General features: G+C 36.2%; 8 protein-coding genes across 11 annotated transcripts in view; 4 read left to right on the forward strand and 4 right to left on the reverse strand.

Moving 5' to 3' along the window:
• Positions 1-278: 278 nt before the first annotated feature.
• On the forward strand, positions 279-5,984 carry LOC132177040 (putative alpha,alpha-trehalose-phosphate synthase [UDP-forming] 10). Its single transcript, XM_059589248.2, has 5 exons — positions 279-499; positions 834-893; positions 2,773-4,831; positions 4,909-5,182; positions 5,270-5,984. The coding sequence occupies exons 3-5, from the start codon at positions 2,856-2,858 to the stop codon at positions 5,591-5,593; spliced, it is 2,574 nt and encodes an 857-aa protein (XP_059445231.2). The 5' UTR covers positions 279-499; positions 834-893; positions 2,773-2,855; the 3' UTR covers positions 5,594-5,984.
• A 3,247-nt stretch (positions 5,985-9,231) lies between these two features.
• LOC132177664 (NHL domain-containing protein) lies at positions 9,232-12,997 on the forward strand. 2 transcript variants are annotated; one of them, XM_059590086.2, is made up of 7 exons: positions 9,232-9,617; positions 9,738-9,818; positions 9,941-10,117; positions 10,821-10,991; positions 11,224-11,436; positions 11,517-11,605; positions 12,101-12,997. In XM_059590086.2, the coding sequence occupies exons 1-7, from the start codon at positions 9,533-9,535 to the stop codon at positions 12,761-12,763; spliced, it is 1,479 nt and encodes a 492-aa protein (XP_059446069.2). In that variant the 5' UTR covers positions 9,232-9,532; the 3' UTR covers positions 12,764-12,997. The 2 variants fall into 2 exon arrangements, with proteins under 2 accessions (XP_059446069.2, XP_059446068.2); XM_059590085.2 differs by having other exon boundaries at positions 9,233-9,617; positions 12,095-12,997.
• A 1,440-nt stretch (positions 12,998-14,437) lies between these two features.
• Positions 14,438-17,488, reverse strand: LOC132179823 (NHL domain-containing protein). The gene is made up of 6 exons (XM_059592604.2): positions 17,328-17,488; positions 17,067-17,237; positions 16,815-16,985; positions 15,859-16,056; positions 15,134-15,231; positions 14,438-15,054 (listed from the first exon to the last, which is right to left on the reverse strand). Exons 1-6 carry the CDS (start codon positions 17,377-17,379, stop codon positions 14,527-14,529), a joined length of 1,218 nt encoding a protein of 405 aa, XP_059448587.1. The 5' UTR covers positions 17,380-17,488; the 3' UTR covers positions 14,438-14,526.
• A 4,429-nt stretch (positions 17,489-21,917) lies between these two features.
• Positions 21,918-36,780, forward strand: LOC132177729 (AP-1 complex subunit gamma-2). Of its 2 annotated transcripts, XR_009439793.2 has the most exons (19): positions 21,918-22,315; positions 24,582-24,884; positions 25,131-25,272; positions 26,023-26,196; positions 26,758-26,937; positions 28,608-28,762; positions 29,842-29,932; positions 30,392-30,555; positions 31,403-31,457; positions 32,082-32,204; positions 32,377-32,472; positions 33,032-33,159; positions 33,696-33,800; positions 33,943-34,202; positions 34,780-35,028; positions 35,110-35,285; positions 35,569-35,673; positions 36,207-36,411; positions 36,522-36,780. XR_009439793.2 is itself a non-coding variant. In XM_059590169.2 (18 exons), the coding sequence occupies exons 1-18, from the start codon at positions 22,284-22,286 to the stop codon at positions 36,300-36,302; spliced, it is 2,634 nt and encodes an 877-aa protein (XP_059446152.1). In that variant the 5' UTR covers positions 21,918-22,283; the 3' UTR covers positions 36,303-36,780. The 2 variants fall into 2 exon arrangements, 1 of the variants encoding a protein (XP_059446152.1); XM_059590169.2 differs by having other exon boundaries at positions 36,207-36,780.
• A 2,279-nt stretch (positions 36,781-39,059) lies between these two features.
• Positions 39,060-40,924, reverse strand: LOC132177730 (RING/U-box superfamily protein). 2 transcript variants are annotated; one of them, XM_059590172.2, is made up of 2 exons: positions 39,879-40,924; positions 39,060-39,794 (listed from the first exon to the last, which is right to left on the reverse strand). In XM_059590172.2, the coding sequence occupies exons 1-2, from the start codon at positions 40,355-40,357 to the stop codon at positions 39,227-39,229; spliced, it is 1,047 nt and encodes a 348-aa protein (XP_059446155.2). In that variant the 5' UTR covers positions 40,358-40,924; the 3' UTR covers positions 39,060-39,226. The 2 variants fall into 2 exon arrangements, with proteins under 2 accessions (XP_059446155.2, XP_059446153.2); XM_059590170.2 differs by having other exon boundaries at positions 39,060-40,924.
• Positions 40,925-45,512: 4,588 nt separating this feature from the next.
• On the reverse strand, positions 45,513-45,963 carry LOC148586622 (transcription factor PAR2-like). Its single transcript, XM_088516094.1, has one exon. It carries the CDS (start codon positions 45,833-45,835, stop codon positions 45,608-45,610), a length of 228 nt encoding a protein of 75 aa, XP_088372220.1. The 5' UTR covers positions 45,836-45,963; the 3' UTR covers positions 45,513-45,607.
• Positions 45,964-54,085: 8,122 nt separating this feature from the next.
• On the forward strand, positions 54,086-65,245 carry LOC132177388 (Threonyl-tRNA synthetase). Its single transcript, XM_059589673.2, has 20 exons — positions 54,086-54,355; positions 54,444-54,681; positions 54,801-54,860; positions 55,937-56,026; positions 56,640-56,714; positions 56,836-56,964; positions 57,059-57,148; positions 58,270-58,358; positions 58,435-58,531; positions 58,615-58,701; positions 59,288-59,372; positions 60,082-60,176; positions 60,490-60,522; positions 60,610-60,696; positions 62,001-62,093; positions 62,686-62,778; positions 62,873-63,094; positions 63,680-63,751; positions 64,095-64,166; positions 64,935-65,245. Exons 1-20 carry the CDS (start codon positions 54,096-54,098, stop codon positions 65,028-65,030), a joined length of 2,163 nt encoding a protein of 720 aa, XP_059445656.2. The 5' UTR covers positions 54,086-54,095; the 3' UTR covers positions 65,031-65,245.
• Positions 65,246-68,501: 3,256 nt separating this feature from the next.
• Positions 68,502-69,555, reverse strand: part of LOC132178834 (Serine/threonine-protein kinase WNK (With No Lysine)-like protein) — a 2,166-nt gene continuing 1,112 nt past the window's right edge. Inside the window, exons 5-6 of the mRNA XM_059591399.2 lie at positions 69,403-69,444; positions 68,502-69,312 (exon numbers count right to left, since the gene is read on the reverse strand). Coding sequence (XP_059447382.2) covers positions 68,806-69,312; positions 69,403-69,444 — 549 coding nt within the window. The 3' untranslated portion in view covers positions 68,502-68,805. The remainder of the gene's footprint in view (positions 69,313-69,402; positions 69,445-69,555) is intronic.

The following is a 69,555-nucleotide window of genomic DNA, read 5'->3' on the forward strand; positions in this document are numbered from 1 at the left end:
CTACAACCCAATAATAATTTAAAAGTTTAATTTTATTTTGGGAAAAAAAAAAAATTGTCCAATCCAGAATAATAACCCTTTTGATACTTTCCGAGAAGCACCAGATAAAGAAAGGGGCACCACACCAGCGTCTTTTCAAACAGTTGACAAATCGGATAAAGAAAAAAAAAAGGGATATTCTGGTAATTTTCGGACAGAGTTGAAAATTGGAAACGCAATCCAAAGCCCAAAGAAGGTGTAATAAAAAGCCAAACCGAGGTAAAGCTTATCAGAGACTATAATTATCCCAGTCTATAATTTCTCTCTCCCCGAAATATAATAAAACTCTCATTTTTCACATTTCGATCTTTCTTCGTTCCAAACCCCACCGCCATCATTCACCGAAAAGTTGCCGGTTTTTTCAACCCGCTCCACCCTCTCCGATCGCCGGTTTTCAAAGGCTCGGATTCTTGACCCTTGAAGCTCGTGTTTTCTTCTTCTCCGATCTACGGTTGACTTGGTATGAGTTTCCACGAATTTTCCTTTACGCCTCGTTTGGTTGCTGAGAAAATGTTGGAAAATAAAAAGAAATGGAACGTTCTGATCTCAGATGTTTCATCGGAAATTACATAAATATGTGTATGTATGTATGCATATTTGTATATGCACGAGAGTTAAAATAGTTTTGCTTCGTTTTGTTTTCTTGACAACCAAACGGGGGTTAGAGTGATTTTGTTGATTCTTTTAAAAGCATTCACATACATATGTCAATATAGTTGTGTGCGCGGATGTGTATTTGGATATATGTTTGGTTTCTTGGAGTTCTGTGGGTATAATTTCGATGCTTTTGGCAGGAAATTATTTGATTAGGGCGTCGCAAAGGCTTGGATGACATCGGATTGAATTTGTTTCAGGTAAGGTCCTTGGATTTTCAGTATCATAACGTAGTCTTGGGGTGTTTTTCTGAGACGCTGAGATCTAGGAGGTTTGTCTTAGTGGATAGCTCTCATCGTCAACTGCGTTCTGTCCGCGTCGCTTATTGGTTATTACTCTACTGTTTTGGTTTATGAATTATCAGAGTTCTCTACTGGTCTCCGAGGCTCTGTTTGTTTTGGCGGAAAATACTTTCCGTGAAAACTATACTTGACTAAAGATAACTTCAGAAAAGCCTTATTTTGTGCAAAAAAATAAAAAAATAAAATTCAAGATTAATATGAATAAAATATAAACCTTAGAAGATTCTTTCCCCCTCCCAGGGATTTTTTTTTTTAATTTTTTTTTTTATTATTCAGGTCATTTTTACAAGAAGTGAATTTTAGATTTCTTCACTTATAATCTTTGTCATCGTTCAGAGGTGGTGGAAAGGTGGAAATTCTGGTTCATTATTTTGTGGGGGTAGGAGCCTAAACAATTATCTACGTTAATGTCCAGCAACTCCCTCAGGATTGCTTGTCTAAGCATGCTATTATGTTGGTTTGGCTGGAATGATTGTGGTTGATAACAGGATTTTCTAGTTTTTATTATTTGTGTAGAACATTGTATGTGATAACAATAGTAGATTGTGATGCTTCAGACCATGGTAATTTTTTTTAATAGGATTTTTGGATCATATTCAATAGGCTATGGAATAAAGCTAGCTAGCTTCTTTAAGCATTGCTATAGAATGAAGTCACCACCATAATGAAAAATTCGCTTGGAGTTGACTCCAAAAAAATATAGCCATCGATACCTATGTACAGCTCAATGTCGATTTGGATTGGGTTAAAGCTTGAGGTTGAAAAGGTTGGGCTTACCGGGGTTGGTCTCCAAGCCGATCAGCTTGCCTTGTCGCAGCCCTACCAATGAATTTGGAATTTCACAAATAATTTGGAAATTGTATGGTAATTCAAAAAATGTTTACAAGAGTGACGTGAAATCATGTAATGTGTCTGAACTTGATAAATTTGAGATCAATATTGTTCTTTCATACTCCTTGATAAATTTGAGATCTAATCAAGTGAATTGAAAGTGTGGCCCATTACTGGAGCAAGAGAATTCAGGAGAAATAGAATTACAGCTAGGGAGGAAATCGCTTGAAGGAATTACAGATTAGTTGTATCATCCTATTATGATGTTCATATACAGGTAGCCTATTAAATTCAAGGGAACACTTCTTAAGCTGGGTGGTACCTTGTGGATTGGTTTAAGACATCTGGACAGATGGTGAGGAGGAAAATGGGAAAGACATCTGCTCTCTAATTTTTAGCTTTAGCATGTATATGAAAGTTACGATTAGGCTGACGATTATATGGTCTGGGCCATCTCTCTCTGACGTCATTTTTAACAAGATATTTCAGGCATGATGGCTTCAAATTTTACTCATGAGTTCTCGATATGATATTCAACTTCTATTGTGCTGAATTGTGTATGGTGTTGGTAAATACGGTTAAATGCCATTCTGATTTTCTGAACATTGCCTTGCTGGACCGTGTTGAAATTGTTTCTTTCGGGAACACTCCACTTTTATTGTGCCTTTTTTCTATTCATTTGTTTTTCAACTAATTCTCGAAGTACATTGGTGGATGGTGGTTGCTTGAATTTATTCTAGTAAGTGGAATTATGAAAATTCTGAATGGTTATGCTGATACTACATTTGTGCAATCAAATTACAGATGTTTTAATTTATTTTTTATGCTTATATGATATATTTGGACGAATTTAAAATTTCTATGTGGATTGTGAAGTTGTATTGTCAACAACTTACTGACGTGGGAAATCTGGGTTTTTTTTTTTTTTTTTTCTCTCTCTCTCTAGGTTTTTGGATACCTCTGCTGAAAAGATTCCATTAGGAAGTGTTCTGGATGATTAAGTAGGAAGGATTCTCTGAATATTCATTCATGGCATCAAGATCCTATATAAACTTCTTAGACTTGGCTTCTGGAGACCTATTGGATGTTCCTCATACACCCCGAGTTCTTCCTCGGGTGATGACTGCTCCAGGTGTCATTTCTGACGTGGATGGTTATGGCAGTAATGATGGGGATTCAGATGTTTGTCGTGAGAGGAAAATTATAGTGGCAAATATGCTACCTTTGCATGCCAAAAGAGATACAGAAACTGACAAATGGTGCTTCAGCTTGGACAAGGATTCACTTTATTTACAATTGACGGATGGTTTCTCTCCCGAGACAGAGGTACTTTATGTGGGTTCTCTTAAGGTTGAAATAGATGCTAATGAACAAGATGAGGTTGCACAAACCCTGCTTGAGGATTTCAATTGTGTGCCTACATTTCTACCCCATGACCTCCAGAAAAAGTTTTATCTTGGGTTCTGTAAGCAACAACTTTGGCCTCTTTTTCATTATATGCTACCTATGTGCCCAGATCATGGTGATCGCTTTGACCGCTTGCTTTGGCAGGCCTATGTTTCTGCAAACAAAATATTTGCAGACAAGGTTATGGAAATACTTAATCCCGAGGATGATTCTGTTTGGGTTCATGATTATCACTTAATGGTTCTCCCAACATTTTTGAGGAAGCGGTACAATCGAGTCCGGCTTGGATTCTTTCTCCACAGCCCATTTCCATCATCAGAGATATACCGAACTTTGCCGGTTCGGGATGAAATTTTGAGGGGACTGCTAAACTGTGATCTAATTGGTTTCCACACATTCGATTATGCACGACACTTCCTCTCATGCTGCAGTAGAATGTTGGGCCTGGACTATGAATCAAAGCGTGGACACATTGGACTTGATTACTTTGGCCGCACAGTTTATATCAAAATTCTACCTGTAGGTGTACATATGGGTCGGCTCGAATCTGTGCTGAATCTTCCCTCAACATCTGCTAAAATTAAAGAAATTCAGGAACAGTTTAAGGGGAAAAAGGTTATTCTTGGTGTTGATGACATGGACATATTTAAAGGCATCAGCCTGAAACTTCTAGCTGTCGAACAGCTATTGCAGCAGCGTCCAGAGCTGCAAGGCAAGATTGTTCTGGTTCAAATAGTGAATCCTGCAAGGGGCTCAGGGAAAGATGTCCAGGAAGCAAGGAGAGAAACATATTTAACTGCCGAAAGGATTAATGAGGTTTATGGTTCACCTAATTATGAGCCAGTGATTTTAATTGATCGTCATGTTCCACGATTTGAGAAGTCTGCCTATTATGCTGTAGCAGAATGTTGCATAGTGAATGCTGTGAGGGACGGTATGAACTTGGTACCTTACAAGTATATTGTTTGTAGGCAGGGTACTCCATGTATGGATGAAGCTATGGGTAGAAAGTCCGATTCTCCTAGGACAAGCATGCTTGTTGTGTCTGAATTCATTGGCTGCTCACCTTCTTTGAGTGGAGCAATCAGGGTTAACCCTTGGGACATTGATGCTGTGGCTGATGCCCTGGAATCAGCCATCACCATGCGCAATTCTGAGAAGCAATTGCGGCATGAGAAACACTATAGGTATGTGAGCTCTCATGATGTAGCTTATTGGGCTCGCAGCTTTATGCAGGACTTAGAGAGAGCGTGCCAAGGTCATTACAGTAAACGTTGCTGGGGGATTGGCTTGGGTCTGGGATTTAGAGTTGTTTCCCTTTCACCTGGATTTAGGAAGTTGTCCATTGATCACATTGTCTCCGCATACAGAAGAACTGACAGAAGAGCAATATTTCTGGACTATGACGGTACTGTTGTTCCCCAAACTTCTATTATTAAAACCCCCAGTGCTGAAGTCATCTCTGTTCTGAATGTTCTTTGCAAAGATCCCAAGAACAATGTATTTATTGTAAGCGGGAGGGGGCGGAGTTCTCTGAGTGAGTGGTTTGCTCCATGTGAGATGCTGGGAATAGCAGCCGAACATGGATACTTCTTAAGGTATGTTATTAATGTGCTTTGAAGTCCAGTTGGACTCTTGAATTGCTATTCTAAAGAAACTGAGGTTCTTGTTGCAGGTGGAATCGATCCTCTGAATGGGAAACCAGTCCAGTTTCTGCTGATCTTGATTGGAAAAATATTGTGGATCCTGTGATGAGATTGTATACAGAAGCAACTGATGGCTCTAACATGGAGGTTAAAGAGAGTGCTCTGGTATGGCACCATCAAGATGCAGACCCTGACTTTGGATCTTGTCAAGCCAAGGAGTTGTTGGATCATCTGGAAAGTGTACTTGCTAATGAACCTGCAGTTGTTAACAGGGGCCAGCATATTGTGGAAGTTAAGCCCCAGGTATGTTTGATTCCTGCGCCTTTTTCTTGTTTTTTTACACATGAATCTGGAGTGAAAATTCTCATCAAAGTGTTGTGACATGCACAGGGAGTGAGCAAAGGGTTGGTTGCTGAAAAGGTTCTTCTGAGAATGGTCAATAGTGGGAACCCCCCGGATTTTGTGATGTGCATTGGAGATGATAGATCTGATGAAGATATGTTTGAGAGCATATTAAGCACAGTCTCTAGTCCATCCTTGCCTGCAGCTCCGGAGATATTTGCTTGCACTGTTGGCCGAAAACCAAGCAAGGCTAAGTATTATCTTGAAGATGCTACTGACGTCGTGAAAATGCTTCAAGGACTTGCTACTGCCTCAAGCCCAAAACCTCGGCATCTTGCTCATATCCAGGTTTCTTTTGAGAGTTCTGTTTGAGTTAGTTAGAGCGGAGTGCTTGGCACAGATACATGAGTTCCATATACTTGAAAACCATTGTTTTGCTCGGAGGGATCTCTTATTTGAATCAGGAGAGAAGTTTTGGTAAATCTGATGCAATGATGCAGTTCATATCCTTTGTGAGCTCCTGAACCTTTGCTACAAGTTGTTTTGGTTGGCTTGTCAGGATATCATGGAGAAGTTGACAGCACTTTGTCGTTGTATATGGTGACATCTTGTATCTACGCCAGTTGGCCGCGGGATTAGATTTCCAAATGTCTATAAATTGGCTGTTTTTATTGATAGGGCACCGCTACGTTGTATAGTTACACTTGTCACAATACGTTATTGCAGTTTGATCTGATGAGATATATGAGTCCATTCTTTCTTACCCCACCACCTTTTTTTTTTTTTATTATTTTTTTTTTAATGACTAATCTAATCATATTATCTCCCGACTCCTGTTGTAGTGTGATCTAAATAATCTGATTTAAGTGGTTCTGAATTGACTATCTCTTGTAAATAATTTTACTCAGTTTTTATGTCTGACCAGTTTCGTTTTCTGTAGTGAAGATGCTCGGTTATTTACTTCCCGATTTGTTTTTAAAGGAAAAAAGATCTCATAGCAGCAATTAAACAACTTAACGGACAAAGTTTTAGTAAATTGGCGTTTATTTGTACTTAATTTATTAATATGATATTTGTCCTTAGCATGTAATTTTTACATTTATTTTTAAAGAACTCTCTCCAAATTCTAAAGGAATTCAAGTGGGGACTCCGGGTTTTGAAGTGCCGAAAAGGTCCCGACGAAGCCTGAGTGCCAGGAATTCGGTCAGAGAATTGCAATCTAATTTTGTTACTCATATTGGGGTAAAGATAAACAGAATGAACGCTGCGTGCAAAAAAAATTTTTTAAAAAAAAAAAAAAAAATTTGCACTGTTGTGCGTGGGCGTGCCACGCACGACGCGTGCTTCCAATCAGTGCTCCTCATATTGTATTATGTGACATAAATTTGTATAGGAATTATAATAATAACTATATTAGGAGAGCAGTTTTCATTTGCCAAATTTTCCGAGTGGATGAAGAAATAGTTGTAAAAAAAAAAAAGGATGGGTGATAGTTGGGGAAGGAATCCCATAAAGAGAAAAAAAAAATTGGGAATAAGACGGGCCATCACTTATCAACGTCAAAGGTTCTCTTTCGAACATGTCAAAACAAACAGACATCAAAGGAAGTTGTTCCATCAATGACTTGTATTTGGTATTAGCCATTTAGCCTTCAAAAAATTTCCATGGAATCATAATCACAGACCTTTTACCAAATATATGTCAGGCTACAATGTATAATCTGATTGCCAAAATGGGACAAATGAATATGATATATGGAATGGGTCACCCAATGTGTCGGCGAGTTTCCAATACAGTTTAATCGTCGATCACCTCATGAATTGATTTTTAATTTTTTTTCATTATAATATTTGTATTAAGTAAAGTAAATCATTGTAATCCATATACAATTACTGATTTAATGTTGGTTTCTCATACATTTTCTCTATTTTTTTCAATTTTATACTCTCTATTTTTTTATTTTTTATTTTTTTATTTTTGTGAAAGAAATAAATTCTCAAAATTAGTATTAGAAACATTTTGATAGTCATTGGGAATTATAGCTTCACCTTACTTTCAACACTTTTTTCATTGTTTATTTATTTAGTTAGTTTTATATTTTATCTCATATTATGCTTAAATATTAGTATCTCCCAAGTTGTAGCCTGAAATTAGATAAATTGACCCAGTTTTCTTTTCATGCATATTGCATTAAGAATATGTGGCTGATTACATTCACATTGAGGTTTATAAGTAAAAAGTAATAAAGTGCAAGCTTGCAGTTGTTGGCATGTTGCCATTGTCAAGCCCATCCTGGCGTCAGCGCTATCGTGGTTTATGACTAGGCAGTCTAGGCCTGTCCTGAACTCAGGCCATGACGACTGGCTGCTGGGTCACCCCTCCAGATTTTGACCCCTTAAACTTCATTTTGACACCTTACATTTCCTTCATTAAGTGCAGGAGATTAAGGGGGACTGTAAAGGGTTTTTTTTAATAGGATTTAGATTTTTGGTAGGCAATATAGGAAGCGGTAATGTTAGGGACCAATAATGATTTTGAAAGCCATGCTAATTTTAAGAGGATAAAAGATGGTCCCTACCAGTATTCATATAGGAAGCTTATTATCTGTGCAAGTGTGCACCTTTTCTCTGTTTCTTATGATATACGTTTTCACTCTCAACACTCTCTTTAACGTGATGGTTAAAATCACTATTATATTTTGAATTCAATATTATTAGAAATTAAATTAAATTATAATTTATATATATATATATATATATATTTTGGACTTGTCTTTTACACAAATTTCAGGAGATGAGTTAATGATGCGACGAGAGGTAAAGTAATAGGGGACAAATCTTACAACCGCCACCGAACAGTTTTGGTGGATAGTGCCAAAAATAAGAAGAAGGGTTAGTTTTGCGAGACCACACAGGTACACGTAAACAAGAGCACTGGTGCGTGGTGGGGTGCTGGCTAATGCTATTATGCACTCTCATTTGAATGGAAAACCATTAAGAAAATGGCCACTTTAGTATAATTGAACAAAGATATGATTCATTTTTAAGAACAAAGCAAGCACATAATGCGATCAAAAGTTGAAAACAAAGAAAAAAAAAAACAATAATTTTAGAATTTGAAAAAAAAAAAAAACAGAAATTATATATATATTAAGAAGCAACAAACCATAAAACATTTATAAAAAAATATGATAATTGTTTTTATTTTTAAATAACATCAAAAACAGAACTTTTTTTAAAACAATCATTCTCTTGTTCTTTTTTTATTTTGATACTAAGCAAGCTAAAAAGCATAGCAATAAACATAAACAATTAAACATGGTACATTAGGTCGAAAAGAGTAGAAGCAAAGGCAATAAACACAAAAGAGGGCCTAATAATAATACATTATTATTTCTGCCATGAAACATTATAGCACTCATTTCTAGTTATTTAGCACTCAAGTTGAGAAGGGATTTGTCATCAAACCAATTGATCATCCAATTGGCTGAGCCCTTTCAACTCTTGTTAAATCATATTAATTATTTATAAAGTTCGGTTTTACTTAATAAATAATTAATATAAAATATAAAATTTATAAATCACATGCTCTGTCTGTATAAACTATTAATCTTTAAATTTTAGCTAAAATTGGGATTAGGATTTTTTTCTTTTTCTTTTATTTTTGACATGTTCACACAAAAGTAGGGGAGGAGGATTAGAACTAATAACCTCTGTTTTATTAGGCGTAATTCACAACCGATTAAATTAACCTTAAAAATGAGATCAGGGGTTACAAAAGGGGCAGGAAAAGAAAAAAGTGAGCATAAATGAAGGAAGAGCCAATAAATGAGCCAAGGAGAGAATCTAGTGCCCAACAAAAGCTCATGTTTGAAAACCACAGGAGAACTTAGGTAGGGAGGGAATAAATGTGAGATTGCTGGTTGATATTATAATTTATAACTCTCAAATCTCAATGTGTAAACAAGAAAAATTATTATTCAAGGGATTAAATCATCCACAGTGAACAGAGCATATGATTCTCTCTCACCCTCACTCGCTAAACACACTGTCCCCACTGATCGCCTCCTCCTCGCTTTGCTTTTGCACTTCTTTTTCTCTCTCTTTTTCCCTTGTCTCTTTCATCTTTCTGATCTTTCACTCTCACGCTCAAAACGCAGTGCTTTTTGCTCATTCATATACACTGAAGAGCGTTTCTCTTGCTCCATATCAGACCCACTTCCTGCTTGTGCATTAGGGTTTCTGGGGATGCTGAAAGCTTAAATCTTGTAGTTCTGAGCTGTTCCTGGGGTTCATTTTGAGTATAGAAGTGATGGGCAAGAATGTACTGGTTCTGGGTCTCGCTCTCTTGCTTCTTTTTGGAGGTGTCTCAGCAGCTTCTGCTACTTCTCCTGCAAGTGAGTGAGCCTATTTTGTATGTGTATTTCTATGTGTGTTTGAACTGAAAAATGCTTGCTTTTTGTTTGATCTGACTGTCACTGTGCTACGTATCTTCTTTTTTTTCTTGTTTGGTACAGAGATTGTCAGTGGGTTTTTCTCAAATGCTGTGCCTGTGTTTATGAAATGGTTGTGGTCATTCAAAGCAACCACCAAAACAGGTATAGATCTCTGGTGGCAGCTACATTCTCTTTTGTTCTCTGTTCTGGATTTTTGTTTTCGATGGAAGGGTTTATGGAGATGTAGTCTGAAATGGTGGGGTTCATGGGATTTGTGTATGCAGCGATTTCTGGCCGCCCGATGATGAAGTTTGAGAGTGGGTATACTGTGGAGACGGTGTTTGATGGAAGCAAGCTTGGAATTGAGCCTTACTCGGTTGAGGTGTTGCCCAGTGGAGAGCTTTTGATTCTGGACTCTGCTAATAGTAATCTCTATAGAATATCTGCGTCTCTTTCTCTCTGTAAGTGGGTGCTTACGTAATGGCTTGGAAATATTGCTTGGTTGATCTTGTTTTATTGGAGTCATTTGTATTTTTGTTGGAAATTGTTGTTTTGGGTGTGTTTTTCTGTTAAGTTTCTGCCTCTGGTAGCCATCTTATTCTGAAATTTTATCGGTTTAATTTGTTTGTAGAAACATTAACCACAAAGGCTCTGCTTCTTCTTACTGGATTTGGATTGTTGATTTGTTCGGTTATGGCCTCTTGTCATGTATTGCTTAGAATTGTGTGTATTTGAAGCTCAAAATTAATGTATTGTGTATACAATGCTAGCAAAAGTCAGTGTCTAATCAAATAAGTGAAAAGTACCTCCTTCTATCGTTGTGGATTATATACTGTATCTTATGATAAAATTGGAGTAAATTAGACCCTAAAATGTGCTTCATTTACTATGTAACACGTTCTACTCTCGTAGTAATGCAATTCTTTCAGATTCGACCATTCTGATACCTTCAGACGATGAACAGTTGTCTAAGCAAATGGGCATCTGGGATGTTTCACTTTTTAATGCTTTTAACTGTGTTGGATCTAAGACATTAAGACCATGCTTCTCCTGTAGTTAAAATACTGAACTCCACTCATATAATTTTTCTGATATGACTGACCTTTTTATGTGCACATTTTTTCTTTACTTATAATGACTCTTAATTACATTGGAAAACTGCAGATAGCAGACCAAAACTGGTAGCAGGATCCCCTGAAGGTTATTCTGGACATGTAGATGGGAAACCCAGAGAGATGAGGATGAACCAGCCAAAGGGGCTTACAGTTGATGACAGAGGAAACATTTATATCGCAGACACTATGAATATGGCTATTAGGAAGATAAGCGATGCTGGTAAATGCTATATGTATCACATTCAACCATTCCCTCTGCCAAAAAGAAATTTGAATGGCAATTTTTTTTGGGAAACATTTTAGGATTCCGTCCAATCATAGCAATCATTCTTTATCTTTTTCTTATTATCATTAGAGAAATATTAAAAAATTATTATAAAGTTATTCTTAATATTGGTATTGTACTTGAGAATTTATATTTGTTCTAATGTGGTTGGAATTTCTACTTGCAGGGGTTACAACGATTGCAGGAGGAAAATGGGCCCGTGGAGGGGGTCATGTTGATGGACCAAGTGAAGATGCAAAATTTTCTAATGACTTTGATGTGGTTTACATTGGCAGCAGTTGCTCCCTACTTGTCATAGACAGAGGAAACCAGGCTATCAGGGAGATCCAACTCCACTTTGATGATTGTGCTTATCAATATGGAAATGGTTTTCCTCTTGGTAAGCTAATTTATCCAAAATTTATCCTTCAGTGTTTTTCTACACTACTGATCAGTATGTACTCTTTTTCATCATTACAGGAATTGCAATGCTTGTGGGGGCTGGCTTCTTTGGTTACATGCTCGCATTGCTGCAACGTAGAGTGGGTACAATTGTGTCTTCCCAGAATGTAAGTACTTAGTCTTTTCTTCTTCTATTTACTTGTAATTTCTTGGCTTCTGCACTCTATAAAATGAATACATTCTCATAAATTATTTTAGGCCAGTTTGACATCTCATTCAAGAGAGACTCGTCCAGTAATTCTTTTGTGTTGGCTATGTTTGGAATTGAAAATTTAGTTCCAGAAATAGTTTCCAGTCTACTCTCAAATCTTGTATTGAAGGGAAAATATTACTTGCAAACAAATTGTATTCGGCAAGATGTAGGGAAGTGAGAGTACTTTTTTTCCTTTCAAAGGGAAGTCACTACATGAAATAGCATTGGCTTTGCACCCCCTTTGGTTAATAATATGCATCCCCTGTATAGCACGAGAGTAAAGTGGATATAATTTTAGTAGTTCAGAATGCTACATTGTCTTCGCCGCAACAAAAGAGAAGTTTCCTAATATTTTTGTTGACACATGAAACATGCGTTCACCTTTTATCTCATGCTTTTGAAGGATCAGAATGCAACAAAGTCGATCATCCCGCCAAGTTCATATCAGAAGCCTCTAAAGTCAGTCAGGCCACCGTTAATCCCAACAGAAGATGAACTGGAGAAGCACGAAGAAGGCTTCTTTGGATCCATCGGAAAGCTTCTTGTCAACACAGGGGCATCAGTAGCGGAGATTCTGGGAGGAATATTTCCTGGGTTTAGAAAGAAGCCACTAAGCTATCAATATCAAAGCCATCAGCAGCAGCAACAAAAGCAGTCAAATGGTTGGCCCATGCAGGAGAGCTTTGTGATACCTGATGAAGATGAGCCCCCTTCAATTGACACCAGAACCCCCACCCCACGTAAAACCTACGCTTTTATGTCCAAGGATGCAGAAAAGATGCACCAATTGCGGCAAAGTCGAGTTTTTTCTAACGGGTGGGATAGCGATCTTCAGCAGAAGAAACAGCAGCATCATCATAGGTATCATTCATCCATCCCACACACTTACTATGAGCAGAGCTGTGAGAATACCAGTGAGATTGTTTTTGGGGCAGTTCAGGAGCAGGATGGAAAACGCGAAGCTACGGTGATAAAGCCGGTTGATTATGGAGATCCCATGCTTGATCATCACAGCATTCGTGCTCGAAGTAATTCTATGGGCTATCGCCATGGCTATTCGTCGTATACATAAAAGAGATCTCATAGTTTTGACCTTATTCCGTCTGAAAATTGGCCCTTAAAAATTTAGGTTATAGGTGCTGCTGCTGGGAGCTTTGCAAGTGGGAGATTTACTTACTCTCGGCCATAATATTGAAGGCCGTTGTGTGAACACTGGCTCTCCTGTAAAACTTATTTTCAAATTCAAGGATGAGCTTCTCCCTAATGCTTCATATTATTTTTATAGAAAAGGCCGTTTTTGGGGTGATTTGCTGTCTTTTTTTTTTCTCTTTTTTTCCACGTTGCGCTGATGTGGCATCAAAAGCCAGTGTTCGGACGCTGAGAAAATATGCTGACTGTACTATTGTGTTGTGTTGGATTTTAATTGGGTATTATGTGGCATGGACGTTAGAAAGTTCATGGAAGCCTAACATAAAGATTAATTTTATAGTATTGAAACCTTGAGTAAATTAACGAAATTTAAAGTTTAGGGAGCTGACTTCATAGAAGGTTATACCTCTAGATCATTTTTCCCAAACTTGTTATATATATCAAATGCATGAAAATGAAACTCACTGTGATGACCCAATACCTTCCCACTGGGTTCAATTTCCCAATGACATGAAGGCATTTCATCCCAGAGAAGTGAGCAAAATTACATCCACTGCAGGATTTGTACTTCAACTCGTAAATTTTTTCAAACTAGAGGGGAGTCTATCACATCAAATATTTGTCACCTTTCAACTGGATACCTGTATATCTTCTTTCGAACCATACGAAACATGCTTTTCCTCTGTAAATTCACATACGAGTTGACACTTGATAAATTCACATTCTGCCATTTTCACAAAAAAAAAAAAAAAAAACATGTCCGTTAATGTTGTCACGGTGAGCTGGTTTGAAGAAGGCTATATGATATTTGTCAATTTTTCCCAAAATTAAAAAATAATATATATTTATTTTATTATTCACTTTTGCAAAACATTTACATCTCATTCTCTATTATGACTATCTACTTTTACACTTCTATTTAAAATATTTTGAGTACTCAAGAAACTTATGAAATACAGTCAACTAGTTTCTTTCTCGAGTACTGTAACAGCAAGCCATTTATAAATAAGTCAATAATTTTTTTTTTTTTGCCGCTATTTTTACTGCCAACTTAGTCAAAAGTTGGCCAAATGAGAATGCTTCGTAGCTAAATGCCAAGTCACCCACTTGAGAGTGGGGCAGTGAAAAGACAGGCACATCTGCAGGCTTCAATGAGCTGCCGTTTTGTTGGACTGTAGCCCTGTCACCCCAGGATTTATCATTACATGCATCTCTTTGTGGGGTTTGAGCGAATTTATCAAGATGTATATGGGGTTTGAGCGTATTTCAAGCTTTGGCTCGAGCAACAGCTCATCTGTTGACCTAGTCTGTAAGCTGCACATGCACCCAACATTCCGCAACAAGCAAAAGCAACCACTGCGCGCCCGCCGCCACCCCCCCCCCCCCCCCCCCCCCCCCCCCAAACAGCACATTTTCTGCCTTACGGGTTTCCAAACAACATAATTGATTCTACTAAATTCACCGCAACTTGGCTGAAAAAGATGCATCACACCTAGACTTACATTTCCATCCCACCATTTAGTCGGTAATCAGACATTCTACAGTTGATTACCCAGATCAGATCTCTGCTGAGAAACCCCAACATAAAACCAAAAAATATCACAAGGAATTAAAGGGAGATAGGTATTGTCAGCAATGGTCATTAACAAGTCATAGAACTAAATACACAAGGAGTTTGCCTTTTGATTATTTGCTTCTCCGCTTAACCAAACCCGGAGTGGCAGCTAACAAAGACCCCTCCACTGGGGTTGTTTCTTTAGATGGCTCTACGAAACCCATGATGTTAGCCTGTATCATAGCATCTATTGTTCCATGGCAGTCGGACAAAACATGGGTTCCCTCCTTACTATAATCATCTTGGTTGAGTTTGTCAGCCATGCTTAACAAATCCAGGCTTCCATCAAAGGCTACCAAATCCTTCAACTGCTCAGCATAGATGTCTGACTTTGTTATACTACTACTACTACTACTTATGTCATCAGAGTCGATTAAAGATACAGATTCCTTACGCAAGATTGGATATTTTGCTTTGTTAATCCTAAACAGAAGAGTGAGATGAGAGAGGCTCAACCAAAAGAGTCTCCTTAAGAGTGCGTAATGCGAGGAGCTAGCAACTGCGCTTTTGATGTCGAAGCAGAGTATCAGTACTGGTTTCTCCAGAAGGGTTAGGCAATGCTTCCATGTCTTGCTGAAACTGAGGGGGCTGTAGCCTCGCTGTCTATAAAGTTCAGTTAGAAAAGGTGTAAGCAATTGTTTGTTGCATAAATATTAAAAAGAGGCAAAAGACACTTACACGAGGGATGATATAAGGGCGAATGGCAATCCCAACAATAAATCCAAGTAAACAGGAAAGTCCCAATCCCAGAACCCAAATTGAAATTGCTCCCGTTGCTGGAAAAACGAGTAAATGAAATTTCATTTTCTTATAACTAAATTAGAACCAATTTAAAAATACTACTAATACAGGTAGAGAGAGACCGCGGGGGGGGGGCGGGGGGGGTGGATCGTGAGAAGCAAAGCGATAAGTAATGGAGAGAAAACAGAGAAGCACAACAGAAACTCAACCCAAAAAAAAGGAGAACTGCAAATCTGTGACTATAATTTCCTCAACTAAAGCAAGAACCCCAAATCTGTGACTGGAAAAATGGATATCAAGCAGCCAAACAAAATATCATAAAGAATGACACACACAGTATATTAGAAAGGTAGTCAGTGTGTTGCTGGTCCTGACGGCAAATGGAACAAAAAGGTGTTCTGAAAATTGTCTCTCTCAAAGAGTTCTCGTAATTGTGCTATTTACCCAGCACATATATTACTCGACACATTTATGCACGCAAAAAGAAAAACAAAAGTAATACAAAACATTCTAACTGTGTTTTGAAAGTGGAAATGTAATAAATTGATATAAGGGTAAAGTGAACGGACAATATAATCATATGAACTGACTTTGCTCCTTTGGAACCTCAAAGTCACATAAAATATTAAAAACATAACATGTGATAATTTTCAAAAGCTCACCAACTTTAGAACCACTGGCACAATCCTCGGCCTTGAGACCAATTTGGCGGACCAATTGATTCCCATGATCTGAAATCAGTAAGGCGCATATTTCGGGAACAAAAGATATCTCAAAATCATCCGAGAATGACGCATTCTGTGCAGGTCCATCCTCACGGCCTGGCTTCTCTGAGTATCCTCCAGCAATTGTTGTCACACCTAAACAAGAAGTCATTAACAGAGCAGAGTCCTACAGCTATGACATGCCCCAATAAAGGAGACACACCGCTGCTATAAATAAATTGTGCTACATCCAATCCCAACAGGAAAGCATTAGTTTCACCCTTGGGCAGAACAACACTGAGAAGTGTGTCAATGCCAAATTGTGCTATATCATATCAAAACACTTTTCAAAACCATTGTCATACGTAGCCTAGTTTTCCTCCATCCCTCAATCCCTTGTACAAGAACAAGAGGTTCAGCTAAGCTAGTTAGCACCCAATCACCCACCATATGTAATCTATCCATATAAATACATACACAAGCATATCTATTTATATAGGATAAATGCTACATGTACTTCTAAGTACTTACTCCCTAATCCCTAATGAAGCAATGAAAATCACCGTTAGATTGTGGACTGGTTAATATGTATATTTTACATTTATAAATAGGCGTGAAGCAGTGAAAGTCAGGTCAGCCAGTGATGTCATCCGGTTGACATGGATGTGATAAATAGGTGTGAAGAGTAGCATTACAACTTATATAAATATATAGGCATTTGCATATATCTATAATCTATATAGTTTTGTACGTGCCATTGAATTCCATTTTTTTTTTTTTTCATCATATGGTAACGTGATGCCTCTGTATCACTATTTAAATTATCTTAAAGAAATAATATTAATAATAAAAAAGCAGCACCAACAACAAAAACGATTTAAATACGTGTGAAGAGAGACACATAGGGTTGGAACCTGAGTCACTAATCTTTCGAATGACACGGCTTTTCTTCTTAGTATCAGCGACATAGACATTCCCTTTTAGATCAACTGCAAAGCTCCCGGGCTTATTGAAACGTGCCGAACCCGATTCCCCGTCCGAATACTCATGAACCCCATCTCCGGATAACGGTTTCACCGCACTCTCTGCGATTACTCCATCAAACTAATACTCCGACGAAATAATCATTTAAAAAATAATAATAACTAGACAGGAGATTTCAGTACCTTTGGATATGGGAAAAGAAACAGTGTAGAAGGCACTACCGGCGGAATCAAGGACCACGAAATCAGACGAACCGAATCGAGGAAGGATCGAGTGTGGATTTATGTTTAGCTTGTGGCCGTCGATCACTGTGCTCACTGTGTACCCGTCCTCGAGAACGATCCCGGCTGAAACTGAAAATATGCCAAAGTTTTAGGTGCAAAATGGTACTAGCAATCAAACCCTTTTTCTTTCTGAAATTTAAGATTATGAATATTAGTTACCGTGAAGTGAAGCGAGGTTGAAGAGGAGTAAGAGAGCGAGCAGAGAGGCCATGTTCGCGCGGATGGAGGGTGTTCTACTTGCAGCGTAAGCAAACCTTTACCTTTACCTTTACCCTTTGTTGGAGCGAAATGGTGGGAGACAAGGGAGTGACCGATGATAATCCCCTCCAGTTGTACTCTCAAATTATGACCGGCTATTTTTTACGCTACTTGAAAATTCCATTCGAATTTAAAATGAAATTAAAAAATTATAGTCCGATATCTTTAATTATTATATATATATATATATATATATATATATATATATATTTACGTCCACACAATGGAAGAGGTAGGGAGAATTCGAACTAGTGACCTCAACTTCATTAGTTGGATTATGATTGACCTTATAGTCTTATATTTATACTTTGATATGACTAAACCGGATATGCGACATAATTTTTGACATGACCCGCAAATTTTGACATGATATCAATATAAGATTATAATGTTAGAGTTGAGAGTTTTGACCTATTTAATTACCTATATAGTCTTATACATACGTCTTGACACGACCCGAACCCAATTCGCGAATACGAATTGTCATCCCATCTCAAACAACTAATTGTGTAAGAGCATTTCCAACATCATTAGGTATTTTACCTAGTCAAAAAGCACTATTCTCTCATTTTTCTATACAAACTCCAGCAGCTTTTTTATTTCATTCTCTACTTTTCTTTAAATATTATTATTTAATCTTTTTTATTTTCATTTTTCTCTCTCTCACTCTCTCTCTCTCCCTCTTACTCAACCCAAACCCCTATGGCCAACATCTGTAATTATCTCTTCTCTCTCCTCTCTCTCCCTCCACACCACCACAACCCAAGAAACTTTAAATTTTGGAGCTTAAACAACGCTGCCACAAAATAAGGATTTGATACGGTCAGACTATGGTGGATCTAAACTCCATTTGCGACGGCGGGTTCTGGTGCTCATGCTGGGAATTTTTTTGTTTGGATTTCGGATGATTTTAGGTGTGGTTAACTTGGTCTTGAGGAATTAGGTAAGTCTCATGGGGTGTAGCCAGTAGGGGTGTAAACGAGCCAAGCTTGAGCGAGCTTCTCTTGTTCAGGTTTGGCTCGTTTAAATTTTACTCGAGCTCAATGGCGAGCCAAAAAAATCGAGCTCAAGGGCGAGTCAAAAAAATCGAGCTCGAGCAAATAATAAGTCGAGCCGAGCCAGCTCGCGAGCTGGCTTTTATATTTAGTGTTTTTGTTTTTTTTAAAAAAAATTTAACTTCAAGTACTCTTAAACGGCTTAAGAAGTTAGTTTGTATATGAGTATTTGCTTAACCTGGCTAGTCGAGTATGGAGCCTGAGTCAATACAGTAAGGCATTTGGTTTCAAAGAGAGAGGATATGAATCATTTTATAGATAAGCAAACTTGGAGATTAATGTTTTCTTAACAATGTGGGACAAATTAACAGGTTGCATTCAGACTGCATTGGGACAACGCCCCTTACAAAAAACTATTTGTTCAACGTCTCTCTCTCAATCCCCCTCACCAGTCACAGCGCATCTTCCACCTGAACTCTCATTTCCCACTCTCTCACTCTCGCTCATCAAACAGGTAGTGATAGTGTTTGGGTCTGTATGATTCTTCAATAGTTTATGCCTTTTGCAATCTCCCTCAATAGTTTCTGCTTGATTCTTCTTCCTTTCGTTTGGGTCTACTCTAATTGAATCGAGGTATTTTTAATGATTGCTCTCTCTCTCTCTCTTTGATCACGAAGGGTTTAGAATTTTTCATTCTCTAACGCTTAAATATAAATGCAATTTTAAGATTTTAATAATTATGAGATTTATAATTAATTATGTATTACTTAGTTTATATATATATATACACACACATGAGCTTATACGAGCTTACTCACGAGCCTAGCCGAGCTTGCTTCGTTTAATATTCGAGCTAGGATTTGTGTTCATGAAGTGCTTCATTTAATATTCGAGTCAAGCACGATCCGAGCTTATGCGAGCCGAGCCCGACCTTGCTCGCGAGACGCTTTGCTCACTTAACAGCCCTAGGTATAGGTGAGGAATAATGATTTGATACTATAAGGAAATATGAGAGGAGGGGTTGTTGGGTGGATTTGTCCAGAAAACCAAGAATGCTTCAATGAGGAAGAGGAAGAGTGAGAGAGGATAAAGAGAAAAAAGAATAGAGAGATATAATATTAAATAATATTATATTCAATTTAGTGTGTTACGGTGAATAAAAGAGAGAGGGACAAAAGAACACTTGTTGAAGTGCTTTGAACATTCGGTCTACACGTTCATAGCGAAAGGATAGCTCCAAATAGTGTTGTTGAAATAATGATGATGTGGAAATATGAGCGGAAGTAATATAGAAAATAAATATAAAGAATTATGGGTGGTTCGGTATTAGACACCTACGTCCACCACTCGAAATACCCATAAATGCTACATTGTGCTCATTATCTTTATTTGTCTACAATACAAAGGTCTTTATTTATAGGGCAATGTCTAAATACAAGTATAGTAATCAAATCCCCTTGATTTGATTACAATCCCAATATTTAATTATAATTAGCCCATAAATAAAAAATAGAGGGGGCTCCCGGTGTTATAACACCTACCTCTGTCCATAATCGAAATCTCCCTAGCAAGGTGATAAGCACTTCTAATAGAGAATTGACCATTATTAGTCCCCAACCAAACCAGAAAATCTGATTGACTTCTTGGACAAATTGGCATTCCACAAATACGGCCAGCCTCCTCAGCAGAAAAAACCTCTTTAATAGGAGGTATATTCCACCAGAGGCCACAGTAGCATCAGGTTCAGAATGCAAATAGAGGACTGAATTTTGTAGGAAGAAGGAGAAGGGATCCGTCGATCATTCCAAATACTAATGTAATTACCATCACCCACCCTCCAAAACAAACCATTCTTAAGCAACTTCTTAGCTTGCCAAATGCTTCTTTAAGCATAAGAAGGCTTATACCCCATATTAGAATCCAAAAAATACACATTTGAAAAGTACTTTTCCTTCATGATACATGCTGCCAAACCATCAGGATTTTGAAGAATTGCCACCCTTGCTTGGCTAACAAAGCCTGGATTAATTTATCTACTTATATCATGAAATGTGCAGGCACATACACATTGAAATACAAACATATTAAACAATTATGATTTCGACCATATTGATTGCAATTAGGTCCTCTCTAGCAAGTAAAATAACAACAAGACCCTTCGCAATACAAAATTTATTTGAAAAATCAAATAAAGCAACACCATTTAAAAAATAAATAAAAATGGCGTGGGTTAGTCCCCCCCCTCCCCCCCATTTTGAATAATGGCTTTTTTTTGCTTTTAGAGGACATTATAATCACAATGGTAGATCAATATGGAACATTAACCAAATTGAAAGATTTAAGATACATTGCAAATGTGTTATAAATTGAGGGGGTAAATATAGTCTTCCCTTCATTTTATATGGTTTGGCCTAATAACCATGTTTTCCTCATAACCCTATCCATAAAACTTTTTAGATTAGGCTTAGGTCCAGTTTCAGTTAGAAGTGGACCTGTTGGAGTTAAAATAAGTGTCCCTTACCTCATCTTGTGCAACACCTATCTCAATCCCAAAAGTACCTTTCTAACTAGAATTAGACTCGAGCCAAACCATAATTTATTTATTTATTTATTTATTTATTTATTTATTTTTTTCCTCTATACCACAAAATTGATTTAAATAAACTTATGAACTTTCCCATGTTAATGGAATAGGATATCGGAATAGAATTATCTTCGTTTCACATAAAAATGGATAATACTAATTTTATGCTAAGATTTAAAAATCGGTGCATCTAACCCTATGCATGATTTTACATATACAACATTTTTTTAGTTTTTGAAAAACATGCTAATGAGAAGAATATTTGATTATAGGGTTCAACTCACTTTACCTCATCAAGTTTTATGGGTTTTTTCAATTCAAACTTCAATGTTTAAAAATTGACAATGTACCCTTCTAATGTTTAAAAAATTTTCAATTCAAACATTCCGTTACTAATTTCCGTCAAATTGGACGGAAGTCAATGAAATTACATAATTACCCTTTTTTTTTTTTAATTTTTTGTCAAATTAGACGGAATTTAGTAACAGAAAGTCTAAATTGAAATTTTTTGAAACATTAAGGACACATTGCCAATTTTTAAATATTAAAATTCGAATTGAAAAACTCGAAACTTCAGGAGGATAAAGTGAATTTAACCATTGATTATAATACATAGGTATTACATGAAAATAATAAAATTAAATAACATAAAAATAATAAAATTTATCAACTAAACTATTTAATACCCATTATCTAAAAAAGGGAAAATTTATAATTTGTATATTTGTATGGCATCATAGTCTATTTTATTTTTTTCCCCTCATGGGAGAATTGAAACAAATGCCTGTAACGAATGGAAAATAACTTAATTTACCGCGGGTGAGGTAGATCTCTCTACGGACGAATAGAATTAAGTCCTGGTCCATGACAAGTAAACAGCCATAAACAGATACACGACCTGTCACACGCTGCAATCCATTCAATGCAATCGGCACCAACGGTGACCTAATCAGCTCCAAATACCGGGTAACACAATCAACACTCGCATGGAATTGTAGTGCCAGAAATGTTTTCGTTCATTTCACAAAGACAAGGAACGAGTACTCATCGTTATTAAGTGGAAGGAATAAAAGCCCATCATACTCTCAGATCCAAATCTCTTTTCGCTCTATATCAGATCCCTCTGATTGTATCTTCTCCGATCTCGGTTTTCGAATTCGGACCGTCCATCTAAGCTGACGAATTCGACACCACCGTTGATTGATCGAGTACCGTGTTCGGTTCGGTTTTCGTTCGGATCTGACTGAGCTCTCTCGGAGCTTCGCCACGGACCCAATCATGAATCCCTTCTCGTCGGGAACGCGCCTGAGGTGAGCTTCGAATTATACTGTTTCCATTTCTATCAGATCAATTTCACAAAGTCCGATTTCTGTCTCTGTCTCTCTCTTTCTGCTTTTAATTTGTTAAACGTTTAAAGAGAGCAATTAGTTTTGGTTTATGTCGACTGGTTGTTTCAATTCGCGTAATTTAAGATGATTTTGTTGAAAATCGCAGTGTATTCATGCGTTTTTCTTTTTAATTTGGTTGTTTTCGTGGTTGGAGTTGCTAGCTTTTTGATAGCTCTAACATTGGGATTGATACTGAATATGTGTGATAGTTAAGCTGGTATCAGTGGAACGTGTTGGATTTCATTCGTGGCACAGGCAAATGTGCTTGAATGGGGTTGGCTTTTCTGGGAATTATTGAAGCAAGTGTTGAAATGTGTGAGATTATGGTACATCCACTTAGTGATATGCGTATCATATTGGATATATGATCTTGACCCTGCGTGGTCTCATTTATACTGAACATTAACTTTATGTGTGATACCTAAGAATGCGATGAATCTTGTTAGGGCAACACTTCTCATAGTTTAGAACATGGAAAATGTAGGACAAGTGGTTCTCCAAGAGATACCAAAGAGGTTTAACGGGGGACCAGGTGCCAATAGGAAACTGTTTGCAATGCCAATTGGGGTCACAGATGTAAGCAAGCATTGAAGCTGTAGCCTCTAAACTACATTATGATCCTTAAGAGGGTTCTAAAGCGATTTTGGACAGACACATGAAGTGGAATTTTAACACCAAAAGTCAATCTTAATAATATAAAATTCTATTCTCTTTATAATTTATTTATATAACAGCTTGATTTTGGTGGAATTTATTCCGGTAGTTGCAATCATCCATGATCTCAAAAAGCAAGTAATTTTTTTTTTTTTTTTTTAATGTTGAGACCTAAGTTTGGATTTCCAAATCAGCATAAAACAAGCAAAATGGTTGGGACACGAGAAATTTAGGCTAATCTGCAGTCTAGATGAGTTTGTTATGTGGGTTGGCTTAAATTCCACTCTTATCCACCTTGTGTGCCCATGGTGTAAGTTAGTAAGTTCTGAACTATTGCTGTTCACAATTTTTGATTCATACAATGTGGTTGCTAGATTGCCAGGTCATAATCAGGTTGTCATGTGTGAGTTAATTCTACAACTTATCTGGGCTTGGGCTTATGTCTCAAGTAGTAACGAGTGCGATACGATCAGCTTAGATCTTAGATCTAGAGGTCATTGAGCAAAAGGAGGAGAAAATGGAAAATAAAAGTTTCTACATTTTGAAATGATTTTAGTTTTTGACGAGGCTGAAGTGGTCAGTTTAGTTCATTGTTCATGTTCCCCTTTCATCAATCTCACGTACACGAAAAATATACAAGAGATGCAACTGCCCTATTGGGGTTGAAAATATAAAAAGTTAACAAGATCTACTAGATTAGAGGAAAAGAAATTAGGAACAAAAGATACAACCCAATTTAAGAGGCCACTTAAGAAACACCTTCCAAATGCTCTTCCAAGGAAAAAGGCAAGACTCCCCAGACTAAGAAACCATTTCTTTTTCTTTTTCTTTCATTCTATATTTTATGGTGAATATGTCAATTGAAACTGATGCTATTACCTTCAATGCCCTCTGCCTTCGTGTGTTTAGATTAACAATACTTCAATGGGTTAATATGGAAAAACAATCTAGATGACAGATATTGTTGGAGTCCATATGCTCCGTTGCAGTCAAATGCATCTCATTTAGATAGTACATAGAAGTACCTATGATCAGAAATGGAAGATCCGAGTCCAGTAATCTGCAAGACTATGATAAGTTTTGCAGTCAAATGCATCAGGTTTAGATAGTTTAATTTATTTGATCATTTAGAGCGAATAGTTTCTCATAAAAACAAAGGGCAGTGGAAATGAGTGGTCCTCTCTTTCTTAGGTCCATTAATATGTAATGTTCAGGGAATTGATTAGTACGGTGGTTTATGAATGGCGTATACATTTTACAAGAACTAAGGTTGGTTGGCGATATTTGTTTTTTGAGAGAAAGTAACGGAAATCAAGAAGTTACATCCTTTGTTATGAATAATGTGACTTGTTAAACATTTAGTTGCCAAGTGAAATGGCTTTTTCCATCTTTTCATTTCTTCTCTGTTTGGTTATGTTTTCCTTGACTTGCGGTTGCTTTTGTTGTTATGGATTTTTTGGAGGTTCTTTGCTCAATTTGTTTATGTGCAAATGAATAAGTAACATATTATGTGGTATTTACCTATTCAATGCAGGGACATGATTCGGGCAATACGTGCCTGCAAAACTGCAGCAGAGGAACGTGCTGTTGTAAGAAAAGAGTGTGCTGCTATTCGTGCCTCAATTAATGAAAATGATCACGATTATAGGCATCGTAACCTTGCAAAGCTCATGTTCATTCACATGCTTGGCTACCCCACACATTTTGGTCAAATGGAGTGTCTAAAGTTAATTGCATCTCCTGAATTTCCAGAGAAGAGAATAGGATATCTTGGCCTCATGTTGCTTCTTGATGAAAGACAAGAAGTTCTAATGTTGGTCACAAACTCATTAAAACAGTATCCAATATATTTTTTTTGAATTTTTTTTTTCCACTCTATATATATTTTTAAAATATATTTTTGTCATTATTTTTTCTCGTATATCATTGTCCCACATTAGGCTTTAATTTATCGTGTTTTATTGTTCTCACTATCTTTTAAGTTTATTTTTTAGCGACTTTTCCATTGGAATGGTATTCTTATGGGGAAAGAAATAAGGGAACTATATCTACACTGTGTTGTGCAACCTTAACCTATGTGCAGAGATCTCAATCATGCAAATCAGTATATTGTGGGACTTGCCCTTTGTGCTTTGGGAAATATTTGTTCAGCAGAGATGGCTCGTGATCTTGCACCAGAAGTTGAAAGATTGCTGCAATTTCGAGATCCAAATACTCGGAAAAAAGTGAGTCTTTTGTACAGATTGAGAAGTTAGTTCTGCTGAATTTGTTTGCCACTATTTCCATTTGTTTGCTATTTTTTTTTTTTTTTTTTAATTCTAGATATTACTCCTTTCACATTATCAAAAAAAAGTTATAATTGAGAAGGAAGTTTTCTAGTGTGGGAAAAAAAGAAAATTATGACATATACTACCCTCAAGTTACTTGTTTTAGTGACTCAAGGCAAGTCTGCTGTTCCTTTTCACTGGCAAGACCTTAATCATCACCAATTATTCATACACTTGTTACTTGGAAACATTTCTGTGCCGAATCCATCGTATTTATTTTAGTTCTTAATACTGGCACTGAAAGAATCTGGTCCTCATATTTCTATTATGACTACTTCTCATTAAAAAGGTACATTTTTTTAACTCTTTTTGGTTGGCTCCATGTCCTTCTCACGGTGTTTGGTGTTCTCTTCTTGGAAGATTTACTAGGATGGTGTACTGACAAATATGAACTTATTGTTCAGTGAAAGACTGAGTCCAACAAATTAGTTAATTGGAGACATGTTTAACCTACCTTGGTTTGCCAGGCTGTTTTCTCTGCTAAGAAACTATTTTTAAGTCTTGCAATTTGATGTTTGGAGCTTCCTGACAAACATTTACATTTAAACATTCTTTTATGCATCATATGATTATCTGATGTTATTTGTTGACTGATTTCTCTTTAACTTTTCATTCTTGAAAGTTGACTGCACTTAATGTCAAATATAGGCAGCATTGTGTGCTATAAGGATTATAAAGAAAGTACCAGACCTGGCGGAAAATTTTATAAATCCTGCTGCTGCCTTACTTAAAGAAAAGCATCATGGAGTTTTAATAACAGCAGTTCAACTTTGTACAGATCTATGTAAAGTCAGTGCCGAAGCCCTTGAATATTTCAGAAAGGTAACTTGACTGCGGCCCAGCTAATTGTGTTTCCTATTTCCGTTAATAGGATATGCAATCTGTGGTTGCTTTCTTGAGTCATCTACTTAACTACATTATAGAGCTGCTGTTTTCATTCTTGTTGGATACATGCTGGTATACATCTCTGCTTGAAAATGAAAATGCACAAGGAGTCCATTTCAAAGATCCTAGGTGCTGGTGGGATATTGAGTTAGTTTCATGTATTATATTCCTCGATCAAGATAAAAGGTGCTTTGTTCTAAATTTTGGAATATATCATGCATAAGTTGAGAATCCCTTCTGGCTCTATATGTTTTCATTTTTCATGATGACCTGATGTTATCTCAATACCCTGATTTTATGCTCAACGTGCTACATGTTAAGTTTTTATTTGCATTTGGTTTGTGTATTGTAGAAATACAGCCTGATGTTGTCATATAAAGACGTTTAATATTGGATGGTATTATTCTAGTGAAATATTTATGCAAAATCTGAACTACAAGGCTAAGCTTCAATTCATATCAGCTTTTAATCATAAAATTGCTTATATCGTTATTGTAGAAGTGCACAGAGAGTTTGGTCAAAACTCTAAAGGACATCGTGAACAGTCCATATGCACCTGAGTATGACATTGCTGGCATCGCGGACCCTTTCCTCCATATCAGATTGCTTAAGTTTTTGCGTGTGTTGGGCAAAGGAGATGCAGATGCTAGTGACTTGATGAATGACATACTTGCCCAGGTAAGTTGCACTTAAATTGTTATCTTATGCTATGATATTTTGTTCTATTAGTCATGATTATCAGATTATCAGCAATTTTTGCTAGCAATAGTGTCTACCCCACCGATCAGTATTGTTTTTTCAGTTTGTTTTCTGTGGGTGGAGGATACTATATCCAGGATAAAATACTAAATTGTTACACAGTTTTGAACATTGATTTTAGAAAGAAAAAATAGAGGTTCCTAAGATGCATGTTCTGTAGTAGAAAGCTGACAAAGCCATTCATCATCACAAGCCAAAGTCGAGAATCTGAATGAAATATAGTTGAGAAGTAAGAATGTTCTGTGGCTGTGCTTAAGGCAGAGGCGTGTTGAGTGTTTAATCATGATTTTAAACAAGTAGAATTTTGTGGTGGTGGAGGGGTCAGTTATGATTTCGTTACCTCAGCAGTCTTAGAAGTATGTGGCCTTCATTTGAATGTCTTCTGCTCTTTACCTTTGGGAGGTCTCAATGGGTAGAAAGGATATGGAGGCTTCTACAGGTGTAGCCTTGTGACTGTGATGAAATTAAATTTCATGTTCAGGAAGGGATGCGTTAGGACTTCTACCTTCTACAGAATAGGAATTTTACAGAAGATGTCAATGTGGATGACATATCTTTGTACTTCCATTATTCATGTTTGACAGGGCTTCCTTGTTGGTCTAATAGTGGCATGTATGCTTGGGAGAATTGTAGAACAAGAAGATGCTTTAGAATAAATGGATCTTAAGAAGAGTAGGACTAAGAGTACTCTAGTATAATTACAAGTGGATTAAAAAAATGTTTGAGATTAGTGGCCCGGAGATATCCGATGTAATCATCCTTTTTTTCCTTTTAAATGGTTTGAATGCCCCTAAAGGTGAAAAAACTAACAAATTGTTTTCTAAGCAAAAAGGATATGCTTAATGCATACCAGTTGTTGAGAAATAGGGATTCTAAAAGAAAGTTGGCATAAATTATGCTTTATGTTATATATACATTGGAAAATGTGTAGAGTCTCATAGGACTTTTTTATCACATGGACCTTCAACCAAATGACATCTCTTCTTGCCATAAAACACTGGTGGAGGGTGAAGTTGTGGATTAAGTCTTGTACAAGTGCGTGAGTAGTTAGTAGTATTTATCTGTAAGAAAAAGTCTCATAAGATTTATTTTTTTCCTTTTTGAATTTCTTTATATGGAAATCAAGTGGTGTTTGTGTCCAGTAACTTTAGTTTTTCTAATGTGATCTTTAAGATTGTAAGCTTAGGCTACTTATAAAAAAAAAAAATTGTAAGCTTATGTTACTTTTATGTATACATGTAAATGTATTCATGTACATGGATGTTGACTGATTTGGAGTTGATAAATCGCAAAATTAAGGTGTAAAGTACGTCTTTGAAATCCTTGCAATTGTGTTCTCCTTACAAATATAAATCTTGCTTAGTCTGTTAAGTGCATACTTATCTCTAAATCTGGTACTTTGACTCCAGTCATATAATTTGAAGGACCCCTTTCTTGTCTTTCCTTGTAACCTAGTCATAGTGGATTTATGAAGCTGCTTGTAATTGCTCATAATTCATGACGTCATCTAGATTCATGATTTGACAAAGTTCGACAAAGTTTGCACTCTTTTATTTTTTTAATTGATGTGCCATATTTTGTTTTCCTAGGTGGCAACAAAAACTGAGTCAAACAAGAATGCTGGAAATGCTATTCTATATGAATGTGTTGAAACTATCATGAGTATTGAAGATAATGGTGGCTTACGTGTGCTTGCTATCAATATCTTGGGAAGATTCTTGTCAAATCGTGACAACAATATCAGGTTTTGTTATAGTATTTTAAGCTGGACTTGTTTCTGTGCACTTGTGGTCAATTTATTTTTGTTTTCAGGTTTTACCTGAATTATTTGGCAATAATATTTGCATATTTTTCTTTTGCGTAAGATTTCTTATCTGATCCTGTGGTGGTGTCGTGTTAAACATTCTGAGGAATCTATTACTTGCCTATATATTTCCATCTTTAATAAAATACTTTACGGTCATAAAATCACGAATAGCTGATTGGTGACTTAAACCATGATTAAGGGTTGGAAAAATGCATGCTAGTGTGATGGTCTTGTTTTTTTCAATCAAATGCTAGTTGTAGCCTATACGGTGAAGGTGGTCTCCTGGCTAAATCCCTCCCCTCCAATGGATTTTACCCAAACCTCCTCCTTACATGAAAGATTGCCTTTTTATGTACCTCTCATAAGTATATGAACTAGAAGGATGATGTGAGGTGTTAAGTCGAGAAATACCTGATGAAAAACTGAGCAATGATATCAGTCGCTATCCACTGTCTGATATTGGTGCTGCTAGAACTTGCAGCTACCTTAATTCCCTCTGCAATTATTAGACACAATATCTATAGATAACAATTAATCTACATCAGAGAAGAGCATTACCTCTATTTTGATTTTAGCATCCATCACAAATAACAGAATTGACATTATATGTATTTGTAGAGAGAGTGCAACTGCTAGAAAGTAAATTAAGGTGGTAAATACCTATTTTTCCAGCTTCAATAATTGCTTAGCCAGTCACCAAGTTCTAATTGATTGCATTAGTATGCGGCAATACTCTATTTGGAATTTCTAACCACCTAAAAAGTGCTGACTGCTTATGTTATAAGCCATCCGTTGACTTTTCTGAGGACTTTTGTTCTTTTACTTTTTTCGGGTATGTTTGGAACCCGAGACTAAAGTATTACTCTGTTATGCTCCAGGCCTAATAATTATCAGTCCTTGTACGAAATTATTTTCTTTGATTAATATTCTAATGCTTTAGCCCTTTTCTCTATCCCTCCCTGTCAACTGCTTGCTCATCTATAGTATTAAATTGAAACTCATTTTTTTTCTTCCAGATATGTTGCATTAAACATGCTGATGAACGCTATAAATGTAGATGCTCAAGCGGTGCAAAGGCATCGGGCAACAATCTTGGAATGTGTAAAGGTATTCTATGGGCATGCTTACTTTTTTGCTTAATAACAATGAAAAAGTTGCTGAATTAATTGTTGCTTGATAAGAAATCGAGAAATGTGTGTGTGTTTTTTTTTTCTTCTTCCTCTTTTCCTTCTTATTCATTTTCTCCAAACACAGTTGCTTTATATAGTCTTTTTGCCCAAGATATTTTAGCTGGTCTAGTTTGCAGTAGTTTGCGGAACATGTGATGTGATATTCTCCATTTGCACTTGTTGAGGCAGCAAATATTTATCGTTTTAAGCATTATATTTGACTTGTTTACAGAATAAGTATGAAGACTTTGGATTCTGTCGTTAAATAGTTTCTAATATTTTCTGGAATATGGTTTTATGTGGAATTGATGCATTGCCTTGTTTGACTCTTCTGCACTATCATTCACAAAAGCTGAGTCTTCTAGTGTGTAACATCATTTGACCCTTTTGCTTTCAGGATTCAGATGCTTCAATTCGGAAAAGGGCCCTTGAGCTTGTTTATCTTCTAGTAAACGAGAGCAATGTGAAGCCTTTAACAAAAGAGCTGATTGAATATCTGGAAGTAAGTGATCAAGATTTCAAGGGAGATCTTACCGCCAAAATTTGTTCCATAATTGCAAAGTAAGTTACAGTTAAAAACTTTAAGATTGAATTCTTTCTTTCTTCTCCTTTGAGATACCAGATTGTATTTCCTTGTATCTGCTATATGATTGGTAACAAAGATGAATATTGCTTCTTAGAGAAAATAAAATAAAACAATAAAAAGTTGTGTTAGCTACTAATAGTAGTAGGATGTGGCATTCATATGGTAGTATATCTAGACTCCAGAGGTAATAGTTCACTTGCCAATTCTTGAGTGGCATTACCATTGTATATTTTTCCATGTGCTTTTGAAGCAACTTAAGCATTTGTTCCCCATCCAACCAAGGCAGTTCTGCACATAGTGGAAAATAAATCGGTCTCCTTGATGCTTTAGATTATTAGTGTTTTATGTGTTTGTGAGCGTGTCCACCCCCTAATTACTTTGCGCATTGGGTGTCAATGTTTTCTAAGATTGTATTAGAGCCTTGTTTATCTAAAAGGACCTTGGCTCAAGTGTTAATGACTTCCATTCTGCTAGTTTCTTCTGTTTTGCACATGCAATACCCACGATTGGTTCATTGTTATTGGGTAGACTTGCCCGTGAGGAGTATTTGTAAGCTTGATATTTTTCTTTTGGCTCACTTTCTAATAGAAGCTTTTGGGGCTGATGTTTTTCAACATAGATATTATTTCCTTTTTTGTGGCATCTGGAACGGGTATATATATATATATATATATATATATATATATATATATATATATATATTATGGATCACAATATGGTTCCATACAGTAAGACTAGTTGAGCATGGCCTACTAGATGAATTAATTGGAATTATGACCCAGCAATGTTTAGTTGATTAACATTCACTCTTTGGTGCTTTAGGTTTTCACCACAGAAGATATGGTACATTGATCAGATGCTCAAGGTTCTCTCTGAGGTATAAAACATAATAACCTATTCTTTGTCCATGATATTATATTTAGTACTTTTATGGAACATTTAAATGTTTCAGCATTGATAAGTCAGTGTCACTACCCTAGATTGGTTTCCCCTTTGTGCCAACATCTTAATTGCTTCTGATTTATTATTACTCAACTGTATTAATCTCTATGAAGGTGGAGTTTAGTTAGACAAATGCTATTGTGTGATTCTGTTTCCAGTTAAGTTCATATTTAGTCGGATGTTGAACTGCTTTTAGGTGGATTAAGTATAATCAGAGGCTACCAAAAGATGTTTTGGCAACTCAAATAAAAGGGTTGAGAAAACAAAAGAATGTGTAGAAATATGTGGAAGTATATGGATAGGGTGATAATGTTTCACCTCTGTGGACTCTGATGATAACATTTTTGGAAAGTAATTCAAATACTAGTCACATGTTTGCGCTCACCATATGTGCTAGTGCTTCTCAAAACTTCTAACAGAAATTTGTTTCATGCAAATTTACTTTGGTATGAAAGTGCCACATCTGACATTTGTTAATCATTGCATTTGTGTTTTTCTGAGCATACGCAATTATATATTTGTTTTTAGGAGGTACTTATCTTTATGCTATGCTTAGTAGGCTGGAAATTTTGTAAAAGATGAAGTCTGGCATGCCCTTATTGTTGTGATAAGCAATGCTTCTGACCTCCACGGATATACTGTAAGGGCATTATACAGAGCATTACAAGCATCAACTGAACAGGTACTCAGTTGTTTTTTTCCCGTCAAGATATATGTTCAATATACTTATTGAAAAGAAACAAAGACAAGATAAATGCTCAACATTGAGCTCCTATTATCTTTAGTATTTAAGCATACATGCCATTTATAAACATTTGTTTGTCCTGAGTGGATTGTTTTAATGTTTTCACCAGGAAACTCTTGTTCGAGTGGCAGTTTGGTGCATAGGAGAATATGGTGACATGTTAGTCAATAATGCTGGAATGCTTGATATAGAGGATCCAATAACTGTGAGTTCAACCTCTTGCATATGTTAGTTTGTATAAACTTCCTGTGGTCATCTTAGCTGTATTATTTTCAGAACGTGGAAAGTAGGATGAAGCAGATCTGAAGATAATGTCATGAACAAATGAAATCTCCACATCTTACACATTCTTGTTTGAATATGTCGTCCTTTTTCTTTGTTCTTTTTGTTTCTTATTTTGCCTTGATTTCTTCAGATGGGCAAAGTTAGTTTCAGCTTCTTCTTCAATAAGTTTCAGCTACTGAAATTAGAGAACTGAAATATCTTATGCTTGTCTCCCATTGTTCTCTGTCATTACATAGGTTAAAATTGAGATTATAAGTTAAAGAAATGTCCTTGGCAAGTTAACCTGATTCCAAAAGGTCACTTGACTAACTTGAGGGCTAAAATCTACAATAAGGCTGTATACTTTTGCTTTTAGAATAAATCAGTCGCATAACTGCAGCATCTGTGTTACATTGTTCAGTAACGAATGAATGTTTAGACCCTTTAGTTGGTCATCATTATAGTTTTTCCTCCCAATTCACTTGAGGTCTTCTGAGCAGGTAACAGGATCTGATGCTGTGGATGCCATAGAGCTTGCCATTAAGAGCCAGACTTCAGATCTCACCACCAAAGCAATGTCTTTGATTGCTCTGTTAAAGCTCTCTTCCCGTTTTCCATCTTGTTCAGAGTATGTTACTGGTTTTTTTGTTTTTTTTTTTTTACAATTGTTTTAACCTTTATCGCATTTATATTCTGCCATGCTTAAGATGTATTTTCCTCCAGCATCCTTTCTGTTTTATTAGGGGTCTATAACGTTCTAGCAAAATGCCCACATTCTACGTCTACATAGCTGAAGAGGGTTTTCCCTTTTTGGGCTTAGCAAGCTGTCGCTCAACTTAATATGAATTGTTTCCTTTTCATATTGATGGCTATGGTATGCTGTTGGACTTCAGATATGATTATGGTTGAATTTCTTTCTCTCACTGGATAACATACATGTGTACTACATGCACAAATCATATTCGTATATGTGTACTGATTTGTGTATTTGTTTAGGTTCTTATCTTTATCAGTCTGATTTTTTGTTTTTGGACTTAGTTCTGGCTATATTCCTTGAGTCTCCCAAAATTAGTCAAATCTTTTCTAAATAAATCAATAATTTTTTTTTCTTTTCATCTCTCTTATGACATGAAAGTGTGGTTGTTCTCTAAATAATATCTATAGGAGGATCCGAGATATGATCATTCAACACAAAGGAAGCCTTGTTCTTGAATCACAGCAGAGATCCATCGAATTCAATTCTATTATTGAGAAGCATCAGAATATTAGGTATGCTTTACATGTTTTTGGGATTTAAATCATCAAGAGCTTCAGTTTCTTCCCCTTTATTCTCCTCCCTGGTGCTCCTGGGAGGGTTTTCGTTTTTAAAGCAAATTTGTAGTTTAGAAAGCTTATGGTTGAAGTTTTGCAGGTCTGCGCTGGTTGAAAGGATGCCCGTTTTGGATGAGGCAACTTTCATTGGAAGGAGGGCAGGTTCGACGCCAGCAACAGTTTCAACTTCCAATGGAGCATCACTTAATCTTCCAAATGGAGTTGCCAAACCTCCTGCGGCGCCTCTCGTAGATTTACTTGATCTAAGTTCAGATGATGCTCCTGCACCTAGCTCTTCTGGTGGTGATTTTCTTCAGGATCTTCTTGGTGTTGATCTGTCACCAGCATTACAACAATCCGGTTAGTATTCGAATGTATTAAGGCATAAATTTGTCATGAACACTTAGGATTGAATCTTTTATTTGTCTAAACATTTGCGAGCATTTAACTTATGTTAGATGTAATTATATTATGGGTTATAAATACTAGAAACATTTAGTTTATATTGTGCGTTGGTAGCAGGTCACATTGTCTAGGAGCTTAAGTAAAGCTTAGTACCTTGGGAAGCATTAGGTTTGTCCAATTCTATTTGTTATACGACTGTACTTGGTATCCATTGCATTTAAGTTATTGGGAACACATTGAACAAGAGTACTTGATTCTAGTCAAATTTCTGGGGGCCACGCTTGTACCTCAGGATCTTTAGATTTTGCTTATGTAGCTTCTAGTAATGCACTCTGTTTCTTCGTTTGACAGTTTTAAGAACCTGTGTTTAAGTTGTCTTGATCTTCTGTTGTATATGATATAGATTTTACAGATAAACACATACACATAAATATATGTATGTATACATACGAATGTATACTATTTGATTGTTCATGAAGTATCTAGTTTTAACCCATGCATATCATTTGTGTTTTTCTTTCTGCAATTTCAGGTACAAATCAGGCTCCAAGAACTGGCACAGATGTTCTACTGGATCTTTTGTCTATCGAAACACCTCCTGCACAAAGCAGCTCATCCACACCTGATATATTATCTGCCAGTCAAGTTAACAAATCACCAGTTTCATCATTGGAGGGACTCTCATTGTCATCTTCACTTTCTGCACGAGCCACTACTCCTGTAGGAGCTTCTCCTATGATGGATTTGTTGGATGGCTTTGTTCCCAATTCACCAATACCTGGTAAAATTTGGTCTCAGTTGGATATCTTTTTCAGATATGGTTTTTTGTCAAAGTAGTGATAGCCTTTTGCTTTATGAACAGAAAATAATGGTCCAGTTTATCCATCTGTCATCGGGTTTGAGAGCAGCTCCTTGAGAATATCGTTTGACTTCTCTAAGCCACCTGGAAACCCACAAACAACATCAATCCAGGCTACTTTTACAAATTTGTCACCAAATGTCTATACAGATTTTATTTTCCAGGCAGCAGTTCCAAAGGTAAGGCCAGATACTAGGCTTTTAAATGTCTATTCTACTTTTGTTTAATATTCAACTTGACATTGGATTTTCTCGCCCTTTCTCTGTGGTGTTTTATGTGCTGTTTTAAATTATATCTCATGCCTTATTTTGTATTTATAGGTGACATTGTTGTCTCTTCAATATAGATTGTTCATTATTGTTCATTCATTTTCTCTGGCTTCCATGTTGCTTAAATTCTTAGGTGTATTTTCTCCTTGTTCAAGATGCAGTTGTGATATCTTTTGTTGTTTTAAACCCACAGTTTCTTCAATTGCACCTGGATCCAGCTAGCAGCAATACTCTCCCTGCAAGTGGTAGTGGATCCATCACACAAAACTTGAGAGTTACTAACAGCCAACACGGAAAGGTATATGACTTGAATATTCTCCTCTTTATCTGCATAGTGCAGAACCTAGACTTCATGACAATGCATATTATGCTTCAGTTTGTTATCCAATTAGCTTAACATTTTTTTCTTAACCTAGCTTCAATTTAAAAGTGCCCTTAATCATCTACTTTTTATCTATGTCAATTTTGTTTTTTCTTTATAGATTTTTTGGCCTTTTCTTTAAGGCTGGCATTGAGTTTGTCTTTCCAACCTCAAAATTGACTAAAAGGGGATAGAAATGCCCTGTTTACTTATCATGAAATGTGTGTAATGAATTGGTGAAATAAGTTAATATTGAATCAAATTAATTTTCTGGAGTTGTGCGTACTTGTTTATATAATCCGGTACAACAAAGACGAACCCTACTAGGAATTTGATATGACTTTTTTGTGTAGTCCAGGAACCCATGGCTTATTTTTTTTATTCAAATTAACCGTATCTTAAAAAAATTTAAACCTTTTTTCTTTGCTGTGTGAGATTGTAGATAGTTACTAAGTTGATTTTATTTTCAGAAATCTCTTGTCATGCGAATAAGGATAGCTTACAAGATCAACAACGAAGATATTTTGGAGGAAGGACAAATTAACAATTTCCCTGGTGGTTTGTGAGATTGGATAGCATTTTGATGTGTTAAAGATGGTGGTGCAGCAGGACTTTTCTTAGTTGTGGCTGGTGGTGTTGGTGCAATCTTCTGTTTCAATTCTTCAATTTGGCGCGGTAATGATTTGTAACAATTATCGCTGATTTTGCTTTAGTTTGGGGTCATGGCTTCACACTTCTTTTTCCCCCGTTCTTTTTTCCTTTTTGCAATTTTCTTCCTCGTGTAGGTGTTCTATGTACATTATTACACAATATTCCTGCAAGGAATCCTGGTAATTGAATTTTGCCTAGAGGCACATAGAGGAGGGAGGGAGCTCATGTGTCATTGAATACATGAGGTGCTGTTGTTATTTTGTAGTTTGGATTCACTCACGAGCTTTTTTGTTTGGGAATCATTAAAGTCTCTGAGTTTAAACAGTTAGCATATTCCGATATGATTTTATGTAATATTTCATCATTATAAGTGAAATATCAGGTTTTTTTTTTTTTTTGATATTTTTCTTTCCCCTCAAAGACTAGGCTTTTACATAAAATCATGGATACTTGGGTATATCATTAACTTTTTACTGGAGCTATTCTGATTATTTTTAGTCGAAATGTGGTCAAGTGAGAGTCTAAGTTAGAGTAACGTTATCATGAAAGCGTGCTTTGCCATGATCTCCCTCTTGTCATATTTGGGTTTAAAAACGAAGCAAGATCTCTTCCCGTCAATTTTTAGAATAGGATCTTCTTTATTTCATTTTGAAATAGACAATATATTTTTTAGTCAAGATTTAAAGTTGGCACATCTCATGGTATAAATAATGTTAATATCAGCGCATAAGTCATCTCAAAGTGCATTAATGTAGACTGCATCACAGGTTACTGGTCACAAATTAATGAGACTCCAGTACGTTATCATAGGGGTCAAATTTTCATCTAGCTGAATTTTATTTGAAATTTTGGTGGTAGGTTAAAAAATGTTATATTCTAATGGTCAAGGTCTCTCATCAGGTTTCATGTTAGATTCACATGGGTGAGTTTGCTGAATTAGTATACCTATTTAAATAGCTATTTGAGGCTTTTTACGTTTTGTAATCATTTTCACATTGCTTTAATTTGTTTTGGTTTTATTGTTGGGAAGTCCACCCCTTTTTAGTTTTTAGGATCGTTCCCACCTTCTTTCTTTCAGATCAAGAGTGGAAAAGATCATTTTCTGTAACCTCTTTTTTATTTAATTATAAAAAAAAATTTAAAAAAAATTAAAGAATTAAAAAAAAATAAAAAAAGGAAGGAGGCTTCCTTGCGCGATCTGTCGGAACAATTATCCAAACGTCAAAGATTTAAATAATATGATGGACAGTTTTATTGTACGGGGTCAAATCCATATGTTTTGCTATTTTTTAGAGTGTGTGGAGGCCTTGGATATTACCGTAAAGCCCATAAGCCCGTGCCTATTTTGCCCGTCGACCCTCTCTGGGACTAGCATAGATTACATCACCATGAAAAAGATGGGAATCATTTTATATACATGAATTACTTTAAACGAGGTGGTGTGTCTGCTGTGGAGTTGGTATTGGTTTATGGTTTTATGATCTCAGATTCACCTACTACCGATACATCACTTGACTTTTGGCTTTACTTGCTGGCATTTTGCTCACGTCCAGCTTTCTCACGCTTGCACATTTGGCCCATCACAATCTACCAAATACGTTCGCAACCCCGCCCTTTTTCAACAAATATCAAATTGCACCAACTTATCCTCCATCTTTGGTAGATTTATTCTCACCTGCCCTCCACCTTAAAATCATGCATGAGGCATCCAAGTGGGGAAAATTTCCGGGTTGGTTTGGAAAAGAGTTTTGAGAGGAGAAATAAGAAAGGAATTGATTGATGTAATTTAAAGTAAAAATGAATTATGATTTTTTTTTTTTGAGAGAAAAGTGAAGAAAATTGTTTGTTAATGTGAAAAAAAACAAAAAGTAGCTTTAAAAATAAAAATACATGAAATTATCAAATAGAATGATGTATCCGTTGAATTAGTTTGGGAAGGAAGGACATTTCCTTCATGCCAAAAAGAAACAAAAATATACCCTCATCCTCATGATGCTCAATCCTTTTCCTAACCCCATCCAAATGTGAAAGCTATTATGAATGGGGTATGGGTTTTCGCTCTCACAACTGCAAAGAGCGGTGCGTCACTGGAGACACTACAACGACATCGTACCATTGGATTCAGGTTCTTTGAAACGTTTCACTAGGAGAGATGGGGGAAACACTCGCCGTCGACCCCACATGCACCAGCCTATGTCAACGTTTCAAATCATGCATCCTCATAAACAAGAGTCCCTCACACAACTTTTCACGAATCCCACCATCATTCATCCAACCAAAAAGTGAGAGTCTCCATGGGAAGATCAAAAGAAAAGAATTTTATTTTAGACAAAAGCAAACTTCTAGAGAAACTCAAGGCATCCAAAAAGCAACATCTGATTTGACGCCACTGTGTAATCCTCTTTATTCACACAACAAGTTTGCATCTAAAAAGACCCCTTTGTCTTTTGAATAAAACATCACATGGTATGGTGTGATGATATGCAATGCTTCATCAGTCTAATGAAATATGGGGAGTTTAAATGGGGGCAAAATAAGCTGCTCATTTTGTTTGAGGGATTGATTAAGGTGAGCACAATCCTTTCATGGCCGTAGTTTAATTTGCAGTTTTTGAAAGGGAAAAAAAAAGAAGCATTTCTTATATTCCAAAGATATGGACATAAAGGAAAAAAGAGTAATTTGCAATAAAGTTCAATAAACATGAGAGCATAATTCACAGAAATTAGCATATGGGTAAGGAATGAACCCTTCAAAGAAAAAGCAAAAGCTGAGAGAATACTTATGAGATATAGTTTCTTCATTGAAGTAATGCCAAAAGAACAAAGCACATTGAATACCTTCATGCACACTGAGATCTATCAGGCCATGGCAAACTCACAGTGGCAGAAGATGAACCGGTTTCTGAGGAACTCGTGAATTTACTCTTCTTGGACCATTGCCAGATCTTAGAAACAGAAAAGCTTTCTCCTTTACTTCCGAAGTTAATCTTCTTCTCCTCACCATCCCCATCAATTGTGGAATTCCCATTTTGTCCGGCTCTCCCTTTCACAATCCTCATACTACCACCAATTCCATTGGGACATAGAGCAACTTGCAGCTCTGAATCAGCAACCACATATTGATAGGATCCCATGGAGTAACATCTTCTTGCATCCAAATTACTACTACTGGTCTCTTCCTCTCCTCTCTCTACTCCTCCTCCTCCTCCTCCTCCATCGTTTGAGCTTCTAAATTTGCCAAGTCTTATAGAAAATACCCTCTTTTCACTAACAATCTCATTCTCTGAAGGTTTTTGACCAGAAATAACCCCACTTCCCCCAATGCTTGAAATCCCATCTTCTTCCCTTGAATCTTCAAAATAAAAAACTGGGTTTTCGATGTCAAACCCAGGTGTGTAAAGGTTCCCTCTACAAAGAGGGCAAGTTGAATTAGATAGCAACCATGTGTCTATACAACCAATATGAAAAGCATGACTACACATGGGAAGCAACCTCAACTTGTCTTGTTCTGAAAATTCACAAAGGCAAACTGGACAATCAAATGGTTCTTTCAGACCCATTATTTCTTTGTAAAGGAAGACAGGGAGAGCATCTATGAAAGCTTGATCTAGGCCAGAATCGTGAAGGTGAAAGAGCTGTTGCAACTGTCTTTGAAAAGCATCGGACCCAGACATTTCTGGGTACCTGTCGGATTCAGTAATTGATGATGAAGTTCTATGCTTTGTAAGAAATCTGATCAGCAAGTGAAGGAGACCAGATATGAAAAAGATAACAGCTAGAATAACAATGATAAAAAGAATTGCAGGACTTATTTTACTCCCAGATGATGATGATGATGGTGGGGTTGACTGTTTCTGGTAATCACCATTATATGGCAATGAAGCAGAAGAAGAGAGCGGTTGAGAGAGAGGAGGGCTGGTGAGAAAACCATCTTCCAGCCTGAGCCTGATTTGAGATTGACCATAAGACATTTTAGGATATAGACATGCTAAATTCCGCCACTTCTCTCAGCTATCTTGAATCAAACACACACAGAGTCACCCATATGATACCTCAAGACACAATTTTTCTTGATTTCTTTGAGAATTGAGATCAAACCCAACTCATATATTCCGGTAAACAAGCAATAGGCACATTATTTCTTGCACTCACGAGAAACCCATAATAGTTTAGTCAAATAATATGCACACAACATCCACGCATTTTGACTCAGATTTCAAGCAAACAGGTAGGCGTTTGGAAGGAAAAATATTTACTTGATACCAAAAATACCACCTCTTTTTTATCTTTGCATTGACATGAAGCCCAACATATTGGAGTGTAAAAACATTGAAAAGGAACACACTTTAGAGATGTCAAGGTTGCAGTTTACCTACCTCAACCCTGAGAAAATCCGCCATTAATGGAGACAATTTTTTCATGTACTTGATGAGTCTTGTCTTGGTCAGTGTTTGTTGCGGTGGGAAAAGAAAAAACAAATAAAAAATACACAAGAACCCCAGTAAACAAAAATGGTATACCCTTCGAGGGATTTTTAATTCTTTTATAATGGAAGAGAAAAAAAATAAAAAATAAAAAAGAGACTACAGGGAATGACGAACGTAGCGTAGGAGCTTCCAAAAAGCGAAGGGAAGGCTAGAGAACCAAAAAGCACTCTAGGGGCAAAATTGTCATTTAATCTGACAATTGACAATGCACTTAAGGGCATTTGACCCTTTAAACGTGTCACGGCACCCTTATTCATTGGTAGATTGGGCGTGCCACGTGCACACAGTTCTTGTCTTACAAGCACCTACACCATAATAATAATAATTAATACATAAATTATAGTGAAAACCAAAATAATTAAAATAAATTAGGAAATTAATATTGTCAAATAAAATATAGATATATACATAATTCTATGTACATTGATTTTTATTTTTCTTATTATTATTATTTTTTTTTTTTTGAGAAAAAAGTTTCAAATAAAGTAATGAAAACAAAATCTAACTTAATATTGGGCTACTTGGCGGACCTCATGTCCCTTGGCCCAAAAGTTATTGGTCCCTCGATCCTTGGTGGTCCAATTAAGAACATCGTGCCATGGTGCATCTTCTTTTATGGAACACCAGCCAGGAGGCACAAAGCCCTTTAGAGTTTTGATTTGCAGATTTTTTTAAAAAAAACAAAAAATAAAAAAGAAAATTCAGTTATAAATTAATTTATAAGAATTCGAATTTGACTTGGTTTTGAAAATAATTTGTCTGGTGAAAAAAACAAATTTCTTATTATAATATTTCCAGTTAAGTGTTTGGTAGGCAGTAGGCACGAAGAAATCAATGTGTTAATAAATAATTTTCTCTCGCGGTGACCTTTGGCAACCAGGGTAAGACTTAAGAGCATTTACATTTCACAATAAAAAATAAAAAAAATTGTCTAATTTAGCTAGATTTGTAGCAAAAAAACTATGATAATCCCTAACAAGCCATTTCTAGATCAAACTTAATTAAGAGCATATTTGGAATTGCATTTGAGAAATAAAGTTTTTAAGTCAAAAAAAATTTTTTAGTAAAAGCTTCATTTTTAAACTTTTACCAAAAGTGCGTTTGAGCTATTTTTAAATTTTTTGGACCCTTAAAAACGCTTTTAATTTTTTTTATCAAACGAGTACTTTTTTTTTTCAAACAACTTTTTTAAGTATTAAAAGCACTTTTAGGCTCCTTAAACGCAATCCCAAATAGGCCTTAAGCCTTAGTAATCACTATTTTTATTTTATTCTTATTAAAGCACGCATGCCATAATGCAAATGCATAAGTACTTGATCGATGTTTTTGAACTCTTACAATAAAAACAAAAATTAATTACTTCCCTTTGAAACAGCTACGTACATGCATGCACGGATTACGTCGTGACTAACACCATTCCCTTGTTAAACAAAAACAAATTCAAAAATATTCCATAGAAATAATAAAAATATTTCACATATATTCCACAAAAATATCATCTTTCACTAATCTCCGTATAGTAAATATATGAATTTACCATTAAATTTGTGTAGAACCCACTTGATGATGTGAAATATTCCGACCTAAGAAAAAAAATATATATATATTGGGATTTAGAAGAAAAAAAAGGTATATATGATCATGTGCTGTGGTGCAGCGTCAGTAAAGATTGGGCCCATATCCAGTACAAAGCTTTTCCATATCAGGAGTACTTAAGGTTTATATTATCATTACACAAGCAATATTGGCATATATATATATAGGATTAAACTCATTAAATGGCATGCAGTTAATTGGATTTACTTATAATGCATGTGGACCATATATAAGCATATCCAATTAACTGCATTAATCAAGGCTAGAAAGACAGAATTTCTTCAGACAACTCTTAATTAATTACCATGTAATTTGAAGATCAAATTAAAAGAAAAAAAGAAGAAAAAAGATGATATATATATATATATATAGCTGAGGAAAAATTTGGCGTGTTTGATTTGATCATGAGATACTGGGAAAGCATTAGTTGTTAATGAAGCTGGCGATCGAGGATATATGGTAGGCCATGCGGTCACGTTCTTCAGTCCGAAGAATATGATTTACGCCAAAACTCCAAGCGTCCTAATATTCTTGGCTTCATCCCATTCCCCTCTTCCCTTTGAGTCACTGCTTGTTCTTTTATACGTCTATAGCTGCTCTCGTTTAATGTTGATTAGACATTTTTTTTTCCAGTGGTCTGCCTAGTTTTAAATGTGGACGCACTCCTTAAAATATCATGCTTATTATTATTATTATTTTCCCACTCTAGCTATACAATTATTATTTTTTTAAAAAAATAATATGAATTTAGCCAATTGAAACAATAAATGGAACAAGCTAGCTAGAAAGAGGAATTAATCATTACCAAATTGAAGGGGGGTCGAACTCATTAAAACAAGACGTAGAAAATAAGTGTGAATTGAAGTAGTGGCTCATGATAATGTTGATGAATACTTCCAATTTCATATAAACCAAAACATTTGGAAGACAAAGTATGTGTCGTTTTCATTAAACGAGTGCCCTCCTCACTATGCGTTCGCTGGGGCCTTTAACTTCAAGTGTGTCCAATTTTCCAATGGAATTTTCCCAAGAAAATATGGTCCACTGCCCGACTGGATATAGGAGTGAATTTATTCAACCGACAGTCCTAGCACCAACAGGTGTGCAGAAAATGTTGTACTCCCTAATTAATACTTCAATCTAATTAGAGCATGTACATTTAGAATATGTTCAAGATTGCATTTGAGAGATAGAGCTTTTAATTAAAAAAAAAAAAGCTAGTTGCGCAAAAGCTTTATTTTTAAGCTTTTGCCAAAAGTGCGTTTTGATAAATTTTAGGCTTTTTGGACCCTTAAAAGCACTTTTAATTTTTTTTACCAAACGAGTATTTTTTTTTTCAAACGAACTTTTTGAGTGTTAAAAACACTTTTAGACCCCTCAAACGCAATCCCAAATAGGCCCTTAATCTTTAAGAGTTGGACACAAATTGGGATGCCACGTTACTAATTAGAGAGACGTATGTACGTAGCACCCCATTTCCATTTGAAATAAAAAATTAGATTAATTGGACTCAACAGGATTATCTTACTATGCAAGAGTACATAACTTCATGGAAATATGTTATATAGAATTAATGAATATTAATTGAATAATTAAATATAATTTTTTTTATTACCTTAATTGATGATTATCATGGTATCACAACAAAAACTCTATTTTCATTGAGTCTACACATGGAAGGGTTGTTATGGATGTGCTTGGCAAATAATTCTCATTTTTTGTTTTTTTCTTTTAAAATAATAATAAGAATTGATTGATTTGATATAAAGGTGAAAAAAGTTTTGAATTTTTTTTAAAAGAAAAGACTTTTTATTGAGAGAAAAATAAGAAGGGATGGATATCATATAATAGATTGCCAAACAGGCTCTTATATTATTAATTAAATAATTGAATAAACACTTAGCTATTGGGTACAAATAGTGATTTAACAAAAACCAATTAAGTGGGGTACGACGGTTTTCAGCGGAATTACAACCAAGGAGAAAGAGAGATCGAGAGACCAACTTCCCAACTGCTTTGGAAGTTTCTCTCGCAAGATGCACAATAAATTATATACCGGTCTGTTCTACGTTCTTTATTCTAAATGATGTGTGTTGACCCGTGAACAAAAATTAGCCTCAAATTTTCTTCTTCTCTTTTCACCTTTGTTTTACTTTGTTTGGCCCCTTGGACAAGAACATAAGCCGTACTCAGGTTGTTTTCTTTTTTTATTAATGACGTTTTAATTTTGTCAGAAAGAAATTAGATCGATGAAACTCTCGGGAGTGGAAACTGATTTTTGAGTCTGCATTCGTTTTTAGATACCAAGAAAAATATAGGTTTAAGAAATGATGAAGGCATTAGAAACACTAATTATAAATTAAACCACTCATAATTTGCCAAGTTGATATTTATAATTAAGCCAGTGCAGTAGTAGTAGTGGTGCATGCCTCTAATGTGATTTCATTTTAGAATTAAACATGTCAGCTGTGTTAATTAATTATTTTTAGCTAGCATTAGCAAAAGGAAAATGAAAAAGAATCAAGTGGTTAAGAAGTTTTGAAGAAGTGGAGGAAAAGATGATCAATGGATCATTTTTCAAAAGCAGATCTGTTATATGGTTGGTGTAATTATGGCTCACACATGTCGTATATATCTTGACTTTGCATCCAGGGAATTCATTCTGGATTTGTGTTGAATATTCTTTGGTAAATCAAAAGATATACCTTAAGAAGATTAGAAGCTCCTCTTTAACCAAGGAAAATCTCAAAAGAGTGTCACCTTTTAGCCAAAAAATGTGCACTTAAAAAGAACCAAGGATCAAACTTTAAAAACCCTAGCTAGAAGAAAACACTAGCTCTCTTGCAGTTTAAGACCAATGGAAAACAAAAAGAAGAAAAGATAGGCTCACGAGAAATATGAAAAGTTTCTAAATTCTCAAGGCTTTATATATATATATATATATATGGTAAAAGCATAGAAAAGTGATATACCCAACAGAGCAAAGAAGGAAACTTATCAATCAAACGGCCTCTTTAGGCCTTACGCATAACGAAAGGAAAAAAAATTACATTTTAATCAATACAGAAGAAGCCATATATATAAAGCAACTATAACTTGTAACATATATATATATAAATATAAGATTATGACATAAACTCATGGTTTGTGAATCTTGGAAAGAGCTTGCAAAACGTTTACTTGCAACCTCAAATGCAGAATGTAATCGGCGGTCCGAAGAAAAAGCCGATCCGGATTCAAACCCTGCCCGCCCGGAATGAGCCTCTGGAGCTTCCTCACCTTCATTTCCACCTCCCCACGACCCGCCCGCCTCTTCGTTCTCCTCCTTTTCACCTTAGAGAATTCTTTGCAGCCATTAGAACCCATTGAAGCAAGAAGAAGAAGAAGAAGAAGAAGAAGGGTAGCTAACAACAATATTGGCGATAACTTTTTGTAAAGAGCAGATGGGCAATGGGAGGGATATAAATCATGAGAGAAGACAAAGGGTGTGGGGGTTGAAGTTATAGGACGGGGCCATGTGAGCCGAGCTATGAGAAAAGCTTTGAAATTTTACTCACACGCACAATTTTGGGTTGTCGTTTTGTGAGGTTGGTGGGGGCCCATTCTTTCAATAACCCCATGCACGTGTCTGACAGCTCGCTCGCATGCTCACGCCGGCCACTACCACTTCTGTAACATTTTACACTTTACAGTATCTCTCCTCGTAATCCCCGAATCCCGACAGTTTCCGCTCCTACACGGTCAAGATCTGATCATCTGCTTCACGTTCTATCGAACCCCGGATCTCGCGGTGCATAATCATTCATCTGTTGATGGGACCCCACTAGTAATTTACCGTTTACGTGCGCGACAGTTGGGGTTTACATGTGTGGTTCTGGTGATGTCCAACCAGGTTCCAGGAGAGACAGCTTAGCTGCAACTTCGTGGGTGATGTGATCAAATCCTAGAGCATGGCCCACTAACAAGTTGGGAATGGTTTTGACCGTTTGATTCATGATTTGTTCCTTTGGAGCCTTCAAAACTCCATCAATTACTTTTATTCTTATTATTATATTTTTACTGTTTGGCAACTAATTAATTGAGCTAAGAGCATTCTCAATGGAAGAGCCAAATGTTACTTTTATCTAGAATAACTCTTCAAATGTTCAAAAAACCTCTCACATTGGATGAGCCAAAAATATATGTAAAATAGATATTTGATTAGAATAGCTAAAAAAAAAGTTAAATGTAGCAGCACTTTTTAAGGGAGCCATTTTATTTTTTAGTGTTTCTCTCTCCTGCTTTATCTTTTTCCCAAATCTTTTCCCACCTATTTTTTAGAAATATAGCTAATCGGATGTGTAGACACTTAAAAATGGCTTAGCTAAACTAGATAAAAGTGAGTTTTGAAGAGCCATTTTACATAAAAATATGGCTCTTCCATTGGGAATGCTTGAGCATTCCCAATGGAAGAGCCAAATATTACTTTTATCTAAAATGGTTCTTCAAATGTTTAAAAAACCTCCTACATTAGATTAGTAGATTAGTCAAAAGAAAATGTAAAATAGATATTTAATTGGAGGAGTTAAAAAAAAAAAAGCTAAATGTAGCAGCACTTTTAAGGGAACCATTTTATTTTTTATTGTTTCTCTCACCTGTTTTCTCTTTTTTCCAAATCTTTTCCTACTTTTTCTCTGAATGTTCTCTTTTTCCCTAAACTTTTTCCATTTTTTCTCACATGTTCTCTTTTTTCCAAAACTTTTCTAACTTTTAATAATATTTAAATAATATAGATAAAAATATAGCTAATCGGATGTGGATGCATTTAAAAATTCATTAGCTAAACTAGATAAAAGTGAGTTTTGAGAAGCTAATTTGCATAAAAATTTGACTCCTCCATTGAGAATGCTCTAAGCGGCTAAGCCATTAATTAGAAATTAGTGGATTGCAAATACCCTTCAAAATATTTGGATAAGGGTTTAACATAATATATTGGAAAACAACATTAACAGCTCAATCGTTAAACTTGGGGATTTTAGGTTGAACTTTATTGTACTAATCACTGGCTTTTGTGATTATTATCCAAGGTGGGATATAGTTAACCAGTCAAACTCACTCACAAGTATGTATTCTAATAATAATGTTTCCCTCACGTGTGAATGTATTATGATCACATCAGTTACACTCCCTATTCAACTATCTTGTCAGAGAATTGTCTTTTTCTTTTTTTCTTTTTTTTTTCCCTTGCACACATCACTTGTGTTGTTATCTATACCACCAGCTTATTGAGAAGTCTCTAGAGTTGTTATGATGTTAACATGTTAAAAGCTTACTTTTTTTAGCTAAACTAACATGTTGGGCTATTTTTGTTTTCTATTTCTATCTTTATATTTTGGTCGTATTTATGTTGCTCTTTGTTGATAAATCATGTTATATTTTTGACAATGTTGTTACCCCCTCAATCACTCTCCAGTGATTGTTGTCTTATCCTAACAAAGGTTTAGGTTAGATGCATAGCTCTTTTGAGAGTCATTCTCTTGTTTGTCTTCTATTTGGGTGTTATTGCTGCATTATGCAGCCGATTTCTTGGCTTTTACCCAAGTTATAGAGGTTCGGATAATTTATGGTTCCTTGAGACCATTTATGCGTCAATTGCCTGTTCGGTTAATTGTTTCGGTTTCACTTTTTCTATTAGCACTATCTTTTACGATTGGGTTTGTTGTTGAGGCGCCCACCTCTTAGTTTGGTGTTATGTTATAATCTGTTTATTATGTTATGAAAGTGCAATATTTACCAAAAAAAAAAAAACATGTTGGGCTATTGGCTAAGCTAAGTAATGTTCCAATATTCTCACGTGGAGATTTTCTCTCCAACAAAATTCATTAGTTTAGGTTTTTAGAATAAGGCAAAGTACGTATGTTAATTAGTTGAATATATAATACTAAAATTATATTTTTATTCTACAGTTAACCTATAATGTTAACATGACAATATCAACTAATTCTTATATTATTATTAAAAAAAAAAATCAAAGTTTGATTAATTGGGACTGCTACATTTGTATAAATGGGGCTTGAGATGATAAAAGTGATGCGTTTGTAAAACTTTAGTATGCCAAAAAGTCACAAGCGACAATAAAGTTTTCGTGAGAACAATTTGTCAGTATTGTTTATGTTATTATTTTTAGTTGGTGATGATTGAAGAAACATATAGTGCGCGCGATGTATCAATAAAAATATATTGGTTAATTAGTAGCAATGGATATCACAGATGAATGGGAGTAAGACTAAAATAATTAATAGCAAAGGAATTGAAGTACGGTATGGGCAGTATTTTGCCATTAGTCCTATGCTCTAAATTATGAGACAATTATTGTATATACCACACTTATTGTTAGGATTTTTTTTTTTTTTTTTGGATATAAGTAGAGTAGTCAAACAATTGCTATGGTGATCCTAATTTTTATTCATATCTTGAGTCGCACGCACGTTCCATGCTGATTGTTGAAATGGGTCTAATTAGGGAGAGACAGAGAGAGAGAGCTTTTATATATCGTGATGGTTCAAGATGAGTTTCACATTGAAATTTATTATGTTTTCCAATATATACTATATATAAATCATCCATATACTTAATAGGCCCTAGGGAGAAAAAAAAAAAAAATCATATATATAGTATATACCTCCATGAGTTGGTGCGTGTATATATATATATATACAATGATGTTTGCTTAATCTAGAGTCATGGCTCGTTGAGACTCGTCGTTGATTTCAAATTTATTTTCAATTGAAGGATCGGTCAAACGTACCAAATCTTTACTGGCTGTGAAAAATGGGTATAAAACTCAGACTCAAGAACATACAGTTTGTCAATAATTAAATAATAATGACTGGTTGATCGATCATATCAAGTCCACGGCTCTCAATAAAGACATGCTAACTTGCTAATTAATTCTTAATCACGGTACGATTTGTCAGCGTAAGATACAGTTTGCATCACTCGCCTTTAAATGAAGGAAGATCCAAGACACAAATATTACTCCACATATATATGTGTATATATAAACGAAAAAGCAAGAACTTGTCAAAGCTAGGTAAACCAGGCAATATTGAAGCCAAGTTCAAGAATAAAAAAAGAAATCCAAAAGTGGAAAGGATGGAAACCCTAATGAAGAATTACATAGAAGCACAAGTGGGCACATGGATATATATATATCGGCAGAAACTTGATAAAGTACTGGTTGAAGCAGGCGGTCCCCTAGTTGATGGCTTAGAAAGATCCAGGGGTTCACGAGGGCATTTAAGCACCCATGCCATGTGAGGGATGATAATGACTCTGATAGATGTGTATATCACACAAACATAAAACGACGTATACACGTACATGAACATGAATTAATGCGCAGAGTTTATCGTTCACAGCGTGGTGTTAGCTAATCATATATGTACGTACATCTACATGTGCATGATCGTGGCCTCAGTTAATGCCCACACAAAGGCTCATCGAACAAGATAGCAACTCCACTGTCGACAAGATTTCAATCCCTTTTAAGCTTATTTAGGCTTTTGTTTGGCCGTTTAAAGCTACACCACAAAGTAAATTAGAACTTCCACCGTTAGTATCTATTAGTATGTATACATGCATGATTGGATAATCACGCCACAAGTTTTGATGGATGGTATTGAGATAAGTTACAATAACTTAAGAGTTAAAGAATTACAAGAACTCAAGACATATGAGTTATAAATGATAAATTAACTTTAATATTGTTGTTAATATAAAAATAGAAAATACTTGTAACGTTCATACTCTTTCTCTATAAATAAGAGTATTGTATACAATAAAAAATATAAATGAAAAATGTAGTTATAAAAAAGTTTTAATGTGTGAACGTAGCTAGGCCATAGGCCGAACCATCTTTTTTCTCATTTCTCTTCTCTAAATTATAAGTTTTAACGGATGGAATACAAATCATTGTCCAATATATAGCATTTCTCAATCTTAAATCGGTCCAAATGAGGACACTAGCTAGGTAGGCGATAATCTCTGAGGGATGGCTTGGGCAGGCATATATGTCTGCCAGAGGCTGGCCTAGCTCGTGGATGTGGCCCGTTGGATATTGCGTGGTGATGTTGGGTCAATTTCTTAGGTAGTTTCAAGTGCCGGCGGGGTTATATGCATTGTCTCCTTCGTGGCTGTCACATAAACTACTTTAAGCATGAATCAAAAGCATGCAAGAAGAAAGGTAGATGACTTTTTCATAGGTGCATTATGCATAAAGATTATGATCAACTTGTTTGTAGCCTGCTAGCTTGATGATATGAGGGCCCTATGCTTCAATATTAGCCCACTATGGTCGGTTGCACCCTACACCCCATACTGTGCATGTGGTTTGCCAACTCATTGATCTTGACCATTCATTTGGTTGACGTAGTCGTATATGGTTGTAGCCATCTGAAATTCAATTGTAGGATAATCCAATATTATTCCAAGTTTCTGTTTCTTTGCCCTTTTTTTTTTCCTCCTCCCTTTTCCTTCTTATTTTTTTCTCCTTTATTAGGTTCAGTTACTTTACCATTATAATTATTAAGTGCCCAAAAGTCAGCCATATATATATATATATATATATATATATATATATATATATATATATATATATCCGAAGTTAGAAAATCCAATAGATATATAGTACGGTAGCTTTCCCATGCCAATAGGCACTGTCCCTTTTCTTGGTATAGTAATTCATGCCAAAACCCAAAGAGCTAGCTCGATCTTAATTGGTTGAGAAGTGTTCTAGGGTTTGGGTAGATATTAATGGAATTTCCAAGCTTGATAGTAAACAAGAGACGAAGAACAAAAAAAGCATGATAATGAAAGAATATACTGTGCACTCTCCTTTTATGGTTGTTTGATTTTCTCTACAGTTTCTTAAATTCTTGCACATCGATCAATATTTGGATATATCTATTGGGTAGGGTTACTGTGTCCAAGAATTACATAATTAATTGAGCAAGCCAAGTTGTTATTATGAAGGGTATTACAGTTTTATTACAAATTTTTTATAAACTGATGTGTTAATTTCCACCGGCCTCTAAAATATGAACTGCTACGTGACAAGACACCCGCTTCTTTAAATTTTTTTTTGACATGATTAATAGTGTACAGCCACGTAATCACTATGCACATTCTGTTGTCCCTTTGACACCAAAAATGAAATTAAAACCCCATGTTTTGCGAACAAAAGGGAGAAAGAAATAGATAGGATGGCCTTTATAGAATGTATATATATATATATAAACTTTGGTATGTAGAGATCAATGGCCGGATGGCATGGAGGAGTAGTGTACGTACGTGTGTGGGTGTGTGTGATATCAGAATATGTGGTGTAACGGGCGTCATGACGTGGTGGCGTTTGCTTCTTTAATTAGCTGGACCGTGTGGTGGGAACGGAACGCACATGGTTGCACATGTCCATAGCGTTTAGTTTTAAACCACCACCCCCATGCACCCACAGTCCCACACCCTGTTTGGTTTCCAGTACTTGTGATGCCCTAACTGCAAAGTAATTAACACGTCCCCACTTTGCCCTACCATTTTCTCATCAAATGTTCTTCTGATTCATTCTTTTGTCTCCTCACTTATAATCTTTGGCGTATTATAACTCCTCACGAGGTCACCTGGCGTAATAACTATCACGTCAATTTGTAAACATGATAAAGCAGTGTTATATGGACGATAAAGTAATGGTTTATATTTTGGTGACTGATGTGGTAAGTGTTAATTAAACTATCATGCCAATTTGTGAGGTTGTACAGTAGTCCTAGTAACACTTGTGACAATTATAGCTCATGCAATTGAGGTAATTGAATAGAATTTCTTCTCTCCTCTCATTTTCTCTCTTTCTCTTGAGATCAATATTTCCTTATCTTTAAAAATAAAAATTAAAAAACAAAAAGAAGAAGAAGAAGAACTCGATCCTTTTCTTAGGCTGTTTTGTGATTTATTAGTATGATTTTATCGAATGAAAATTTAGTATTATATGTAGCACAACTATATACGAGAAAACATTTTACGGCATTTTCAGTAAAAATCAAGACAAGAAAAGTAGTGGGGCAGGTAAAAAAATTCTAGTTTAATCTATTGGATTTTAATTCGATCTCTACCCTTTCCTACACAATTATTAGGGCACCTGTTTCTGCCCAGAAAAAAGAAGAAGAAGGAAATGAAAAAAAGATTAAGCTTCTTTTTCACATAGAGCTAGTTCAAAATGTAGCAACATTTGAGGGTATCCCCGTGATTTGGGCTTTCTTGGCCTAAAGAAAGGAAGTCGTGGTTCGGGTTTTCTCGACCGGAAGAAAGGAGCCCGTGATTTTCCTTCAATTGGGCCAATTGGCTAACCTTCAATGGTAGCCCATTAAAATGCAGACCAACATTAAGTGGCCGATTTTTCTTCAACACATCAAAATGTTTAAATTTAAATAATGTTATTTACTATATTGCTATATATTGTTATACAATTAGGATGATGTGGTAATGACAATGAGTCTTTGGATCAATACTTGTAAGGAAAAACAAAAAAAACTTAAAAATTTATTTTGATTGCCATGCTATCTCAGTTGTATGCCAATCGTATAAGACTCTACAACATAACATTACCCTTCAAACTTTTGGTCGGAATTCCCTATAAGTAGGGTTGTGGAGTCTACTTGTCGAGACAAGTGGGTCTTGCACCCCACTTGCAATTCCCATCTCTTTAGGATTATTCGAATTGTAAGTAATTCAAACAACAATCTTTATTCTCTAACTTTGGGGTGAAAGAGGGTGGGTAATTAATACCTAAGGGCTATGTGTTTAGAGGTACAATCACTTTCTCAACCCCTTGTAGATGCATCCAGAAGATGCTTGGAGCACTAGTTGTAGTTGTAGCACTCTATTACAAATATCGGGTAAAACTCACAATTGAAAATCGACTTACAAGGGAAGGGTGCCCAAGAATTTATATACACATGGTCAAGATTAGACTTAACCCATGTGAGATACTAGGATCGTAACATACCACCATGCTTTTGTGGCTGAAGTCCACGGCAGCTCACTCTTTTGACACTAACCCGATGGTAGTCCTTTTTCTTTGGGCGGCTCTACTCATCTATCAATATTTTAATTTAACCCATAGGTCGCCCCCTTTGTGACTCGAACCCCTCGACATGGTGGCTAGCTTTGATATCAAATGATACAAGCCTTGGGTAGAATCCACCCTTAAAAACTAGCTTACAAAGGAAGAATGTCAAAGAGTTTATATACACATAGTCAATATTAAACTTAACTCATGTGGAACACTAAGATTATAACACACTCTTTACAAGATGATTCTCTAGTTAAAAAAGAGCTCAACAAATCGTTGGATATCAAATGGGTAAAGCCAATTTAGGCTCAATGATTCTCCTAGTCCTGATGGTCAGTGCAAAAAGCCAAACTACACTCCAAATTGTATGGATGCACAATGGCTTAGGTACAGGTCCAACATCACTAATAAGAAAGCCTCCAAACCTAAAGGAGTCAAAACACAGGCCCATTGGCCCATAGCTTAAATCCCACGCCACGGCTAAAACCTCCCTCTATAACGAAAAAAACCCCAAACGCAGCCCATATGCTATGCGCTAGCCTCAGGCGTGCCCTTTCCTTCCAATTCCGCCGCTCCTCTTCCCCAGCTTCTCTTCCTTTCGCTCATAATCTCTCTCTCCTCCGCCATTTATCTTCGGCGCCTCTACCACTCGCTGCCATGGCCTCCAACCATCCCAAGGACGAGGCCTACCTCAACAAGGTCATCCCCAAGCGCATCCAGCTCTTCGAGTCCATGAAGGCGCGTCAACTAGCTCACCTCCAGTCGCTCTCCGCCGATCCCATCAAGTAAGGAGCAAACCAGACCCTAGTTCCTTCTCTCGGTGACTGACGATTCATTCATGGACTTCGTTTATGTTTTGTGTGCTTTTGTTAGGATTACGTTGCCGGATGGGACTGTGAAGGAGGGAAAGAAGTGGGTGACATCGCCGTTTGACGTGGCGAGAGAGATTTCGAAGAGCCTGGCCGCGAACGCGTTGATTTCTCAGGTGAATGGGGTTCTGTGGGACATGGCGAGGCCCTTGGAGGCCGACTGTGAGCTGAAGCTATTCACATTCGACAGCGACGAAGGCCGCGACACCTTCTGGCATTCCAGCGCGCACATTCTCGGCGAGGTAGCTAGCTTTTTTGTATTGTCTCGTGCATTTGATTCGTTTTAGCTTAGCGAAAAAAAAGACATAGTTTAAATATTTGGCTCAGTGGGAATAGTAAGTGTATTGTTTTGATGGCGCAGTCGCTCGAGCAGGAGTATGGTTGCAAGCTCTGCATTGGGCCATGTACCACAAGGGGAGAGGTAAATTTCCCAGAGTTGGTGTGAATTAACTTGTTATATTAGACAATTTGGTCATTGTTAATTGCTACCATAGCTCTAGCTTTAACTCTTTTCTATGTGATATTATCAGTGATGTTATATTTTGCAATTGTACGAATTTTATCATGTTGGTTTATGTCATCGGTTTGTTTCTGGTTGGTGAGGTATTTTATGTAATTCAGTTTAATGGGGCTTCCCCATTCTAATTGTTGTTAGATTACGCAGTTTTATTGATATTTTCATTGGTGGACTACTTTTATTCATCGAATTGAATCATCTACAAAACTGAGAGATTTTAGAGTTTCTTATTTGACTAGAACTGATGGTGTGGACTTTCAGATCAACATGACTAAGGGAGTGATACTTTTAAGTACTTGCAATCAGAATAGAGTTAAAGGAGGTTAATCATTGCCATGTTATTTTTATTAGTATTCTTTGTTTCTTTCTTGATGATTAGTTATCATGATTTTGTTATTCATTTTGCCCCTTTTAAGTAGGTAGCTTCTTTTATATACTTCTTGTGTACGTGGGGTGCCTTACGCTTTTTATGATATTTTGATTACTTATTAAAAAAAGGTTGTCAGCCATGGTCATACGCTCACCTATAGTTGTTTCTGTGGTGTATACTTGGTGAATGTGCCTTCATTTCGGCTTGTTCTTACCATAAGTGATGATATTGTGAATGAGCTTTTGCCCATGTTGCACTTTTGGTATTTTTTTTAACATATAAACATACTACATTAGATAGCTACATATGATAGTTGAGTACTAGATGCAGCACCGAGGTACTTGTTGAGTAACAAACATCTAATGTTTCTTCTAAAATTTCCAATACTCTTTTTATTGCTCAATTTTGTTCTTATTATAATATATATCTTATTATATATATATATTACTTATCAAAAAAAAAAAAAAAAAAATCTTATTATTTTATATTTGAGATCTTAACATTGAAAAGAATTGTATAGGTTTTGTTTCTCTTGTTTCTTTCTGTAGCTATGTTACATGTATGAAGTGCGAATTAAGCTTCCTTATGAATGGTGAAATGGTACCAACAGGGATTCTATTACGATGCATTTTATGGTGATTTGGGCTTGAACGATGATCACTTCAAGCAAATTCAGTCAGCGGCAATGAAGGCTGTTACGGTAGTGTTCATTATGTTGTCCAAAATATGATGTATACTATATTGTTCTTTTGCTTCTTTTTTTTTCATCAATGTTAATGTGAACTGTTGCTCCTGCTCTTGAATGACGAAAATACCTTACCTATTCTATTCTTGATAAACCTACTGGTACAAGTGAAGAAAGTCGGTTTAAAGTAAAGGGCTTCAAATTATCATCTAGTGGAGCGAGAGGAAAAGTGTTGGATGGAATTAGGTGTGGTTCGCTGTGCATGCTTAGGCCACACCTTTTGGCCTTAGTTATGACAATGCTTTTAATATGGGTTTATCTGTATACATTACTAAATGTTGTAATTTCATTGCAAATGCTGCTTATCAGAAAAAAAAATGTTAGAAATGCCAAACACCTTTCAAAAACAATAATCTGGCTGTATTTTTGTATAATGAAATACGTAAGTAATCTACATCGCAGGTGGGTTGCCTCTTGGTTTAGTTAGACTTTTTCCATCATTGATGAACTGTAGACCTGTCTCCTCTCACCAGTGCCTCACACACATGCCATAGGACCTTTCTCTCTCTGCTTGTTAAGAAGCATTTCATTGATGACAGTAAATCATGTGGTCTTTTTAATTTTTCAGGAAAAACAGCCTTTTGAGCGCATTGAAGTATCAAAGGACGAGGCACTTGAAATGTTTTCTGACAATAATTTCAAGGTGAGTAAAACTGTCTAATTTTGCCTCTTAAAAAACCATATGATTCTCAAGTACTGTTCATATTTTCATTGCATAATTATACAGTTCTAACATGCATTGTTTTTCCAACTACTTTTTTCAGATCGAAATCATCAATGATTTGCCTGCCGACAAGACAATCACAGTTTACAGATGTGGCCCCTTGGTTGACTTGTGTCGTGGACCCCATATACCAAACACATCCTTTGTCAAAGCATTTGCTTGTTTGAAGGTGATGTGTTTTATGATGTGTAACTGCTTAGCTTATAGATATATACAGGCTTTATTTATTATGCATACTTAAACCTATTATTTTGTGATTCCAGGCTTCATCAGCTTACTGGAGGGGGAATAAAGACCGCGAGAGTTTACAAAGAGTTTATGGAATATCTTATCCTGATAAAAAACGTCTTCAGGTGGATTTCTTTTTTCAGCCCCCTAATAAAATGTTTATTTTTTTCCCATTGTCCTGTGAGTCATATAAGCTGGCTTTGGCTAGGCTGCTGAGTGTGTTTTTGTCTTTTGCTTTTGTTCAATTTGAAATTGTATGATATGTTAAAGGCCTTTCAGTTTTCAAGTTGAAGGTATTCAAGAAATGATGTTCACAGTTTGGATGTCTAACATTTTATATCTATTATGTTGTCAATTTAATATGAAAGCTTCTATTTGTACATGCTTTTGTTTGATAGTATTACCATCACTTGGTGGCCCCTGGAGTGTATGCAGGCAAGCAGATGTACCTTCACATATGCAAAGGATTAAAAGTTCCTTATAGACACCCCTGCATTAGATGATCGCATCATGTACATTGTGCACATGTTTGAGAAGTCAATGTAATCAAGAAATAGGAATTCCTTTGTTGCACCATGTTGGATATATGAAAAAAGTGAATACTTTACTGAACCAACAAAGATTTGCATTCATGGTAAAAAAAGTTCCTCTTTTTCTTTAAACTGAAACTCCATTGTTTATGCTACCCCCTCTTTTTTTTTTCTTTTTTTTTTAATTCTCCAAGATTGACTTTGATGGCTCAAATATCTCAGGCGAGAATTTTTCTTTGAAAAGCTCCACACCCCCTCCCCCGTGGATAATTAATAAAGGTAATTAAAAGCCAAAAAAAAACCTTTTTTTTTTTTTTTAATGAAAAAAATCTAGAGCTGTTTGCTCATGAAAATGAGTGGTTGGCTAGGTTTCCGGTAGTATGGGATGTGTTATCAAGCTATGTGGACTGAAACCTGATGAACTAAACAAAATTCAATTGCATCTGGTGATACACCTCATTTGGCATAGTATTGTGTGAAGGAATATTGTGAAGCGTGGAGACTTCCACATCTTTCTTAAAATAAAGTAGCCTGTTTTTAAATCAATATACTGTTCTACGCTACCATGGATAATAAGTCAGAAGGCTAGTAGGGTAATTAATATATTTAGGATGAGTTTTTGTATCAAGATGGTAGAAGTGGCATTAACGAGATATGATGTGCTTATTGTTCCGAATAATGCAAGTTTTTTTTCTAAACATTAATCTTCTGTGCAGGAATACATCAACCATCTGGAAGAAGCAAAGAAATATGACCATAGATTGGTGGGTACAAAACAAGAGCTTTTCTTTTGTCACCCACTAAGGTACACTACGGCTTACTATTCTTAGTTTTGTGTTTCGTGGTCATGATTGCTCATGATAATCTTTTGTGAATGTCAGTCCAGGGAGTTGGTTCTTCCTTCCGCATGGGGCTAGGATATACAACAAATTAATGGACTTTATACGTAGTCAATATAGGGAGCGAGGTTACCAAGAGGTTGATAGTCAATGATTAGGGTGTTGTGTTGTCATGATATTTAAGAATTGTAAATGTGCACCTAACTTACTTGACTTTGGCAGGTTTTGTCGCCAAATATGTACAATATGCAACTTTGGGAAACATCTGGTCACGCTGCAAATTACAAGGAGAATATGTTTGTATTTGAGGTGTGGTTTGTATTATGTTGTGCAGCAATAGTTTTGATAATAAAACCTTCATATCTCTGTTTTATTATGAAGGAAACCAAGTATGGAGGATCAAGAATAGGGAAGCAAAAACTAGTGGGCTCAATTGAATATTAAGGATTTATGCAGGCACAATGCACAATGATGATGAATAGCAATTTGGTTATGAATATTTATATATGCACACACACTCACCCACATATATAAAGTAGTCTGGCCACCTAAAGTTGTCTGAACCAATAACATTTTTGAGAAGTATTTTGGCTATAGTGATAAACATATGTTCTTGTCAAGTAGTATCGTCTTTTGAAAGAGCGGATATATGTGGTGACATTGGAACTAAAAGATGTGACATTGATATTGAAAATATCATACATCGTATTTGTTGGAGTTGATTGAAAATTTACTAATTGGAAAGAGTATGAACGATTGTTTTCATAAGACACGGTTGTGTTCACAATTTTTTTCTTATTTAACACATTCTGGTAGAGTGCTTGATTGAGAAAGGATATTATAGGTGATCATATCCCGTGTTCTTTGACATCATGATATTTTGTTACTCTCACAGGTAGAAAAACAAGAGTTTGGACTGAAACCAATGAATTGCCCTGGGCACTGTTTAATGTTTCAACATAGAGTTCGTTCATATAGAGGTGAGTTCATTGGCACAGATATTATTCTCTAGAATAGCATCTTATATTTATTTTTGCACTTGGACACTTTGTCTAAAACAGAGTACCATCCCATTATAGATTCTGTTGAGCTTCGAGTTTAAATTTTGTCATTGAAACAGTCATGGCCAATGACATATAATTCGGTCATCTTGAGTTGTAGAAAGACTAAGTACGAGTATATCAGTACTTGAGAATATTGCTGATCACTCTATAAACTTTAAACAAGTTCAATTTTGTTATGTGTGGTGTACTATATATGCATGATGAGTTTAGTCGTAAAGACTGATTTTAGAACCAGCTTACCTTAAGGTGAGCCTTAAAGCTACTAGAATTATGAATCTATGATCCTTCTGTTTTATGTCATGTTACTATGTATTGTGAATCTATGATCCTTCTGTTTTATGTCATGTTACTATGTGTGAAGGGATTATGGTACTGTATGTGGTTGGTACTTAAGTTTCTTGCATATGATTAGCCTTATGAATTTTGGTTGGTAATGAGATTTCTTTAACATAAATTACATTATATTATTATTTTTTTAAGTATATAGCCTCTGTGAAAAAGCATAGGTACCAGTTGTTCCTTGAAAATATTATCTTATTTTCTTCTCTTTATAAGCCCCATCCATTTGGCAGTGATATCTTCTTTGCACATTAATCATCCTGAGTGTTTTTGATTTGTTTTGCAGAACTTCCTCTTCGACTTGCCGATTTTGGAGTTTTGCACCGCAATGAAGCAAGTGGTGCACTCACTGGATTGACTCGTGTCAGGAGATTTCAGCAGGTACCATCTTAGATGTGGTTGTTACTAATAATTGTATTTTTGGTTATAAATACATAAGGACTGGTTGGGCTTTTTGTACCATCTCTCTTGTTCTTTTTAATTTTTGTTAACTAGGGTTCCCATGCCAAACATATAACTTTTTTCTTCTATGGGCTTGAAGTGACATAGCCCAACCAGAACTTAACGTTTAGTGGACATAGTCAATTACTCTTGTGGAATCTTTTTTATTAGTAATTTATATTTTTGATCACTGCTTGAGTTGACTGGTAAAAGTTACCTTCTCTTTACAAATTTTAGTTCAATCTTGGTACAGGATGATGCTCATATCTTCTGCAGGGAGTCCCAGGTGACTTGAATTTAATTGACTTTGGTAGACCTGTCAAATCTCTTTTTGCCGCCTATGCCTGTTATTTTAATGTGCTTCATTTCACAGATAAAAGATGAAGTACGCGGTGTCTTAGAATTCATCACATATGTGTATAATATATTTGGATTCACTTTTGACTTGAAGCTATCAACGGTATGTTCTTTGCTTCTTAATTCTGCTTAAGATATTGAACCTATTGATTGACAATGCTATGAACTAGAATTTAATTTGCTGCTGCTAATAACCACTTGATTAGCAGCTTGGTCTCTTATTAGTTGTGGTTTGAATTGCAGTACCGATTTTTATAACATAAACTTGTGAAGTTACAAGATCCTATGTAGTTTCTGTTGTGGTTTTCAAAATGGAAGTTGGAGTTGCTTGTCCGGGATCAGCGTCACACGATGCTTCTGCATGCTTGGCTAGCCATCACAGCTAGTGGGATTGTGGTTCGTTTGGTGATGCTGTAGGCTAGTTTATGTTATGGCATGTGAGTGGTGGTGGGGTTGTATGCTTGGCAGGATCTGTGCTTGTGCATTGAACTGTTGGGTGTGCTTCCCCTCATTGTTGCTCCAAGCATGGTCCACACCTTGGGCGGTTTGGGGTTTCTTGTGTTGCGTACCTGTTTCAATGTAATTCATCCCTTTTGTTGACCCTTTTCTTTGCCAGCCTCCATTGGGTGCTGGCAAGACCTTAAAAACTTGTCCGTGTCCTAACATGCAGGCCATGTCTTGTCGCGTGGTTGTCATGGACCATGTGGGCATTTTTGTGCTTGTTAATGAATCTTTTCTCAATAACCAAGTTCCTGGTGGATGCAACGATCTTATTGATTTTGCAAAGCTTATAATATTAAAAATGATTTATTCCTAATTAAAGAGAACAATTTTCTTTACATGATCAAAATTACTCTCATAAACTTGTAAATCAACACAAATTTATTTAAAGCAGAAGCATAATATTGCTTGTTGAGTTACAGCTAATTTCTTCCACACATGGAGACTTAAAAATTTAAAGGGCATTATTTTAGGAGGAGCTTTATACTATTTACTACTTGCACTGAATTATTAAGGAACTAGATGGAGATTGTGTATCAAGGATGGTTCTTGTGTTTCTGTGGAGCAGCGCCATTAATTTGACCTTTTTGTTGAATACCTCTTCTCCATTTGTTATTTTTAAAAGTTTCTATGCCCATGATTTTTTTTTTTCAATTGATCATTACAAGTTCTTGGTTTCACCTGTAAAGTTGGATATGTATTGTTCATTGGTGTGGAATACAGCATCTCTTGGTTTAATTGTATATGATGCTTTATGTGTTGGGTGTTGGATATGGCATCTGTGTACTTTGTTCCATATACTCCTTCAACACTCTTTTCCTACGAGTGTGCATGTGTGTGTGTATAGTGAAGTTTTGACGTTTTATATCATGTTACACAATATCTCTATCTGTATTGATATTGTAGAGGCCTGAGAAATACTTAGGCGAGTTGGCTACGTGGGAGAAAGCCGAGGCTGCTCTTGCAGAAGCATTGGACGAGTCTAGGAAGCCCTGGCAGGTAATAATCCTCCTTAGCTTTAACTGCAGCTAAACATGTAGCGGCTCTTATTTTTTATGCTTTCAATAGACTACACGAGTCTGGCATTGAAGAAATATATACAATTCTCATTCTGCTTGAGCCAGGCTTTAGCTTCTGTTTGTGTTTGTGTTTGAAAAAGCTTTGCCCCAAAATGGATTTGAAACTTTTGGTCATGCTTGAGTCAGCCCTAAGTAAAAGAATGTGTAGCTGGAAAATGTTGATCAATTTTATGTTTTTAACATTCCTCTAACCTTTTTAATAAAAGTTATGATGCGATACTGTGACAATCAAAATTCTAAAAAAAGTGTAGTGATTTCAGAGGGTCCTCTATCAATTGGACTGCTTGAACCTATTGGGTTTGATCCATTAGAGAAAAGGGGGCTATTAGAGTTATTTTAATTTTCCCATTGTATATTGCCTTCTCTGTTTAAGAATAGAAGATAAAAACTTCCATGTTTGGTAGAATATCTAATCTGTTACTAGTAGATGTTGGTTATATTAAGTTGATCCTTGTTTTGAGCAGTATTCTATGCATCTCCCTGTTCTCTCAATCAATGCTTATGATGTACAGATAAATGAAGGGGATGGTGCATTTTATGGACCAAAGATAGATATCAGTGTATCTGATGCATTAAATAGGAAATTCCAGTGTGCAACATTACAGGTTTGCAGTGTTCACTTTTATATGGGTTATGCCTTTCTGCTACTATGTTGGAATGCCGAATTAGCACTTAATAGATCAATGCTTGTGGTTGCAGCTTGATTTCCAGCTTCCTGCTCGTTTTGAATTATATTACTCAGCAGAGGATGAAGCAAAGAGGGAGACACCTGTTATGATACACAGAGCCATTCTAGGGTCTGTTGAGCGAATGTTTGCTATTCTGTTGGAGCACTATAAAGGGAAATGGCCCTTCTGGCTTAGTCCACGCCAAGCAATTGTTTGCCCAGTGTCGGAGAAATCTCAGCCATATGCACTAATGGTAGTTTTGCTGTGTGCTTTTCAGCAGTCATTATTTTTGTCTTGTGCTTAAATATACAGCTGCAAGCTATCCGAGTTGTGCGTAGTAGTTGGTAGTTCAAGCTCGACTTGTAATCTTAGGTTGATATTTTATGGATTTGAATGGGCTTATCTCATGTCAAACTTGAGTTGCTCGAACTTCAAGGTTAAAGGTCCTGTTGAGTCAAGCAGTACATTGCTTGAGAATTGGCTCATATATAATAAAGACAAGCAGTACGTTGCTGGATTATATGGATTAGTGAATGTCTAGGCTTTGTTTTCTGTTTTTTGGAGATCTTTAAATAGGCATTTGTTATAGATTTCCTCGGTCTTTTAGCAGTGTTGTTGATTATTTATTGCTTATTAGTGTACCGTGATGCATCCACACGCCATAGGGGAATAACTGTCAGAAACACTTGCTACTTCAATAGTTGGGGCAGTAATGATTGACCATTTATAGTTGTGACCTGTTCACATGCTCTAGTAAGATATGCTCTTATGTATAAACTAATTGAGGCTCTTTTCTTTTTTCTCAATGCTTTTTTTTTTTTTTTTTGCATTCTTGTAGGTGCAAGATCAGATATTTAAAGCTGGTTATTATGTTGACGTGGATACTACTGATAGAAAGATCCAGAAAAAGGTGCATTCATAATTCCTATCTTGCATGTTTTATTTATTGTATATATCCAATAACTGATTTGCTTGTAATGGTGTTTGCGTAGTTATAAAGGAGATATAAGATGCCCCATGCTCAAATTATTCTGGTGCATCGTAGCTTTTTTTTTTTTTTTTTTTTTTATAATTAAAAAAAGAGAGATAATATCCATTTTTAACTCCCTCTCTTTCCCTCTTCGTAGATTCTCTATTGTGGTTTTGAGTCCCCTGCCCCCTCTCCTCCCCTCCCCTCCCGTTCATAATTTGCTTCTACTTTGGAATGATGGTAAAAGTAAGAATCATTTACTGATAGTTTTAGCTTCCTGCAGGTGAGGGAAGCCCAGTTGGCGCAGTACAACTATATATTGGTTGTTGGGGAGGAAGAAGCCAAAACTGGAGAGGTTCTACCTATACGCTAATTTTATAAAATTCTTGTTTGTTCATGTGCTCAATAGACAGTTGATTATAAAAGGTTTGGCTATGAAAATTAGGTCCATGTACCATGTTGGTGCATGCATATGCGTGGATGGAAACCAGCTTCTCATGTGAATTGTCCCTCAAGTGTTGTCTGTTTGGGTTTTAAGACTTGTTAACGTAATAAATGCTGTGAATATGAAGTGTCTGTCATATATGATCTTCCAAAGTTTTTTGAAAGCTGACCTTAATGTGTTCCAAATAAATCGATATGTAAAGTACTTCTCACCTAAATTGGCATGCCAATGATGACTTGTATGCTGATATGGATATGTTTTGATGAACTTGAAAGAAAAAAGTTACGTTTGAAAGCATTCAAGAATTTTATATTAATTTTGATTAATACAAGTAGAGCAAAAGGAAGTTGTCAGAATTCTATTATGTGAGCACCTTGTTTATGTGATAGAGATTGATTTAATTTTCAACTCAAAGACAAGATATGCAAAACGAAATGGGGGGGGATGAGTTCTCACTTTGTAGAGAACTGTTGTTTTGTTATGTTGTTGTTGTTGTTTTTTTTTTTTTTTTTCTAGGTCTGCAAATGCATAGGCTACTATGCCCAATAGGTAGCTCAAATTTTACCAATACTGACATGGGTTACTAACATGCTCTCTCTCTCTCTCTCTCTCAATCTATTTTTATTGATGATGCTTTCCACGGGTTGAAATTTAATCCTCGAGTGCTTATTGTTCCAGGTGAGTGTACGAGTGAGAGACTTGGCAGATCATTCAGTACAGAGCATTGAGAGCCTACTGAAGCTTTTTGAGGAAGAAATTGCAGCATTCCACTAGGCTTTTGTTTACTTGTGATATTAACAGTTACATTTCACTCATTCTTATCAGAACAATACCGGTGCCCTTGTGCTTTGATTTACATCCTGTTGATTAGTATCATTCTTCCTTTGGGCTTTTGTCTCTCCGTTAAAAGGACTGGAGTTTATTTAATTCTTGATTTTCTATTATTTATTCCCAAAAAAGAAGAAAAGATGGTGTCCTTCTCTGTTTAATGTCTGTGTTCTAATTGTTTCTCGTGTCTTGGTAGCTGTGCTAACAATTTGTCCAGCTCTTTTTTCTTCTTTCTAAGGCAAGCTAGCCGACAATAACAACATTCTCAAAGCAGAGGAGTTATGCAGCGAAGGCAATGTCGCATCCGTTTATTGCAGTGGATGTCACATACTGTGAATAGTTGTGCTGTATATTCGCTTCATACGAGTGGAGAGAAGTTGTGTAAGTTGATTCTAGAAGTTGGAGTCATCGCCCCAAGTGTGGAGATGCCATGAGTTGAGGCCCTATTGATATCCAAAGAATTTCATGTTTTGCTTTACTGGATAATATTCAAACCCAAATCTACCTCAATCTTTACCCTAGTCCAGCTTGCATAAAACGCATGTCATTCCATCAGCTATTTTTCATTCAAAAAGATTTTTCAAGACTGCACTCGTAAAGGTCACGTAGAGTAAAACTAGAACATGCCCGACTCTTCTTTTTCCCCAAATTGGCTTTATGGGATATTTTACCTACTTTTTATTTCTCCGTAATAATTAAAGTAATGCTATATTACTTTGCTCGAGCGGTGGCATTCCCAGTTCACCATTGAATATATATGTTTTTTAGGGGCCGTTTGGTTTGTGGAATAGACCATTGGAATAGAATGGTTATTACTATGAAATAGTCATTCTTTTGTTTGATAGAGGTTTATTTCTAGGAATAGTTGTTCTCATGGGAATAATTAATGTCATACACACAAGAATAACTATTCTTCTAAAAAATGAGTGGAATAGCTATTCTTTAAGGAATAGAATAGTTTTTCAAAAAAACTCCTCATTATTTTTTATTTTATTTTAACCCTAATTTTTTTTATTATTAAAAAAAGGGGAAAACCTAAAATTTAAGGGGTGGCGGGCCACCCGGCCACTGGCTGGACCTGGTGATGGTCATACCACGTCCAAAACACCTTGAAGTGGACCCCCGAGGGTGACGCGACCACCCCCGGTGGATTTGGGGGTGGCCAAGGCCTCCCCCACAGCATTTAGGGGGTGGCCAGGCCACCCTCAATGAGCCTCGGCCACCCCCAAATCCACCGGGGGTGGTCACCACCCCCAGGTCATGCCAGGGGTGGTCGGTCACTCCAATTTGGTTGCTGGCCACTCCAGCAATTCCAGGTTTCCCCCCTCCCTTCCCCCTCTCTTTTTTTTTTTTTTTTTTTAAAGAAGAGTGAGGTTTTTGGTAATTTTGGTTTAACTCCAATTACAATACATATGTTATTATTAAACTAAGAAATATGAATAATTATTCTATTCCACTTTCCTCTATTCCTAATAATAACTATTATTTTTTTTAACAGAATACTCAATTTGCGAACAAAACGAGGCCTTAGTGTTAATTTGCACATTGAAGCAACTTGCTTTCCTCGGAAACCTACATAAAGGGTTTGCTAGTTAATGAAATTTATGCAGCATGAACATGTAAGAACGTGTGTCCATTGAGAATTGGACAATTCTCTTTGGGCGAGCTAAAAAGGATAATGTCATAATGATAGTTTCCGATCGACTCTACCTTCACTCCTTCAGGGTAAGACACGTACTAGTGCACTAGTCATAAAGTAGGTTACCATGTACAAGGAATCAGTAATAACTAATAGGGTTAAATACTAAATAACTCTCAGGGGTTTCACTTAATTTTTTTTTTTCTTAGGGTTTATTTTCTATCACAGGAGGTCCTTCTGATTTTAATAAAAGACCAAATTCATTCTTCCGTCCATTGATCGTTAGTTGACCTAACGAAACTTCACGTGGACCAATTAGAAGCTGTCATTTGGCATAAGTGGCCACGTCATCAATTATCAAAACCAGAAGGACCTTTTGTGATAAAAAATAAATCTTAAGGGAGAAAAAAAATTAAGTGAAACTCCAAGGGATTATTTAGTATTTAACCATAACTAATAATTCTTCAATGACGATAATCTTGTGCCAGACTATAGCCTAATAATATCCAATTTTTTTTTTTTTTTAAGCTTCACAAATTTGCAATTACTTTGGTTAGTGTTTGGTTTTGGTTTTAGTTTAGCGATTTTAAAACGTATAATTTAAGAAAAAGCTAATTTTAAAATATCTTAGCCAGTTGGTAGAGCATTGGGCTTTTAACCTAATGGTCACAGGTTCAAGTCCTACTATACCCAAACCTACCTTACACTATACTATTAGTAAGGATGCGTAGTAGCGTTCAAAGATCACTCTTTGGCCTTTAGACTCGCTTCAGCGACTTCGCCCTTTAAGTGACAAGGGGGGTTGAGGTAAGGAGTAGTATAAGAATGGCTCGGTCATCAATAGGCCTCTCCTTATTCATTCTATAGGGCGGGGCTGTAGACCAACAATTCAGCAAAAGGGCTTAAAAGCTCCTTTATCAAACCTTCCCCTTTCTCTAATAATAGGGTAAGCATCAAAACCCAGCAAATCCAACCTATACCAAGAGCTCTTTTCAGCCCCTACTCCTAACAAGTGAAAGTTGCTGGCACCCATCATACCTTGCTTCGAGGCCCTGTCAATTGGCTTGCCAATCAACTGACCCGCTTTCCTAAGTCAACAGAGGAATTACCCCTATTCCGACTTTTATTTCGTGACCGGAACAGGGGGGAATACACGTTACACCACGATTTTGAATCAGAAGAGAGATTTCAAGAAATTACGGATAGATTCACTCTATCAATAACCGAGCCAGATCTGGCGTATCATAAGGGATTTTTCTATTGATTCCTACAGATTGAATCAAAAACAATTCTTGATTGAGGTATTCAACTCTAGGGATGAATTGAAAAAGAAAGATTTATTGGTTCTACCTCCTATTTTTTATGAAGAGAATGAATTCTTTTGTCAAAGGATCAGAAAAAAATGGGTCCGGACCTCCTGCGGGAATGATTTGGAAGATTCAAAACCCAAAATAGTGGTATTTGGCTGCGCACATCAACAAGAGTGCAGGAGAATGCGTGCAATCTCGAGAGCAGTACCAACAAGGCAGCCTTAGGATGAGAAATATGAAAGTCTTTGAGCAATGAAAAAAGCCATATTAACTCACAACAAGTGGAAGCGATTGCTCTATATTCTTCCTCAGCAAAGATCTTGAAACCGTTTGTTACTTCTTCGACTTCCAAGAAATCAGAGAATCACCAATGAAAATACAAAAAGCAAAGCAAGAGTTGCTGATGTGTGCAGCCAACTCAAGTTTGAGTTTGAGTTGGCTGAGAAAATACAATTAATAAAAATAAAATTATTAAAAACTCAATTAACCGTTTAGCAAATCCATAAAATAGTAAATCCTCCCGTTCCTCTCTCTCTCACGCACGCTTGCAGCCGCACATATATAGGCAGACATAAAAACAAACAAGGCAATGCTCGTATACAAAGAAGGGGAGGATTCTTAGGAAAGCTAAGCTTAGGGTAGTAGTAGTAGTAGAAAAAGATACACCCATATGAAGAAGACAATTAATGCTGATCCAAACTAATTAAGGTTTGCTAACAACGTTAGAAATCAATCTACTAAAATCAAGTAGCTAGCTAGTAACACCTAATAATCATTCTTGGTTCTGATGGAAATGATGTTGATGATGATGACGATACGCCGACATGGAAGTGCTGCTCTCACCCACATCGAGCACAGGCCTATATACCTCCTGATGATCATCAGTTTCCTCCTTGGCAACTTTCTCCATTCCCATAAATTCCAATGCCCTCTGCGACGACATAAACTGTGATTGTGGTGGCGTAGTGGGCGGCACAACAGAGGGAAGCTTTGAGAGAAGAGCTTCAAGGCTGCTCATGGAAGGCGTGACTCTCAGAGGTTGGTTGTATTGCTCATAGAATTCAGGTGGGGCGCCGGGTGCAAGGGTGCCTTGGAAATGCCACGCGTCTGGGCTACACGGGTATGCGGAGGAGGATGGGTGGGGTAAAAGCACGCCTGGGATGCTTTCAATGTAGCTGAATTTCTTTCTTAGTAGAACCACGTAGCTCAGGTCTTCAATCACCTTGTGAATGCTTCCTAACTGAACAACACCTTCTCTAACTGCAATCAGGGCTATGGTCTGCAAGATTATTTGAATCAAACCCCAAGAGAGTAGGTGTAGGTCAACCTTAAAATTTCATGTCTGTTTGGTTTTAAAATGCACTAGTACCTTTATACCAGACTGGAACTGAGCTTCCCATGTCCTAGGGTGCTGTAAAAAACACAGGAAAATAGAACAAACATATATGGTTGGAAATGACTGATTTTACTGGATCGAAGTAAAAACGTAAACGTGAAACTACAAACTTAAGTAACACGGTTG

The sequence above is a fragment of the Corylus avellana genome, chromosome 4 (assembly GCF_965113065.1).
Source record: "Corylus avellana chromosome 4, dhCorAvel1.hap1.2, whole genome shotgun sequence".
Taxonomy (NCBI): Eukaryota; Viridiplantae; Streptophyta; class Magnoliopsida; order Fagales; family Betulaceae; genus Corylus; species Corylus avellana.

Bases quoted from the DNA above. Each gene is read 5' to 3' on its own strand.
- LOC132177040 (XM_059589248.2), top strand. From the start codon at position 2,856: ATGGCATCAAGATCCTATATAAACTTCTTAGACTTGGCTTCTGGAGAC. The intron at 4,832-4,908 runs GTATGTTATTAA...TTCTTGTTGCAG, and splicing joins GAACATGGATACTTCTTAAG to GTGGAATCGATCCTCTGAAT. The intron at 5,183-5,269 runs GTATGTTTGATT...TGACATGCACAG, and splicing joins TTGTGGAAGTTAAGCCCCAG to GGAGTGAGCAAAGGGTTGGT.
- LOC132177664 (XM_059590085.2), top strand. From the start codon at position 9,533: ATGGGCAAGAATGTACTGGTTCTGGGTCTCGCTCTCTTGCTTCTTTTT. The intron at 10,992-11,223 runs GTAAATGCTATA...TTCTACTTGCAG, and splicing joins TAGGAAGATAAGCGATGCTG to GGGTTACAACGATTGCAGGA. The intron at 11,437-11,516 runs GTAAGCTAATTT...TCATCATTACAG, and splicing joins TGGAAATGGTTTTCCTCTTG to GAATTGCAATGCTTGTGGGG.
- LOC132179823 (XM_059592604.2), bottom strand. From the start codon at position 17,379: ATGGCCTCTCTGCTCGCTCTCTTACTCCTCTTCAACCTCGCTTCACTT. The intron at 17,238-17,327 runs GTAACTAATATT...GCATATTTTCAG, and splicing joins CAACCTCGCTTCACTTCACG to TTTCAGCCGGGATCGTTCTC. The intron at 15,232-15,858 runs GTGAGCTTTTGA...TCGTTTTTCCAG, and splicing joins TGCCAGTGGTTCTAAAGTTG to CAACGGGAGCAATTTCAATT.
- LOC132177729 (XM_059590169.2), top strand. From the start codon at position 22,284: ATGAATCCCTTCTCGTCGGGAACGCGCCTGAG. The intron at 24,885-25,130 runs GTATCCAATATA...ACCTATGTGCAG, and splicing joins GTCACAAACTCATTAAAACA to AGATCTCAATCATGCAAATC. The intron at 26,938-28,607 runs GTAAGTTGCACT...TTGTTTTCCTAG, and splicing joins TGAATGACATACTTGCCCAG to GTGGCAACAAAAACTGAGTC.
- LOC132177730 (XM_059590170.2), bottom strand. From the start codon at position 40,357: ATGTCTTATGGTCAATCTCAAATCAGGCTCAGGCTGGAAGATGGTTTT.
- LOC148586622 (XM_088516094.1), bottom strand. From the start codon at position 45,835: ATGGGTTCTAATGGCTGCAAAGAATTCTCTAAGGTGAAAAGGAGGAGA.
- LOC132177388 (XM_059589673.2), top strand. From the start codon at position 54,096: ATGCTATGCGCTAGCCTCAGGCGTGCCCTTTCCTTCCAATTCCGCCGC. The intron at 56,965-57,058 runs GTGATGTGTTTT...TTGTGATTCCAG, and splicing joins AAGCATTTGCTTGTTTGAAG to GCTTCATCAGCTTACTGGAG. The intron at 60,523-60,609 runs GTGACTTGAATT...TTCATTTCACAG, and splicing joins TCTTCTGCAGGGAGTCCCAG to ATAAAAGATGAAGTACGCGG.